Here is a 72,089-nt window from a genome sequence, read left to right on the forward strand (position 1 = left end):
GTCATGACGACACAATGAATTTTGGTAGTTATTCAAAGAGCCTTACTTGAAGCACAGTCAATAGCAATGGGTCCTTTTGGTCCTGTAAGTAAACAAATCTTGACACGATCTGCAAACAAATGTGGTTAACCTAACACAACATTTTTCAACAGATCTAAACAAGTTGGTGCGATTTGATTTCCGGAACCTTACACTACGGCGTCTCTCATAATCATATGGTGGTTTCGGTACGTTATACCCCCCATATATATCAATCAATCAAATTTGGTTACTTTTCGCCTATACTGAACATTAGAAGACTATAATCACTGAAAGACACAGGCTTCAAACCATAACCCCACACTTTCGTACAAGGTCCAATAAGACCTATCCTCTGTTTAACCTAGCATGACTTTGGACTTGAAAGTGCGTGAAGGCAGGTACATCATCGCTCGATAGGAGGCAACCAGCATCTGCAAGATTCTTCTTGAACAAGAGTAGTTAAAACAGAGTGTTTTTTATCTCGTACCCTGCGTTTTTGCACTCGATCTGCTGCAAACCACACACAGTTAGGTCGCCAAGCATTACTATTTTTTTCAACACTTCAAATACTTGCGTACACTTTAGAAAAAGGCTGATCGTTCATTCTCGGTATTGGGCACGTAAAAAGATAACACAGCCACTGTACGCCCGATAAAGAAAATCAACAAGGATCATCATGCAGCCTTCCACTTGGGCTCGAACTTCGTGCGTCCCCCGAATGCCTTATGTTACCCACCCAGCGGCCGGCGACCCCTCGCCAACAAGGAAGCAGGGCCACCAGAATGCGGGACGATGACTGTCTGCTGGCCACAAAGGACGCGACAACTCCCTTGCTGCTGTCGGGCTCAATTATGGCGCCTTACAGGAGACCAAGCCAGGCTGCAGGTGGCCGGTACACGTGGCCGGTACACCTGGAAGGTACACGTACGCGTCCGCCGGACAATCAGCGGAGGCGACGGCATTGGCGCAGGGGCCAATTGTATTGATGGCCTGTCAACCCGGCATCGCGGGAATTTACTCGGAGGCGCTTTTCCACGACCTGGAAACACCCGTCATCGACCATTCCGGGAACCGGTGTGAAAGAAACCCGAGCGACAGCGGAGAACCGATGAGTGGGCAAGAGGCGGTGGGTCTTCGAGGTTGTGGCGAGGAGAGACACATCTGTGCGTTTTGATTGGACTATAAGAGTGGTGCGTTTTGATTGGACTGTAAGAGTGGTTGAATGGGGTGACAGGGGATAAAACCAGGGGTGCAGGGACAGTGAAGGGGAGAGGAGAAACGAATAAACGTCTCTATATCCAGATGATGTCGGAGCGGTCATTTCCTCAAGGTGCCAGCAGATGAAAAGTTCTCGTCTTCGGCTTCCTTAGCGGCAGCAGCAAATGTCGCTCAACAAGCGAGAGGCGAGTGGAAAGAACCAACGGAACGTAACTGGCGCAGTCGAGCAGGATCTGCATGGCTGAACTGAGGAGGACAGCGGGGAGCGACATCGGCCGAGATTGACGACAACCACCTTCAACTGACTACCACGCTGCGGGATCAACGAAGCAAGGCTAGTCCACCGGATTCCGAGGAGGAAGAGCGCACCGCAAGGCTACTTCAGGCGGGTACCTCTTGATTTTCTGTTGTGCGCAGGCGATGACAAAGCATTACAACTTGCGAGACAGAGAAAGGGACAACTCGGAAATGAACGGGGACGGGGCAGGAAACTTGCAGGCGTTGGGAGTTACCGACAGCGGCACGGGGGGTCATGGTAGTGTCACGTCAGATACGGCGTCGGAACAGCAGCTAGCGCTGCTCCAGCTTCAATTAAAAATTGCTGAGGCGGAAACAGGGAAGCAGCGTTTGATGCTGGAAAGCCAGCGGCTACGAGCCCGTAATGAGGCAGAGTCCAACGAGAGCGATGACAGCGTAGCGCTTGGCGGAAGGTCAGAGGAAGACAGGCGACTGAAATTTGCAAGCTTGTTAAAAGGTGTACTGGCACCAATGCCGAACCAAGAGGCGCTTGCGCCAATGTGGTTCGAGGATGTTGAGGCAACGCTCGAGTCGTATGAAGTTCCGAGCGAATGGTGGGCCGGGCTAGTTTTGCCTCAGTTGAGTGAAAGGGCACGCGGGCTGCTATGCAGGCTTACAGCAGAGGAGCGCAAAGCTTATGTTAAGCTTAAGTTAAGCATTTTGGAGGGTCTCAGGCTTTCGGCGGCGGAGTACAAGAGGCTGTTTGCGGGATCGGAAAAGGGAGAAAGGGAGTCCTGGGATCAGTTTGCCGTACGCCTTGAGAATTATTTCGACTATTATGTCCAGAGTTCCATGGTAGGCACGTTCGAGGAACTCAAGCAGCTAGTCGTCGCGGATCGCTTGAAAGAATGTTTGAGCCCGGAAGCGAGAGCGCACGTCATTTGTAATCAACAGGAGTCCTTTTTGCTGCCCAGTGGCGTGGCCAGGCTCGCGGAGAGATTCGAGGAGAGCGAAAAGTGCAAGACAGCACAAAAGAAGGCAAACGTAGAGGAGTGGCAAAAGAAAGCTAAAACAGCGGTAGATACACCCACGAACGGAAATGGGAAAAGGCGATGTTCTGAGTGTAAGGGTGCCGACCACATTGCCAGGAATTGCCCCAATAAGGGATCAGGTGCAAGGCAAGGCACTAGGCCAGCGGGAGAAGAAAACGGTCCAGTGGTCGCGAAGGTGATGGCTTCTGCATTCGGGGCAGAAATAGCAATGACAGACAGGTTGCGGCAGCGTAAAGAGCAGAAACAACCCTCACTGGAAACTGTAACGCTTAAGAGCTCAGGTCGATCATTAAACGCCGTGGTAGACTCAGGAGCGGAGGTGAGCGTCATCAGAAAGGCAGTGGTACCTCAGTACGATAGTACGGGTTCGCAGATAAAGTTGACGGGAGCATTCGGGCAACAGGTAACCGCTGAGTTGGCTTACGTGCCGCTCATAGCTACTGAAGGGAGTCCTTACGGGACGTCCGAGGCGGTGCAGTCGGCCGTGCTTTGTGCAATCACAGATAAGCTGCTAGACGGCACCGACGCGCTGATCACGCCCAACGATTACGCACAGCTTCTCGAGGAAAGGGTTAAACGTGACATAGTGTCAGACGAGTGTTCAGCAGTAGAGGAGACCGAAGCTATGGTAGAGCTGTCAGATGAGGCATGCGAGGAGCAACGGGCGATGGCAGGCGTCATAACCGCGGAGAGCAACAGCCAAGGTTCCGAGCCGGTCAAAAGCAAACGACAGGAGTTTCGTGAGGCTCAGAAAGCAGACCCGGCTTTGCGAGATGCTTGGGCGCAGGCAAAGGCCAGAACGCATGGCATGCTCGTTGAAGACGAGCTATTGTATCATCAGGAACACCTCGCGGGTCGCATCTGCAAACAGTTAGTGCTACCATCACACAGGCACAAAGAAGTGCTGAAAATGGCTCACGATTCACCCTGGGCAGGTCATTTAGGAGAGCGGAAAACACTACAACGAGTGAAAAGCTCATTTTACTGGCCGCAGATGTCGCGAGATGTAAAGGAGTACTGCAGGTCATGCCATGGATGCCAGGTGAAATCGCCGACGAGGCAGATAGATAGGGTTCCGATAAAGCCCCTGGCCAGGCCCAGCGCGCCGTTTCAAACAGTAAACATGGACTGCATCGGTCCTATGGTACCCCCTTCGGCTAGAGGTCACCGCTATGCTCTTTGTGTCGTAGACTTACATACCAGATGGCCAGAGGTGGTATGCCTCCGTTCAATAACGGCAAAGGCTACTTGTGACGCGTTACTGCAGATATTTTCTCAACACGGGGTGCCAAAGACAATTTGCTCAGATCAGGGCACCAACTTTACGTTGAGGTTGACACAGGAGATGTTGCAAAGACTTGGGGCAACTCCAAGATTTTCCACGCCCGATCACCCGCAAAGCAACGGCTTAGTCGAGCGCTGGAACGGTACGTTCAAAAGAATGCTTTCTCACATAGTCAGCGAACATGAACGCGAGTGGGATAGGATGATTCCGTTTTTGTTATGGGCATATCGTGAGGTCCCACATGCGACCACAGGGCGGTCACCGTTCGAGCTCATGTACGGGCGGGTGCCGAACGGGCCCCTATCCATTCTCAAAAGGACTTGGTCAGGAGACTGGGAAGTGCCGGATTCATTGGGTATGCCAGCAGCGGAATATCTTGCGAAGCTCCGAAGTAGTTTGGAAGAAGCTAGCGATGGAGCCGCCCGACAGAGTGAAGTCACTCAGAAGGAGTACGTAGGACGCTATAACTTGAGGGCTACAGACAAACAGTTTGTCGCAGGGGACCAAGTACTATGGCTCGAGAAGGAAGGAGAGGGGAAGCTAGTGGCGAAGTGGAAGGGACCGATCACAGTGGTCGAAAAACTGCGACCGTACAGTTATTTAGTTGAGCTCGAGGACGGTTCACGCAGAACCATTCACGCTAACAAGCTTCGCACATATCACTCCCGAGTAACTGCAGTAGGAGTGATATTCGAAGGCGATCAGGAATTTGGAGAGGTTCCGGTCCCACCATGCGGGCTAGAGGCGCAAGCGACGCTGCAGCTTGATGAGGTAGCACACCTGGAGCCCACACAGAGAGAACAGCTGCGAGACTTAATCGCGAGGCACCCGAAGGTATTCGCAAACAAATCCGGCACCTGCAAAGTGGGAATCCATAAAATACGAATCAAAGCAGGAGAGCAACCGAGGCGCGCATACCCTTACAGAGTGCCGGTGGCGCTGGTGAACGAAGTAGAGAGGCAGGTAAATGAGCTCCAGCAGTGGGGATTGATATACCCGGTTGAACGTTCGCACGCGTATCCACTGGTCTGCGTATCAAAGAAGGACGGTGGCATCCGCATCTGTTGCGATTACAGGAGACTTAACGAAATAACAGAGACAGACGCATTTCCCATGAGCGTGGCGACTGATCTGTTATACCAAGTAGCGAAGGCTAAGTACATAACTCTGCTAGACATGTTCAGGGGTTACTGGCAAATACCTCTCGATGAGGACGCGCAGGTTTGTACTGCTTTTGCCACTCCTTCAGGCCAGTACGCATGGAGAGTGATGTCCTTCGGGTTAAAGAATGCCGCCAGTACCTATCAGAGGGTCATCAATAGTGTACTGGCTCCGCATAGACATTATGCTTGCGCTTACATTGACGATGTAGCGATATACTCCGAGAACTGGAACGAGCACCTGGAACATTTAGACAAGGTACTTGTGTCCCTAGCGAAGGCAGGGTTGACGCTCAACGTAAGCAAGTGTCTGTTTGTTTGTTTGTTTATTAATACTGTCAACCCCAAGCTGGGGTTTTTACAGGAGTGGAAAACACATACAATGAAATAGTATACACATAAATGCTGCAATTAGAGCAAAAAAAAAAAAAAATGGTCATGAAATACGTTACAAAATAGAGACATACAGCGAACACAGGCATTTACACTAAAAGACAAAATTAAACACAGGCATGTGCACTTGCATTCTGCGCATTGAAAACAACAATTAACAAAGCGAGAGGCAATATACATTGACATCGTGAATTAAAAAAAAAAAAAAAAAAAAACTACTATGACGCATCTATTTCGGAGAAAATAAGCGATTCTAAAGCTGCAGAAAACGCCGTGATAGAGGAAGACATCGCGACTTTGTTTGGTAGTTCATTCCATTCTTTAATTGCCCTCGGAAAGAAGCTGTATTTAAATGCGTCGTTTCGGGTGGCTGGTGGCTGTATATATAAGGTGTGTTTGTGTCTAGAGCGCGGATCTGGAGAAATTTCAAAGAAATCTAATGAGTTGATTTTAACCTGACTACGAATAATGAGGAATAGAAATTTCAAACGGTCATACTTGGTTCTAAGTTCTAAGGCTTGTAGGTTTGCACGGTTGCAAAGTTCGGAAGCAGAGTGCATGCGTTGATATTTATTGAATATAAACCTGGCAGCCATTCTTTGAACTTTCTCCAGTTTATATAGGTTAGTGGTGGTATGAGGGTCCCATACTATTTTACAATATTCAATTATTGGTCGTACTAGCATTTTGTACGCAAGACTTTTTACTTCGGGTGTTGCGTCATGTAACCTTCGCCTCAGACCCCATAGAGTTTTGTATGCCTTTCTACAGGTGACGTCTACGTGAGTATTCCACCTCAAATCTGGAGTGAATATTAGCCCTAAATATTTATATTCTGTTACCCTTTTTAGATCGTGGGAACCAATATTGTAATTATATTTGAGAGGTACCTTTTTTCTTGTTATGCTCATGCAAACTGATTTTACGGGGTTTAGAACCATCTGCCATTCATTACACCATAATAAAATTTTGTTTAAGTTGTTGTTCAGGTCTACCTGGTCTCTCAGGGATGTGATCTTGTTATATATAACGCAGTCATCTGCAAACAATCTCACGGGAACAGACAAATCTGAGGGCAGGTCATTTATAAAAATAAGAAATAAAAGAGGCCCCAGAACACTGCCTTGAGGCACACCGGATATAACGGGTCTGGACTTTGATCTAATTTTATTTATTTCTACGTACTGTGTACGAGAATGGAGGTAAGAAATGAACCACTGAGTAATATTTGAGTTTCTGAATATTTCATTTACTTTTAGTAAGAGTTTGGGATGCGAGACCTTATCGAAGGCTTTGGCGAAATCTAAGAATATTAGATCAATCTGTTCCCGTCGATTAATTGCCTGCGCAAAATCGTGAACTGTAACAACAAGCTGCGTTACTGTAGATAATCCCCTTCGAAAGCCGTGTTGCACTGGTGATAATAAATTGTGAGTGTCTAAATAATTAGAGAGATGCTTACACAGTATATGCTCAAGCAGTTTGGAGCAGGTACTCGTAAGAGAGATAGGCCTGTAGTTACCCACTTCTGAAGTGTTCCCACTTTTGTGAACTGGTATTATTTTAGCTTCTTTCCAGGCTACAGGAAATGAGGCTTGATTTATTGAAGTTTGAAAGATTATAGTAAGATACTTTGCAACCCATTGAGCATATCTATATAGAAACTCGTTCGGAATGCCGTCTGGACCAGCGGATTTCTTAATGTCAATGTGTATGTCAATGTGTAGATTTCTTAATGTCAATGTGTTGTGTCGGTTTGCACAACAAGAAGTAAAATTCTTGGGGCATATTGTGGGATCAGGCAAGCACGGGGCCGATCCAGAGAAGGTCAGGGCGATAAAGGAGATCCCGGCTCCCGAAACAAAAGGACAGCTTCGTAGTTTCTTAGGGCTAGCCAACTATTATAGGGACTATGTGGCCGAGTACTCCAAAGTCGTTATGCCTCTGACTAACCTAACTGGCCGACGTATTCCGCAGAAATTACCTTGGAATACAGAGGCGCAGGAAGCTTTTGACAAGGTGAAAAACTATCTAGTGCAGGCGTCGGCGTTGCAGGCACCAGACCCGGGGAAAGAATTTATCCTCGCCACAGATGCATCCGATTACGCCGTGGGTGCGTGCCTGGCACAGCAGGATCTGGTGGGCAAGGAGCGCCCTATCGCTTTTCTGAGCAAGAAGCTTAGCCCGGCTCAGACCCGATGGGCCACAATAGAAAAGGAAGCTTATGCAATCATTTGGGCACTGGGGAAGTTGGATGCTTGGCTGTTTGGCGCTAAAATCAAGGTGATTACCGATCATAACCCACTCAAATTTCTGACTCTAACCACTCCGCAGAGCGCTAGGCTGATACGCTGGGCGTTGGCACTACAGAAGTATAACCTGCAAATTGAACACAAAAAGGGGTGTCTAAACGCTAATGCCGACGCAATGTCGCGGTTGGTGACTCCTAACGATGACGCATAAAAGGGACGGTGAGTTAAGGGGTGTGTATGCTTTGTTAGCGCGTGCGCGCGACGGAGTCAATGAGGTACGAGTGACAGTTGGTGCCTCACGTGTCGAGCCAGTGAACATGTGTGCATATGTGGTTGTGTTTGTGTCGCATGTCATAGATACAGTGCAACACAGTTGGAGGGGAGGTGTTGGGCTCGAACTTCGTGCGTCCCCCGAATGCCTTATGTTACCCACCCAGCGGCCGGCGACCCCTCGCCAACAAGGAAGCAGGGCCACCGGAATGCGGGACGATGACTGTCTGCTGGCCACAAAGGACGCGACAACTCCCGTGCTGCTGTCGGGCTCAATTATGGCGCCTTACAGGAGACCAAGCCAGGCTGCAGGTGGCCGGTACACGTGGCCGGTACACCTGGAAGGTACACGTACGCGTCCGCCGGACAATCAGCGGAGGCGACGGCATTGGCGCAGGGGCCAATTGTATTGATGGCCTGTCAACCCGGCATCGCGGGAATTTACTCGGAGGCGCTTTTCCACGACCTGGAAACACCCGTCATCGACCATTCCGGGAACCGGTGTGAAAGAAACCCGAGCGACAGCGGAGAACCGATGAGTGGGCAAGAGGCGGTGGGTCTTCGAGGTTGTGGTGAGGAGAGACACATCTGTGCGTTTTGATTGGACTATAAGAGTGGTGCGTTTTGATTGGACTGTAAGAGTGGTTGAATGGGGTGACAGGGGATAAAACCAGGGGTGCAGGGACAGTGAAGGGGAGAGGAGAAACGAATAAACGTCTCTATATCCAGATGATGTCGGAGCGGTCATTTCCTCAAGGTGCCAGCAGATGAAAAGTTCTCGTCTTCGGCTTCCTTAGCGGCAGCAGCAAATGTCGCTCAACAAGCGAGAGGCGAGTGGAAAGAACCAACGGAACGTAACTGGCATGAAACAACCTTGTCTTCGATTATGCCCAAATCATTTGTTATAAATATTGCACAGTCAGGTAACGTTCCGACAGCATGCGCTACACACACAGTGTTGCTATTGCGGTACTGTTGCACCATGCGGTCCATCTGTTCTTCAAGTCCTCTTTATGTTTCCTGCGCGGCCACTATATCAATATGGGTTTCCAAGGAAAGCCGGCTAAGCTGATATTGCCGCTTCCTAGAACACAATCCTCGAACATTTAGTGTCCGGAAACGAAGAGCAGCGGTCATTCGGCATGGTAGTGTTTTTACGAGAATGAACAGGCCGCACGGTACCTACCTCTTACGTGTGCTTTCAGCGCTACTATGATGCCTCGCAGGGTCCTTGCGCAGCCGTCTCAGCCACATTCAGAAGGTACATTCTATGTACCTGTTGTCGATCTCCATTAGTACTTCAAGGGCTGTTGGAGCTAAAAAGTCCCGCCCAAGTCAGCCATGTTCAACACCTCTGCCGCGTCCAGCGTAGTGCCATGAGCCAGCTTGGAGACCATGGTTCCACTGGCTCCCCAGCTCAAGTACGTGGCCTCCTCTTCTAGACCGGGGTGCGACAGCGTCCTGACATGGTCTCGCCCTTCGAGGTTGCCTGTGTCGTCGCTTGCGGACTTAGTTTCGTTTAGGCATCTCTCTTCCTTTTGACTTTTTCTGTTCTTCAAAAGCAGAGTTAGCTTTGCCGCTTCACGCCCCTCATCGTTCGGCAGCACTCCGCCCGTGGCTTCTTCGGCGTCAAATTGTCCATGACGAGTTCTGCAGTGTCTTCTTCTCCAGTCGGCCCAGTGATGCTTGCGTAGGTCCTCACACACTCACTTTCCTCGTGACCGAAGCGTCAGCAATAGAGGGTTTTAGTTTAGCGTACGCAAGGCTGTACGTGCGCAACGTGCGACGTACGCTACGTTTAAGGCTGCGTCCTACAGCATTAGTTTACCATGCGCCAGATATGAAACGTGTACTGCGACTGAGCGTCAAGGGCCTGCCTTTGAGTGTTGTTTCACGCCATCTCGCGAAGACGCAAGAAGTTGTATTACCGATATTCGTCAACACAACACACAAGTCAAGGCATGTGCCAAGCCATATTTCTCGAGGACGAGTGCTGGTTTGGGGTGTTGAGGCTATAGGTAAACTAGCAACATAAAGGACAGACACGGCGAAGACGATCACTTAAGCCAGTTTAACATTTATGTTTTTGATACAGACGTTCTCTAAGATCACGAGACAAAAAAAATCTGGGGTTGCTCAACGTTCAATTGAAAAAAATGCCCCCATTGGCGGCGGCGCCTTCACGTGTCATTCTTCACGTCGCAATAGCTGCTTTCACCATGGTGAGAACACCATGTGCGAGAAAAATCACATGAGCTCCGTAGAACATGTACATGCATCCACATGCACGCTAAATGCGTGACCAGAACTAACCTTTACTTTTTAACACTTAAAATGCTTCTGCAGGCGATCATTCAGACATTTTTACGGTTATACACACGCCGCAACCACCACAGTTTAAACGGATCACACACACGACGCTTCGCACACAACTCACAAATCCATCGCGGTGCTTCCCGTCACCATCCCATTCCTGCTTCTTCGTAAATGACGTTGTAGAATGGTCCAACGTTGCGCTACAGCTTAGCACTGATTCCAATCCACTGCACCTGTTCACTTGTTGGCTCCAGGTTACTTATTTAAGTTCCAAATGCATCCAAATTCACACGGTCTTTGTTCGCTGCCACTACCACCGTAGTTTTGTCGGTCGCAGCCATCTTGTCTGTTTTGGTTCCGGCTGTTCGAGATCTCGCGAGAGCTACTGCTAAGGTACCCAATGGCTGTAGCGTGCGCAACGCAAGTGACGAGATCTAGTATACGCATCCCTCGTGTGCGCAAACCCACGCATCTCTCTAACGGACAGCACATGCGCAGCCGGGCTCCCTCTCGGGCGATGCGTGCGCTAGGCCGTTGCACGCGCTAAACTAAAACTCTCTAATGGGCAGCGTGGAACGCGACACTCTTGCCATGTGTGACCCTTGCTGCGGCAGCGCAGACACAGTGTTGGTCTACCCGGTGCAACCAGAAGAGTTGTATCTCCGGCGATGCGCTGCTGGTGCGGAAGGTCTTCGACCTTGGTGCCACACTGGAGTCTCCGGTGCACCAGGCGCGTCGCCGACCCCCTGTAAAGTATTCCTTGAACCCGCTACTTCTCCCTCGAGAAGTCTGTCACCTTCCCGTACGAGGATAGTGCTACGCGCACGTCTTCATCCGGCACATTGTACAAAAGCCAGTGGAGCTTCGGATGTACAGCGGTAAGCACTGTTAGGGTGAACACGTGAGCGCGTGGCCGACGGCACTGTCAGCGCCCCGTTACGGTCATCACTAGAAACATAGCGGCTGCGCATCACGCCTTCCATGAAATAATTGTTCCATCGCGCGCATGACGTCATGGATGCACTTGTTCGTTGTCTGCTAGCCGCGTTTCTGTTTTCTAATCCCATGCATCCTGCATTTAAGATTTCTTTAAACACCTCTGCTTGAACAGAACAAGCCAAAAATCTTGTATATCTATGGGGGCGTGTCTATTCGTTCCCTTCAGTGTTGTTGTGCATGCAACGCCGTATATAAAACAACCGAACATCGTTTGCAGCCGTTCATTCTGTTGCCAGATCGTATTATGGCTAGGGTTCCTGATGATGAACGGTGCTCGATTGTCGATCGTTCTCTGAAAGGTTAGTCCCAGCGGTATATCGGCGCTTTAATTAATAGGCCCCTGAAGACTGTGAACAGGATAATTCAAGCCTACAAGTATGAAGGTCACATTCAGGATGCACCCCACGCGCTCCGCCCTAAAGCTACCACAGACGATGAAGACGCCATCATAGTTGCAGCTGCTGTCCGTAACCCTTTCTTGCCAGCCCCAGCAACACGCGAGGACTTGGATTTGGAGGTTTCGTACACCCCTGTTCGACGTCGCCTGCGTACTGCGGGCCTTCGCAGTCGCGTCGCAGTGCAGAAGCCACTACTAACGGCGGCACACAAGGACGAACGACGGCAGTTCGCTGAGTTGCACGAAGCATGGACATCATAAGAGTGGGGTCGCGTCATCTTTTCGAATGAGTTGACGTTTTCGACGCGACAAGACCAAAGATTGCGTGTTTGAAGACTACCAGGCACAAGGTGAGGCAAACTTCCTGCTTTGAAGAGCAATTGTTTTAGTTAACGTTAGAATGCCACGCAGGAACGACACAGGCAACGTACAAGGTGTTTCTGCCAGTGGGAGATCGAGCGTGAGCGTGTAGGGTCCTGTTTCAAGATATGGTTTAGGGCCCTGCAACGTATACGTGAACACTTATCGTCGGAACAATACTGCAACATTTTGAACAATGTGCTGTTTCGATATGCGAGCAGTTTATTCCCAGACGGTGATTACCTGTTCCAACAGGACCTGTCACCGTTACACACGGCGCGGGCAGTCAGGGACTTCCAGGCGGAGCAGCACATGCAGCTACTGGAATGACCTCCGAAAGGAGCGGACCTGAACGTGATAGAAAACGTGTGGGGCCGTCTGAAAGCTTCTTTGGCAAGGAAGCCCCTTCATTCCGCGACTTCGGAGCAGTTGTGGGCGCAAGTCAGCAACGAGTGGGAAAGGCTGAAAGCCAATCGGGAATATGTTCGATCACTTTACGTCTCGTTACCGTCCAGAATAGCTGCAGTCGTTGCTGTAAGTGGTCACATGACTCGCTATTAGACTTGCTCATGTTTTTATATTTGTTCTCATGGTCTTATTTAACTTGAATTGCAAAAGTGCAATTTTCTTGAATAAAAAGTTTAATAATTATCCCTCTTACACTCACTTTTTTTCTTCACGCGCCAACCTTCAATCCAGATGGACCTTGAAATACAGAAGGTATCAGCTCAGTGAACGAAAAGTGCGGCTAGCAGACAACGAACAAGCATATCGATGACGTCATGCGCGCAGTGGAAAGGGTGTTTCGCAAAGCACATGCTGCGCATGTGCAATGTTTCTAACGATGGCTGTTACGTGGCGCTGATAGTGCCGTTGGCCACGCGCTCGCGTGTTCATCCTAACACTGCTCACCACTGTACGTCTTGATTCCCCGGGTGGATGACCAAACGTCGCCAGCCTTTCACTATCATTTCACCGCAGGCCAGAGCTTTCTTGGTCCATTCTGTACTCTTGAATGTCACTGCCCAGACATGGCTCATCTGGTACGCCCCCAACGCTATAACTTCGGGGAGAAGCGCCAGACGCGCTACTGTATCACGTAAATGTTCCACTCCGTATGGTCTGACTTTCACCTCCGCATGCAGAAATAAGTATTCAAAACACTACGACCTGTTGGCAGCGTAGGTGAAATAGCTTCGTAGCCATCGCTATCTTGCTCGACGTTCCTGTAACCGCGACTGTTCAGTCACTGATACCACCCCCTGGGAGCGCGTGATAAGATAAACACGTCCGCGGTCTTCGGCCACCGGAAGTGGAATCCATCTGAGCTACACACCCGACGGAGATGCCAAGCATATGTTGACGACCTCATCCATGCTCGCATGCCACCATTGGCATTAAAGGAAGGACACTGACGGTGTTGCGGACCGGTTTCCTCGTACCCGCGCATCTTTATTTCTCTTGTTCCTGTCTATCAACCAAATGAAATGAGACATGTGACAGCACAAAAATTTTAAAAAGGCGTGGAGGTGCTGGGTATCGATCCCAGTACCTCTCGCATGCTAAACGAGTGCTCTACCACCTGAGCTACACCCCCGACGGAGATGCCAAGCATATGTTGACGACCTCATCCGTGCTCACATGCCACCGTTGGCAATAACTGAAGGACACTGACGGTGTTGCGGACCGGTTTCCTCGTACCCGCGCATCTTTATTTCTCATGTTCCTGTCTATCAACCAAATAAAATGAGACATGTGACAGCACAAAAATTTAAAAAAGGCGTGGAGGTGCTGGGTATCGATCCCAGTACCTCTCGCATGCTAAGCGAGCGCTCTACCATCTGAGCTTTTTTTTTTTCTTTATTACGCTCTACCATCTGAGCTACACCCCCGACGGAGATGCCAAGCATATGTTGACGACCTCATCCGTGCTCACATGCCACCGTTGGCAATGAAGGAAGGACACTGACGGTGTTGCGGACCGGTTTCCTCGTACCCGCGCATCTTTATTTCTCTTGTTCCTGTCTATCAACCAAATGAAATGAGACATGTGACAGCACAAAAATTTAAAAAAGGCGTAGAGGTGCTGGGTATCGATCCCAGTACCTCTCGCATGCTAAACGAGTGCTTTACCACCTGAGCTACACCCCCGACGGAGATGCCAAGCATATGTTGACGACCTCATCCGTGCTCACATGCCACCGTTGGCAATAACTGAAGGACACTGACGGTGTTGCGGACCGGTTTTCTCGTACCCGCGCATCTTTATTTCTCTTGTTCCTGTCTATCAACCAAATAAAATGAGACATGTGACAGCACAAAAATTTTAAAAAGGCGTGGAGGTGCTGGGTATCGATCCCAGTACCTCTCGCATGCTAAGCGAGCGCTCTACCATCTGAGCTTTTTTTTTTATCACGCTCTACCATCTGAGCTACAACCCCGACGAAGATGCCAAGCATATGTTGACGATCTTATCCGTGCTCACATGCCACCGTTGGCAATGAAGGAAGGACACTGACGGTGTTGCGGACCGGTTTCCCCGTACCCGCGCATCTTTATTTCTCTTGTTCCTGTCTATCAACCAAATAAAATGAGACATGTGACAGCACAAAAATAAAAAAAGGCGTGGAGGTGCTTGGAATCGACCCGAGTACCTCTCGCATGCTAAGCGAGCGCTCTACCATCTGAGCATTTTTTCTTTATTACGCTCTACCATCTGAGCTACACCCCCGACGGAGATGCCAAGCATATGTTGACTACCTCATCCGTGCTCACATGCCACCGTTGGCAATAACTGAAGGACACTGACGGTGTTGCGGACCGGTTTCCTCGTACCCGCGCATCTTTATTTCTCTTGTTCCTGTCTATCAACCAAATAAAATGAGACATGTGAGAGCACAAAAATAAAAAAAAGGCGTGGAGGTGCTGGGTCTCGATCCCACTACCTCTCGCATGCTAAGCGAGCGCTTTACCATCTGAGCTTTTTTTTTTCTTTATTACGCTCTACCATCTGAGCTACACCCCCGACGGAGATGCCAAGCATAAGTTGACGACCTCATCCGTGCTCACATGCCACCGTTGGCAATAAAGGAAGGACACTGACGGTATTGCGGACCGGTTTCCTCATGCCCGCGCATCTTCATTACTCTTGTTCATGTCTATCAACCAAATAGAATGAGACATGTGACAGCACAATAATAAAAAAGGCGTGGAGGTGCTAGGTACCGATCCCAGTACTTCACACATGCTAAGCGAGCGCTCTACCATCTGAGCTACACCCCTTTTTTTATTTTCGGTTAAACTTCACAAACGGGTTGCTAAGATAAAAATATTACAATTCACAATGAACAATGCAAAAAACTAAGCCCGTCAAGCATTACCATAACATATCACGTCCTAGAATTCCTTCATGATCAGTAGGGCTTCTACCCTTTATAACCATAAGGGTACACATTCGTCTGTTCTTACTACCTCGACTAATTTTGAGATACTTTCTTTAAAATACTTTCTTGCTGGTCTCCTGTCACGGTCACAGTGAAATCCAGCCATTTTAGAGCGCCATATACTGTGCAAGGCAGTCATCATAACAAAATCGAAAGGTAATCCATCCTCATTCTCTATTGCCAAATTCCTGATGCCGTGAGGGTCCAACAGGTACTTTTTTTTAATTGTCCTTTGCAATACGTCCCAAAAGCAAACTCCTTCCCTACAGTGCAGGAAAACATGGTCAATAGTTTGCGGTTTCTTACAGATTAGACAGTGTGATCCACAAGGCATATAAAACCCACGCTCTTTTAGGAAGGTTCTTACAGGAAGTGTTCCGGTGTGATATTTAAAAAAGATTGTTTTTGCAGTTGGAGCTTCCGGCATTTTTTAAAACTCGTTCAAGTACATTCGAACCCGTGCTTGCTGTATATAGCGCTCTGTACAGTGGGATGGGGAAAATAGTGTCACATAAATCTTTGTACACTTTTTTTTTCTTTCCAACAGACGACAGGTAGTCAGTTGAAAAACGAACACACAAAAACCACACGCTGGCCACAACTTTCTTCATGTATCCTTGCACAGTCCCTGTGGTAGCATGAGTGCTCATAACAAACTCAGGCAACAGTCTACTTACTCTTGTTTGACACACTGTTAGTAGGAAAGGATCTTTTGTCTCGCGGAAAAAGAGTAACCTATTTACCAACTGTTTCATAAACAGGTGACCTAGCCCAAGGCCTCCACACTTCACGCGTCTAAACAAATTCGTGCGACTGCACCTTTGAGTTAGACTCAAAGGTGCAGTCGCACGACTATTTCAAACACCCAATGTTATTTTTGCACATTTACCCGGGAACAGCACATCACTTGCATCACATACCACAGCTTAGGGCACAAAAAACCAGTTGCAAGGAGTAGCCCTAGCAAACATGGACAGATAAGTTGCACTCCACCTATTCGCTTTATCTTTAATTTCTTTCGTTTGCTGTGTCCAGTATTCATCAGTATACTTTTCTATGACTTGAGCAGTACTCCGAGATACTTAACTGGCATTCTTGTCTATTTAATGGCTGCGAAAAATTCTGGGGTTAAAGGCCAATATCCATGCCAAAAGCCGAGGCATATACCCCAGTTATGTGGCTTCCTGTGACTTAGGCGAGAGATTAAGAAACTCTGATTGATTCTTCAATACCTTCATAGGAACTGCTACAAATCACATCATCAGAGTATGCGAGCAGTTTGACTTCTGAGGATTGCACACTAAACCCATTTATGATGTCATTCTGCAATATCTACCGACATAATCTTTCAACACAGATGCAAAACAGCAGTGGACTAACAGGACAACCTTGACGCACTGGGCGCTCAATTTTAATTGGGGGAGAGGGAAAAATGTCTTGTTGATAATTAGTCTCGTATTAACATTTCGATATGCCATGGCTACACCATCCATGATTATCTTACCAGCATAAATGAGCTCCAATACTTCAAACAAAAGAGCGTGGGCAACGCAATCAAACGCTTTCTCCAGATCCAGCTGGAGTATGGCGACACGAGCTTAACTGATGTCAACACATTCGAGCATGCGCCGACGATATCTTTTATTACTGACTGAAATCTAGCCGCCAAAGTTTTCATTATTATTTTGTAGTCTACGTTTGTCAGTGCGATTGGTCTGTACGCTGTGACGTGCCTGAGCTTTTCAACCTCGTCTATCGTCGGAATCAGAATGGTACGTGATTCACCAAAGGATGGTGGTATTTTCTTCTCCTCATATGCCTAGTTAAAAACGCCTGCAAATATAGGAGACAATGAACTTTTAAAACATTTGTACCATTTTACACAAAGACCATCTCGTCCTGGAGATTTCCCGGGATTTCACTTATTAATCGCCCGTTCAAGTTCAGATGCAGATTTGATAATTCCAAAGCGCTTTTCACTTCCTCACTGACTTGTGTCATATGTCTTAAATATTTGTCTTTGGGTCTTGCTTGGTTTACCTGTTTACCTGCAAAACGGTTTTCAAAATGCCTTGAAAATGCGGATAAAATGCTGTCGGTATTGGTAACTTCGTGACCATCCTTCTCTATTTTTTCGATATGATTCCGTTGAGCGCTCGTTTTTTGCATTTCTAACGCTCTTTTGGTTGGCGTCTCTCCAGCAGCTTAAGCTTCAGCCCTATAGCACAGACGAGTGCACTGCGGTAGCGTTCCTCCTCATGCAGTGCAACTTTCTGCTTAATATATGCACCCAACATTGAACCAGAGGGCGCGACGAAGTTCTTTGGGCCACCTCAGCACTGTTGGTACCAACCACCAGGAATACTAAGAGAATGGAACGCTCACTGAATACAGTGACACGCTGAAGTGTCAGTGCCCTTTTTAGCAAGTTTTCAAAGAACGCTTCCTGGGCGCTTACATAATCAGCCGTGACCCTCTTGCTCACCACTAAAAAAATGACGGCAGATCCACGAGGTGAATGATGATGAGATTGGGCGAAGCTCCTGGAAGTATTACCGTGAAATTTTTTTCCGCTGATTCGCCCGATAAAACCATTGCTTTAGAAAACACCTGGCGTCTTTCGTTAAGCAGCTGGCATCTTCTTCTTGTTTCGCTTTAGAAACATTTGGCGTCTTTTCGTTTTGCTTTTAGAAAACATCTGGCGTCTTTCATTAGTTTATTTCATCAATCAACGACGTTTTGAACTGTAGTGAAGAGGAATGCCCACTACCCAAGCGACATCGACACGTTCGCGCGAGGCACGAGCTAAGACTGCCTGGTTTCTGCTGCGACGCTGCCCGTATATTCGGCCAGCTCTTGCTGCTTCTGTCCTGACGCTGCTACCTCTTATCGTCTTGCATTTACATTATATTTTGGTGGAGGTGCTGCGGTTTACCCCAACCCTGGAATTGCGTAGCCGAAAGCTGCCGTCCGTCATGCCTGACGACGCTGTCTTGACTCCTCCCCGGGCTTCGCCACCCAGGGGCTGTCCCGGTGCCCAGCTCCTGCGTGAACCCGACATCTTCAGTGGCACAGACGAGAAAGACGTTGAAGATTGGCTGGAATCCTACGAACGAGCCAGCGCTACCAACAAATGGGATGATGCCATGAAACTGGGTACCGTGATGTTTTATTTAACGGATGTCGCCAAGCTGTGGTACAGAAACCACGAGACGGACATTCCTACTTGGACGACCTTCAAGACCTGCATCACAGCTGTTTTCGAACGTCCAGGGGTGCGCAAACTTCGCGCAGAACAACGCCTACGAAGCCGGTCCCAACAAACTGGTGAGACATTCACCAGCTACATCGAGGACATCCTCGACCTCTGCCGGCGTGTTGACCCGACGATGCTGGAAACTGACAACGTACGACACATTATGAAAAGCATTTCCGACGACGCCTTTCAAATGCTCCTCTCGAAAAACCCGGCCAGTGTCTCGGAGCTCATCGAACTGTGTCAGAGTTTTGACGAACTCCGACGACAGCGTCTTCTCACGCGACACCCTAACGTCCCGGATGACACCCTCTCAAGCTTGACAACCACCTCTGACCATCACTCGCTGCTATCGCAGATCAAGGAGTTTGTTCGTGCTGAGGTCGCTCGTCAGCTGTCGCTGCTATCAACAGCCGGCCAACCACCATCACATCTGCCAGCGAACATTCGTGAAGACATCCAGGAGCAAGTTTGCGCTGCTCTGCCACCTGCTCGTGACACTTCGCCATTGTCGACCCCTGTGGCTTGTGCTGAGGTGAATGCACCTCTAAGCTATGCTGAGGTTGCCGCAAGGCCACCTCTTCAGACATTTAGGTCACTACCATCAGCTGTGCTCACTCCTCGGTTCCCTCAGCCAAGGTCCCTCCAGAGTAGTGGACAATGGCGTACACCCGACAATGTTAACCGTCGCTCGCCATCACCTCGACGCCGCTCGCCATCGCCGATGCGTCGTCGTCCTTCATCGCTGGAGCGGTAAAGCTGATTTGCCGCAGTTCCAGAGGCAGGAACTGCGACACCCGCAAAAAGACCAAGTCCTCTCTCTTCACCGACGAATGTACTGGACGTATATGTGGACGGCGTCGCTGCACTCGCTCTCGTCGACACTGGTGCCGCAGTTTCAGTGATCAGTGCCAGACTCTGCCACTTGCTCAAAAAAGTTATGACGCCACAAGCAAGTATATCGCTTCGTACAGCAAGCGCAGAGCACGTCACGCCGGCCGCTGCCTGTACTGCTCGCATTGCGATTGACGGCTTTATCTATGTCGTCGAATTACTAGTGTTAGATTCCTGCTCCCATGACCTCATTTTGGGCTGGGACTAATAAGGCCATCATCCGCTAATAAGGCCATCATCGACTGTTCGTGCGCTGAGGTGGCATTTGAAGTGTTTAGCGACGCTACTTTACACGACGCTGTTGAAACCGGGGACAAACTATTTGTTGCTGAAGACGTTACGATACCGCCGCACTCTTTCACCCTTGACATGGTGTCTTGCAACGTGCTCGCCGAGTCAAGTGCCCTTTTCACGCCATCTGCCGTTTTCGTTCGTCGCAAATGTTCGCCGCTACCTCATGCCCATTTGGAACTTCATGACGGTGTCAGCAGAATGCTCATCTCGAATCTGCTGTCATCTCCTGCAACACTACTTCGGAGCGAGTGTGTCGGGCGTGTTTACAGTCTCGACCCTTCTGCAATTATTGACATGCATCGATCCCAGTACCTCTCGCATGCTAAGCGAGCGCTCTACCATCTGAGCTACACCCCCGACGGAGAGTTAGTGGTTATGCTCACAAGCTGGTCGGTAATTACGTGACGAATTTCGTGGAGAAAGAGGGAAGCCGCGTCAGCTGAGAACTGGTTTTGTCGCGTCGACGGCTGCTTGTATCGCGCGCTTTTTTGTTTTTTAAATCAAGCAAAACGTGACCTGTCACAGCAATGAATAAAAAAAAGAGGTCTGGAGGTGCTGGGTATCGATCCCAGTACCTCTCGCATGCTAAGCGAGCGCTCTACCATCTGAGTTACACCCCCGAAAGAGAGTCAGTGGTTATGCTCACAAGCTGGTTGGTAATTACGTGACGAATTTCGTGGAGAATGAGGGAAGCCGCGTCAGCTGGGAACTGGTTTTGTCGCATCGACGGCTGCTTGTATCGCGCGCTTTTTTGTTTTTTAAATCAAGCAAAACGTGACCTGTCACAGCAATGAATAAAAAAAAGAGGTCTGGAGGTGCTGGGTATCGATCCCAGTACCTCTCGCATGCTAAGCGAGCGCTCTACCATCTGAGCTACACCCCCGACGGAGAGTCAGTGGTTATGCTCACAAGCTGGTTGGTAATTACGTGACGAATTTCGTGGAGAAAGAGGGATGCCGCGTCAGCTGAGAACTGGTTCTGTCGCGTCGACGGCTGCTTGTATCGCGCGCTTTTTTGTTTTTTACATCAAGCAAAACATGACCTGTCACAGCAATGAATAAAAAAGAGAGGTCTGGGGGTACTGGGTATCGATCCCAGTACCTCTCGCATGCTAAGCGAGCGCTCTACCATCTGAGCTACACCCCCGACGGAGAGTCAGTGGTTATGCTCACAAGCTGGTTGGTAATTACGTGACGAATTTCGTGGAGAAAGAGGGATGCCGCGTCACCTGAGAACTGGTTTTGTCGCGTCGACGGCTGCTTGTATCGCGCGCTTTTTTGTTTTTTACATCAAGCAAAACATGACCTGTCACAGCAATGAATAAAAAAAAGAGGTCTGGAGGTGCTGGGTATCGATCCCAGTACCTCTCGCATGCTAAGCGAGTGCTCTACCATCTGAGCTACACCCCCGACGGAGAGGCAGTGGTTATGCTCACAAGTTGGTCGGTAATTACGTGACGAATTTCGTGGAGAAAGAGGGAAGCCGCGTCACCTGAGAACTGGTTTTGTCGCGTCGACGGCTGCTTGTATCGCGCGCTTTTTTGTTTTTTACATCAAGCAAAACATGACCTGTCACAGCAATGAATAAAAAAAAGAGGTCTGGAGGTGCTGGGTATCGATCCCTGTACCTCTCGCATGCTAAGCGAGCGCTCTACCATCTGAGCTACACCCCCGACGGAGAGGCAGTGGTTATGCTCACAAGTTGGTCGGTAATTACGTGACGAATTTCGTGGAGAAAGAGGGAAGCCGCGTCAGCTGAGAACTGGTTTTCTCGCGTCGACGGCTGCTTGTATCGCGCGCTTTTTTTTTATAAATCAAGCAAAACATTACCTTCCACAGCAATGAATAAAAAAGAGGTCTGGAGGTGCTGGGTATCGATCCCAGTACCTATCGCATGCTAAGCGAGCGCTCTACCATCTGAGCTACACCCCCGACGGAGAGTCAATCATTATGCCCACAAACTGATCGGTAATTACGTGACGAATTTTGTGGAGAAAAAGGGAAGCCACGCCAGCTGAGAACTGGTTTTCTCGCGTCGACGGCTGCTTGTATCGCGCGCTTTTTTGTTTTATAAATCAAGCAAAACATTACCTTCCAGAGCAATGAATAAAAAAGAGGTCTGGAGGTGCTGGGTATCGATCCCAGTACCTCTCGCATGCTAAGCGAGCGCTCTACCATCTGAGCTACACCCCCGACCGAGAGTCAATTGTTATGCTCACAAACTGATCGGTAATTACGTGACGAATTTTGTGGAGAAAAAGGGAAGCCACGCCAGCTGAGAACTGGTTTTCTCGCGTCGACGGCCGCTTGTATTGCGCACTGTTTTGTTTTATAAATCAAGCAAAACATTACCTGCCATCGTAATGAATAAAAGAAAAGGTCTTGAGGTGCTTGGTATCGATCCCAGTACCTCTCGCATGCTAAGCGAGCGCTCTACCATCTGAGCTACACCCCCGATGGAGAGTCAATTGTTATGCTCACAAACTGATCGGTAATTACGTGAGAAATTTTGTGGAGAAAGAGGGAAGCCGCGTCAGCTGAGAACTGGTTTTCTCGCGTCGAAGGCTCTTGTATCGCACACTGTTTGGTTTTATAAATCAAGCAAAACATGACCTGCCACAGCAATGAATAAAAAAAAAGGTCTGGAGGTGCTGGGTATTGATCCCAGTACCTCTCGCATGCTAAGCGAGCGCTCTACCATCTGAGCTACACCCCGGACGGATAGTCAATTGTTATGCTCTCAAGCTGATTGGTAATTACGTGATGAATTTTGTGAAGAAAGAGGGAAGTCGCGTCAGCTGAGAACTGGTTTTTTCGCGTCGCCTGCTGTGTATTGCGGCAATGGTTTCGTTTGAATAATTACGCAAAGTGTGTGTCACTGCAGCAATAAAAAAAAGTTTGCCGGTGTTGTGTATTGACACCAGTACTTCGAATGATAATTCAGTTTCTAGACCTGCTTATATACGCCCTGTTGTTTTTCTATAATTCTTGATTTTTCAAGTTCAACAGAGGACAGCAGAAAGTAATCATACCTTTGCACAGTCAATGCTTTCAGGTTGAATCTCGATCTAACAAAGCCAAGTTTCACAAAGTTCCTGACCAACTGAAGATTTACTTTCGTTGGAAAACACTGCAGGACTTTGTGCTTTGATGAACTAACTTGACCAGCAAACCTTATGTAACGAACTTTTTCCACCGATGGTTGATTGAAAAAGCAAGATTTTTTTTTCGAATTCTTACAGAAACGATGTCTTCTTACGCTTTAGTGTTATCGCGTCAAAACATGGAGGTGCGTGACCCAGGGCCTTATTTTTATTGTGACGATGGTTCGCACGTTATTATATGCACGACACAACAAGGAAGTTAGTAGCTCGCTTATGTACCGGGCAGCATGGCATAGGTGGTTGTTATTCTATGGTTTGTGTCACACACAGCACAGAAACGCTCCTCAGAGCTATGATTGTCTGATTGCACACACAACACCTTTATTTGTTTTATGAGTCTTCCCATATCGGTAGCAAGTCATAGATTTGCATGACCACTATATGTACACTATTTTACGGAAGGGTTACAGTGCCTCCTTGTTGTGCTGTTAACACATGTGTTTTACATCTCTCACAACTAAATGAACTGTGGGCTTATGCCACAGGAGCGAAAGAGAGACACGCCTGAACGATAACCGATGCCAGCCCGGAACGTGAGCCGTGGCTTCAGGTGCCACGGCCTAGCGCCTTCTTTATTTTCTTCTGTCGCCATCGCGCGCTCTCCGGTTTGCGCGCCGCCCGAACGAGGGCGCTACAGGGCCCCCCGTGTAGACTGGAAGTCGGAATGTGACATGCCGTTTGTGGTATTCCAACGGAAGATCAGTCGTAGATGAGAGGCTTTCTAGGGTGGTCTCCAGGTACGCCGGCTTGAGTCGGTCCAAGATGACTGTCTCTTCACGGCCGTTCTGAAGTAGAGTGGCAGTTAGGGGGGGGCGGTGAAGGACGCGGAATGGTCCGTCGTAGGCTGGTGTCAAAGGTGGTCTGACCGCGTCGTGGCGCACGAAAACATGTGTTGCAGTGGCCAGATCAAGGTGGGCGAATATGGTCTTGTGTTCGGAAGGTCTGGGTGGAGTGGGCCGGAGGTCTTGAACGCAGTCGAGGAGGCGTTGTAGGAATTGCTGTGGCTGGTCTGGTAGCTTCGTTGACGTGAAGAAGTCTCCCGGAAGCCGTAGAGAAGTGCCATACATCAGCTCTGCTGTTGAGCACTGCAGGTCTGCCCGGATGACAGCTCGTAAACCTAAGAGCACCAGTGGCAAGGCATCAACACAGGTGGCTCTATTGAGGCGGGTAGTCAAGGCGGTCTTCAGTTGTCGGTGAAGGCGTTCCACCATGCCGTTGGCGCAGGGATGATAAGCCGTGGTACGGCCATGTCTGGCTCCGAAGATGCGATTAAGGCAAGTAAACAGCGAGGACTCAAATTGACGTCCACGGTCTGTTGTCACGGTGCCAGGACAGCCAAAACGGGATACCCACGTAGAAATGAAAACGCGGGCAACTGTCTCAGCTGTGATATCTTGAATTGGAACAGCCTCTGGCCAGCGTGTGAAGCGATCGACCATGGTCAATATATAACGGTACCCCTGAGACACTGGTAGAGGGCCCACAATGTCTAGATGAACATGGTCGAAACGACGGCCGGGTGGAAGGAAAGGTTGGGGCGGCGTCTTAGTATGACGGGAGACCTTTGTCATCTGGCAGGGCAGGCACATGCGCGTCCAAGCGCGCACATCACCGTTGATTCCGGGCCAGATATAGCGCTGGGTGAGAAGACGCTGAGTAGCCCGAATGCCAGGGTGACAGATGTCGTGTAAGGAGTGGAAAACGGTGCGTCGTAATGAAGCGGGAATGAAAGGGCGGGGAAGGTCAGCTGAGTCATCGCACCACAAGCGCTCAGATGATAATGGATGAGGCACCAGGCGTAGTCGGAGAGAACGGGGGTTCTCTCGAAAAGCGGCAAGCTCTCTATCATCCTGCTGTGCCGAGGAGAATGAGGCCCAGTCGATGGTTGGTGGTGGAGAGTCAACCGCGGCTATACGAGAAAGGGCATCTGCGGCGGTGTTGTCAGCTCCTTTCACGTGGCGGATGTCAGTCGTGAACTCCGATATATAAGCCAGATGGCGGAGTTCACGGGGCACGTACTTGGATGAGTTAGTGCGAAAAACATACGCCAGTGGCTTATGGTCAGTCAGCACGTAAAACGAGCATCCTTCCAGGAAATGCCGAAAGTGCTGTATTGCAGCGTATATGGCTAGTAATTCCCGGCTAAAGACGCTGTAGCGGGTCTCAGCAGGAAGTAGCTTCCGAGAGTAAAACGACAAGGGTCTCCACTCGGAGTTAATGCACTGCTGTAAGACGGCTCCGACGGCCACGCAGGATGCGTCCACCATCAACCGAGTAGGGGCGTTGCTGCGTGGATGGATGAGAAGCACAGCGTTAGCGACCGCTTGCTTAGCAGCAGCAAAGGCGGCCTGGGCCTCTGACGACCAAGGAATGGCGGAGGACGGGCCGGTGGTCGACCGAAGGAGGTCGGTGAGCGGTCGTAGCAGTTCGGCACAGTGTGGTATGAAGCGCCTGGAAAAATTCACAAGCCCCAGGAATTGGCGTAATTGGCGCAGTGTTGTAGGCTGAGGATAATCCTGAATTGCTTTAACGTGGGACCGGAGAGGGCGTACTCCTTTGGATGATATGTGATGGCCCAAGAACTCGAGCTCAGATGCGCCGAAAGTACACTTAGAGGCGTTCACAACGAAGCCGTACTGCTGAAGACGTTGGAACAGAGCGCGTAGATGGTGCTCATGATCTTCAGGTGTGCGGCTGGCGATGAGGACATCGTCAAGGTACGCAAACACAGTAGGAAGACCCCGTATGACCTAAGAAATGAACCGCTGGAAAGTTTGAGCCAAATTGCGGAGTCCAAAAGGCATCCGCACGTATTCAAACAACCCAAAGGGCGTCGTGATGGCGGTCTTAGGTATGTCGGCGGGCTTAACAGGAATCTGGTGGTACGCCTTAACAAGGTCCACTTTGCTGAAAATTGTGCAGCCGTCAAGGCGCGATGTAAAATCCTGGATGTGAGGTAGAGGATAGCTGTCTTTGACAGTCTTGGCGTTCAACGCTCTATAGTCCCCACAAGGACGCCAGTCACCAGGATCACGCTTTGGCGCCAAATGCAGCGGGGAAGCCCAAGCGCTTGACGACGGGCAGATAATGCCGAGCTGCAGCATGTGGTCAAACTCCCGTTTAGCAATAGCTAGGCGGTCTCCGAACAGGCGGCGTGGTCGAGCGGCCGCCGGGGGACCCCGGGTGACGATGTGGTGTGTCACCGTATGTTTAGGCGTCTGGGTGAGGTTGCACGGTTTAGTTAACTCCGGGAAACTCGCCAAGATTTTTTCGAACGGTGAGGAAGGTATCAGTATGCGGATGGCCATTGGAGCGATGTCGGACAGGACTCCCGAGATGGAGAGACGAGTCTTACCATCTATGAGGCGGCGCCGCCGCACGCTGACGTCCAAATCGAAGTATGAGAGGAAGTCCGAGCCGATGATCGGTCGAACTACGTCTGCGATGACGAAAACCCACCGGAAAATGCAGCGAAGGCCGAAGTCGAGGGTGAGAGATCAGAGCCCATACGTTGCTATAGACGAGGCGTTGGCAGCACGAAGCACTTGCCCCTGTGACTTTGAACGATCAGCCTTAGTCGGGGGCACAACGCTAATTTCCGCGCCCGAATCTATAAGGAACCTGGCGCCCGATAGCTGGTCCGTGACCATGAAAAGGTGGCTGGGACGAGAAGGGAGATCACACGCCGCCGTCAGTGATCCCGGCAGGCGTTTCCCTGCCACGAACAAGGGGGTTTACACTTCGTGGCTTGGTGTCGGAAACGCCGGTGGTACCAGCAGAGGGGTAGAGGGCTGGGACTCCGAGCATCTCGTGTGCGTAGAAGAGCTCGACGACCGAAACGAGGTGAACGAGTCTCTTGCAGGGGGCTCCGGAGTGCGGCAATGGAGGCGGCGAGTTCGTCGATGCGGGCCTCAAGGCGCGAAATCGCTGTGTCTGCTGGTGGTAAGACAGCGTTGACAGATGGGGAGGTCGCTTCATGAACCTGATCGGCGAGCTCCACCAGGCGGTCGAGATTGACGTCGCCGGCCGCCGCGAGGACGAGGCGGATTGGCTGAGAAAGGCGTTGGAGGAAGAGCTCGCGAAGCAACGCTGAGTGGGCAGAGACGTCGTGTTTCCCAAGAAGCTGTCGCAATCGGCGCAGTAGTTGGGAGGGGCGCCTGTCGCCAAGGTCCCCCTCTGCAAGGAGCTGCTGTAGGCGGACGCGTTCCGAAGGCATGAATCGTTCCAGCACCTTGGTTTTAAGGTGCTGATATGGCGTAGTGTCCGAGGGGTTGGAGAGGACGTCGGAGAGCTCACTGGCAACGTCAGGAGGAAGGACGGAGGCTACGTGGTAGTAGCGTGTCGTTTCCGAGGCGGTGCGGTACAGGGAGAATGGCGCCTCGACCTGATGAAACCAAACTTGCGGGTCCTGTGGCCAGAAAGATGGGAGACGCAGTTGCACGGCCGAGACGTCCTGCGGACGTGAGGCTTGTTCGGTTGAGGGTGCATTCGAGTCAGTCCTTGTCTTCGTCCGAGGTCACCACTTGTGGGCTTATGCCACAGGAGCGAAAGACAGACACGCCTGAACGGTAACCGATGCGAGCCCGGAACGTGAGCCGTGGCTTCACGTGCCACGGCCTAGCGCCTTCTTTATTTTCTTCTGTCGCCATCGCGCGCTCTCCGGTTTGCGCGCCGCCCGACGAGGGCGCTACAGAACAATGTTATGGTGGATGCATGCACATGAAAATTATGTAGTTGATGAATACGATGTTTTATTGCTCTAATTTATTCGCATCACAATATACAGAAACAAGAAAACACACAATTAATACCCGAAGATGACGGCACCCATATGTCTTAGGTAAAATAGTTCATAGCTGGCGATTATCAACTAAACGTAATCCTAGCACACGGAAGGACCCATGTCGGGGATGATCTCGAGCCACATTTGCGATCTTTTCACACGCACTGGTGCGTGGGTCGGCGGCAAAGATAATGCTGTATTAGCGTTACCTTAAAGTTTGAAACATCAAAAAATTCCTTTCTTGGGCTTACGAACACGCCATTTTCATTTAGTGCATGGTCCTGACTAGGTTAAATCGAGTTTCAACAATATTATAATAGTACAACCTACTCTCGGATGTCCCGGTTATGCCTGTTCAGCTGACGTACATGTAAAACACGTTTAGCAGGGCTGATGTCGTCATGCCTTACTGCCATTATACTTTCCTATACACCTAAGCCTAAGCAATGAAATTAGGTTGTGAGGCTCTTCGAAATAATTTTGGATTTGTAAATGCCAAATCCCATGCTGCCTCACCAGATCAGCGTTTTTTTTTGTTCTGTGAAAGTTGATCGAATGGAATGTGGAGTCTCAGCCTTCATTGGCCACGTAATCAATTGTTTTTGGCCTTTTGCCGAATATGCAGGTGACTATGATACAAAAAACTGCAGAGGATCTCTAAACATTATCTTCAGAGATAAGAACACGAAAGCGTTCGTTTAGGAGGTGTGCTGTAAAGTGGTGTTTCCGAGTTGCGTCACTAAGAATGGGACAATGAGAGAGGCCGAATTATGTTACGGAATCTTTAGCTCATCGAGTCTAAAGTGTTTTCTGTTACTGTGCGTGAGGCACCCGGATCATAGTCGGAACTCGATTGATGCTCTATCTTTACGGCACCACCTTTCAACACGTACACCAGCTTTCCATTCCCTACGTTGACGAGTCCACTGAGCATGTTCATACTTTGCACAACCATATGAAGATGATCACTGCTGGGCATTAGTTAACCAAACATGTTTTTATGTATCGTTTAGCTTCGTCATCTATTCACGTCACGTAATGCCAAATTTAAAATATGTGGAGCTAGCGAAACGGCCGCAAGCACGTTATGGGCGTAGTTTGTTGTCATGTTCTTACATGACACGCGTGTAAAGATTATCATGTTTGCACCAGTCATATACTTTCGTCATTCATCGACGTCATGTAAACCCAAACTTGGTATATGTGAAGCTAGCAAAACGGCCGTGAGCACATCAAGAACGGCCCAATATACTCCAATGTAGAGTTGACGCAATCGGACGCTGGGCACATCGATGCTACGTTAGCAAAACTTGAGTCTGACGCCAGGCGCGACCAGCGTCCGTCGGCGCGGCCTGACAGCAACCGTCGCGAAATGCAACATGCTGCATTTCGCGCCGGTACTTTACCCAGACAACACTTCGCCGGCCTCTTTTCGTGACGGAGGGACGCCGGACGCGTGGAAACGCGCATGTGTCAAAGCAATGCAGCCCGGCGCGCACCGGCGAGTAAATGGCAGGACCGGCGCCTGGCGTGGCAATGCTGGCGAGAGGCAACGAAATGGACGCCGACGAGCATGCGAACCGCGTCATGTCGAAATGTATTTGCGCCTTGACTGTTGCATGTAGTCATTTTCTCACATTACACGCATCTAATGATAATCATGTTTGCACCAGTCACATACCTTCGTCGTCCATGGAGTCAGGTGATACAAAATTTGGCATATGTAAGGCTAGCGAAGCGGCCGCGAGCGCATCATGAGAGTGGAGTGTAGTCATGTTGCTACATGACACGCATGTCGTGGTTATCATGTTTGAATGTGTCATTTAGCTATGTCGTCCGTTCGCGTTACGTAGTACCGAGTTCGGTACATGTGAATCTAGCAAAGCGGCCGCGAGCGCATCATGAGCATAGCATGTAGTTATGCTGTTACATGACATGCATCTCATGTTGATAAAGTTTGCACCAGTATCATACCTTCGTTATTCATTCATGTCCCGTAATAGCAAATTTGGTATAAGCGAAGCTAGCAAAACGGCCACCAGCGCATCATGAGCGTGGCATGTGGTTATGTTGTTACATGACACGCACATCATGATTATCATGTTTGCACCAGTCACATACCTTCTTCATCGTTTCACGTACCGAAATACCAAATTTGTTATAGGTGACGCTAGCGAAACAGTCGCAAGCACATCATGAGCTTAGCATGTAGTCATGTTCTTACATGACATGCATGTCAGGATTTTCATGTTAGGGTATGTCGCTTGTGTTCTCCATGCAATCATGCCATACCATACCAGTTTTGCAACTCGCCATGTGAAGGAAACCACCGCAAGAGCTGCAGGACCAAGAAATGTAAATGTTGTCATTCATGACATCCATATCATGATTTTCATGCTATAACTAGTCAAATATGTTCTTCATACAGTCATGTTATGCCATACCAAGTTTGGTATCGATACCATTATCCAAAAGGCCAGGAGAGCTAAAAGTCATAGGCGGCTAGACAGATAGATAGATAGAAAGATAGATAGATAGATAGATAGAAAGACAGAAAGACAGACAGAAAGAAAGAAAGAAAGAAAGATAGATAGAAAGAAAGAAAGATAGATAGAAAGAAAGAAAGAAAGATAGATAGATAGATAGATAGATAGGCAGACAGACAGACAGACAGACAGACAGACAGACAGACAGACAGATAGATAGATAGATAGATAGATAGATAGATAGATAGATAGATAGACAGATAGATAGATAGACAGACAGACAGATAGATAGATAGATAGATAGATAGATAGATAGATAGATAGATAGATAGATAGATAGATAGATAGATAGATAGATAGATAGATAGATAGATAGATAGATAGATAGATAGATACGCTCAAAGTCACTGAAGTTCGCTAAGAAATGCTTCGCATCTAAAATAACCACCCAAACGCTCCATACAGATGGTTAACCATTGAAAGCTTAGCGCTCAGCCTCGGTGTGTAGCAGTGGGTTCAATCTGATGCTGCACTGAAATTTTTCACATTTATTGGTTACATCTTCGTGCTTGTTAATGACGTCAGAAACACTTTTGGCTTTGTTTTAACACAGTGTGTTTTTAGGGGCGAAATAGGGAAGTTTATTGCAAACTGGTAACAACATTTCGGGTGAGTACAACTGTCTGGTGTAACAAAATCACTTCAGCGGCGTGTACAAAAAACAGAACACAGACAGAAAATAACACACAGCACTTCCAATATTCTCACAGATCACGAATCACACAAGAAAATAAAGAGAAAATAAACGCAAAAAAGCAGTAAATTGGAACAGATTCACATATTACGTTCGACGAGAAGCAATTTTCTCCCTCGAGTTAAAACGGCAGTAAAAGAAGTTCAATATTTGCGTTCCGAATTCCAAAAAAAAAAAACGTGTGTGCCACCTTCTGATAAATGCTTCTTCACCCTGAGTTTCCATCTGTTTGGAAAGGTACCGAACCATAATCATTCAAATCTTCTGTAACGCTGGGTATGCAGCTCGTTGGGGTCGTCGCCGTGCTTCGGCCATACAGCGTCGACGCAACCAGACGAACATTGTGACGTACAGGACGAGTTGTTCAAATAAGCCCCTTCTGCGCTGTTGGCTCGAAGGAATTGGCACTCCGTATTGACGACGCACGACGTGCCACACGCCTTTGGCCGCTACGCATTCAAACATCGTGTGGCGGATCGTTTCCCTTTTCCCGCAGTTGGGGCAGTGGTAATTGGCAACGACGCCCCACTTTAACAATCTCTGACGATTTGGCAACGCGTTCCATCGCCGCAGCCAATCAAATTCTCTATTTTCGGTACGTGGTTGTTCCGCCATTTCTTCTACTTGCAGGGCCTCCATCTCCGTTTTTCCTCGTCAGTAGTCGAGCGACTGATTAACATTTCGCTAATGCGCGCGGGTACGAGCTTTGGAAAGTATTCTTCGGTGGCGTCGCCGTCAACCGAACGCTTGAGGCCCTCTGCTGCCTTATAAAAGGCATGTGGGTGTTCTGCTTGAGGTCTCCGGTACCTTTCTGACGTGAATGCGGCTTCAAGAGTTCCGGTACAATATAGCAATAAGCTACAGCCAGGATAGTCATTGCCCTGAAATATTTTGTGAACTGTTTTAGCTGCAAGTGCCTTTGTGAATGTCGCAGCATCTGGCAGACTGAGTCCTCCACAACGTTTTGGGAGCTTCAGGAACTTTTGTTGAACTTGTGGTGTCTTCCCATCCCACAGGAAGGCTCCAACCAATGACGCAAGGCGGCTCGCAAAAAGTTTCGGTATGAGTGCAATGTGCCCGATATAAAAAGCATATGCGTATGCTTTGGTTTTCACGACATTCACTTTGGCGTCAAGTGACAAATTGAAGTCAGTAGCATACGCGAAGACCTGTGTGGCTCAATGTACGGCGTTCTCCCAATTTCTTTTGGCCACTTCCCCGTCTTGAAAGTATACCCCGATGACTTTTACGGCATCCAAGTATTGAATACCACCTGGCAAAGAGCCATGGAAGCTACCGAAACGAAGGGGTTCGCTTTTCTCCACATTCAGGAAAGCACCCGATAAACTGGCATACTCTTCGAACAGCTCCAAGAAAGCGCAGTAACTGGCTTGGTTTTGCACGAACACAGAGATGTCATCCGCATAAGCGGTGATGCTAACTGACTCCAGACCTGTCATTGGAAAGCCATGAATATTAGGGCACTTAGCCACTTTCCTAAGGAGAGGATCTAAGAACAAAGAGCACCGGTGCGATTGGGCATCCCTGGCGAACACCTCTTGTTACTGAAAAGCTTGCTGTCTCCACGCCATCGATGAGAAGTCGGCTGGTCATGTTGGTGTATAGAAGCTTTATGCAGCGAACGTACTGCTCAAGCAAACCAAACATTCTAAGTACGCAGTATAGGTAGTCATGTTCGACCCTGTCAAAGGCCTTAGCTTGATCCAATGACACGAAAGCACCGGTAACGTTTTTGGCGTTGGCATAGTAGAACAAATCTCTTATCGGAGTGTTTGAAAAATTGACTTACCCGGCACTGCGCACGTTTGCGTGGGTGACCCTATATCGGGCAGAAAAGGTTTTAGCCTCAAGCCAAGGATTGTAGCTACAAGATTGTAGTCCGTGTTAAAAAGGGTAATCGGCCTCCATGACCGTGGATCGTCAGGACCGTGGATCGTCCTTTGGCAGCAAGGCTACATGGCCCTCACTGAAATACCTCGGCTTTTGCCCATCAACAATGAACCCATTAACCATGTCAGTAAGTGCGTCGCCTAAGACGTCAAAGAAAGTTATATAAAACCCCGTCAGTATTCCATCTCGACCTGGAGCCGTGGTAGTGTTCATTTTCCTCAAGGCTTGCCAAACTTCATCTTTAGTCGCCTCAGCGCAGAGCACATCAGATGCCTCAGACACAGCGTGGGCAAGCCTTCGCAAAATTCTGCGATTCTTTGATGATGGTTGCTGTCTTTGGAGCGAGGATCTGCAGAGCAGAGACTTTCAAAATGCGCCCTAAAGACCTCCTCGATTGATTTGATATCTGTGACGATGCTCCCACACTCTGCCCATGCTACACCGATAATATTGGGCTGGTGTTTCTTTCCCCCTACTCGCTCTGCTTATGCCAAGTTACCTAGTTCATCCGTAGGCAGGTGCAGTTCCTCTGCACGTTTAAAAGCCCCGGATCTTGCCCTCAACAAGAGGTCATATTTAGCATTTTTGGCTCCAATGCACTTTTGAATTGCGCCAGTCAGATTACCTGCGCGCTCAACGATTTGAATACGCCTCAATTTTTTATTTATTTGTGATGTTAGACGTGCATGGCGCATTTTCTCGGCCTCCTGCGCAATCACACGCCATCTGGTTTTCAAGAGATCCCATGCTGTCAGCGTAATTTGCGGCGTGAATTCCAAAGACGCATAGATATTCATGCGCTTTTCAGATACCAAAACTTCATCATTTAAAATTAATGAATTGATTCGCCACAACTTAGAGCAATGCCTTCCCAGCTGGGCCTTCAAGGTGAACAGCACGGGCATGTGGTCGCTGAGCTTGCGTTACCCAGGCGCTAAAGAAATGACATCGATTGTCTCTAAACTTGCAACGAGCTCGTTAGGGATATAGACTCTGTCAATCCTGCTCTGAGACGTACCCTGAACGCGCGTGGCTCCAAAAGTGTTCCCGTGAAGCATTGTCCATGCATCGACCAGCTTCAACTCTCTAAATATTTTCTGCAACTCTTTCAAATGGTATGTGCTTTGTCCTTGACTAGGGCCTCGGACATCTCGAATTGAATCAAAAACACAGTTCAAATCGCCTAACAACACGCACAGTGCTGAATTTAGCAAGAATGACCTGGCACCTCTAAAAAAGTCATTGGCAAAAGACCTATCCACAGGTGCGTAAAAGTTGGTGAATCGGATTCTCTGGTCGTTTGTGCACATGTCCACTGCGATAACACGGCCTTCTGCATCGAAGAGGCAATGCGCTCCTTGCCTGAACCTTGGATTGAGAAACACGACACCGGTGCCAGGCGTTTGCGTCCGCGTTAAGGAGAAGAAGGCTTCAACCGAAAATCTAGTACGGAAGGTCATGATGTCGTGCCGCGTACGAAAGTTGGTCTCTTGCAGAAAAAGCACGTCGACCCCAAGCGAGCGCACAAGGTTCATTATCTCCTGTTTTTTTACAAGATCTTTGCAACCACGAACATTGAAAGTCATGAAAGATTGCCTATCCATTTAAAATTAATTTAGAGGGAAACGAAACAATCATTTTTTCATCTTTTTTTTAAACAGCGATGCGTAAGGGGACGGCACGGCCTCTCCTGTGTCAAGCCGCAGTGGATGAAGCCAACGTGATGATACTCGAAGAAATGCCACTGAGAATTACTCACGCGCCCAGATAGAACTGACCCAGTAAGCAACACCAATAATAACAGAAATAGTACACGCAGCATGCAACGTAACTCACATGATGCAATTACTATAACAGGGCATAGCCACAACAGCATACAGCTCACAAAATGGCACATGAAGGTTCTATTGTGAATGACAGTAACATATGGAATACTAAACAGTTTGCATGCATTAGAGACAACAAATGCATAGTGGTTGTACGGCTGGGAATCAAGCATTGCAATGGTAAAGACAACAGGAAGCGGAAAGAATGGATGCGGGCAGCACAAATTTAAAAAAAAAACATTGAGTCCTCACCCGCATCAGGTGATGGATCACGGTTTGGCGAATCCACTCGGGGCTTTTTGGATGTTCCGGAGGTGGTGACATCACGTCCACTGCTTCAATTACCAGGCTTGGTGCGACGCAGAGAGTTTGTGGCTCTAGACAACTTGTCGGGAGAACACGTATTTTCAGGAGACAAAGATACCAATAGTGAGGCTTGCGAAAATCTGTCACTCCTTAATTTTCGTGATGGTGACCAGCTCCTAGATGTCTGGATGTCTTGCCGGATGCTTCTTCTTGGGCCTGTACAGTGTGTGTGCGAGGCGTGTAAGGTTTCCTTGAAGACGTGGTCTTTACTTCATTCATGGGCGTCGTCTTCACGCTACCTTCCAGGTCCACAGGTGGCCGTTCATGGAGCTCGTCACTTGCGCTTGTTGCCTCAGATGGTCGGAGCGATTTTCCCGGTGTGCCAGCGCTTCGAGATGCTTGGGACGCTTCCTCTAGCGGTGATGCATTCGAGGATTGTTCGTTTTCTGTGGCCTTGAGTTCCTGTCATGAAGACGTAGCAAATGGACTCGGTGTCTTCACAGCGTTGCTGGGATCCTGTGACGATTTGTGGGAGATGACAACGCTGTGGTGTCCCCAGTCAGTGCAGAGACGTCGTTGTCACTCGTTGTGCATGGCGACGCAGCATCAACGCCGCTGGCGTCTTCTGTCTTGGTGTCATGAAATTCTGTGTCGGTTGCGCTGTCTTCATCCCGATAATCTGATATCTTCTGTGGCCGTGGCTTGGTTTCGCGTTGCAAAACTTCCATGTGCCTGGAGGTTCCAATTTGCGTTGTTCTCTTCGAAGAACTCTCTCCAAGTTCTGGGAATTTTTTCAGTGACTCTGAGGTGCTCTGCGCTGCGTCTGCGTATGACTAGGGACGGAAGCAATCTCTAGTCGCGTGGTCCCCAATACAGAGCTTACACTTGGACACACAATCCTTAGATGTATGGCTGAAGGTGCCACATCGTTGACAGAAGGGTGTTGTGCAAGTACCCGCAACATGACCCTCCCTGCTGTAGCGTGCGCATACTCTGCGCATACCACGATACTCGAGCATCACGCGGTGACCTTGAATTGATAGGAAGTTAGAGGCGGGCTTGGCCATCTCGATTCGGACGATGCGGGTACCAGTGGACGTTGATTGATGCCTTTGCAAGGTAACAAATGTGATACCCTTCACTTTTCCGTATGGCTGATAAGCTGAAATAACTGCGTCATCTGACATGTACGGCGGGAGGCGGAACACACTGACTTGTACGCTTGGCGCCCCGACTGCCTCAACTTGTACCTTGTGACCTTGTAACTTGAATCGTTGGTTTACCATCAACTTGGTTGCTTGTGCAGCCGACCGAGCCGCAATAGGAACTAGGAAAGTAGTCACGAAGCGCAAGCCGTAAGAAAGTGTGCGTATTCTTCCTCTCGTTCAGTCTTTCGAATGTCCGCTGAATGGCGGTGCTTCTATATGAGGGATATATGATGAAAAAATACGAGATGTTGGTACTTGGAGTGTTGAATAGGTGAACGAACGGACACACAGACAGATGCATGGATGGACGCACGGATGCCTGCAGGAACGGATGGACGCATGGACGGACGCGAGAGCGGATGCATGGACGAAAGCAAGGACGGACGCACAAAAGAACGTGCAGACGCATGAACAAACGCACGCACAGATGGGTGGATGGACGCACGGGTGGCCACACAGACGCATGCATTGATGGACGGAAGCAAGAACGAATGGACGGACGGATGCTTCGCCCCACTATCCATCATTCACTCCGTGGGTATGCTGCCATTTTTTTCCATGCTGCACATTGTGCCTCGCATGACCACGGTCATGAAAGAGTTTAATAAGCGGTTGAATGCGTTTCGCAATGCGTTAGTCACTGTGGCTGTTCTAAAACCACAGGCGGTCACAGGCGTCTCAGCCGAAGCTGAAGTGCCACTTGAGAAACTGCCGACGAAAGCGTGCATTCGGCCCGTTGAACGCGTTTCCATAATCACCACATAGACGCTGCAATGCCGCGTAGTTGCAAGCGTTTGACATCGCGACCTAACTCACAACGTAGTCAATGACGCGCGTGCTTGGGTATACGACGCTGCGAACGGCGAAATTGATAGCACAGCCGATTAAGACCACTCATGACACCGCAGCCGGATGGTTTTTCGTTTATCCTATAGCCATATACAGCCTTCGCTGTAAAACAAGCTTTATCAATGGTATGTATACAGTGGAAGGAGGCTTTTGATGTATGTAATATTGCGTAGGACTCTCGTGTCAAAACACGCAAGTTCTGAAACGAGTGCACGTTTTAAAAGTCCACTCATTAAAAATTGCTGACTGATAATGAACAATAATCCTGATGAAGAAAAGCATCAAGAAAATAATCATCTGCTTATATTCTACGTGTTGCATTGTACATGCGAAGTGGACCTTTTGCAGATTCCCAAAAGGTGGAAGTATGGCGTAGTGGTTATTCATTTATTTACTTTTCATTAATTCGTTTAGTTGCAATCTTTTCGAATGCTCGCTCACGGAAAACACTGATTTTTTTTTTTGTTCTCACAATCAGACACGCTCACGCTCATGCCGGTACAGAAACTTCTCAGAAACCAGCTCCTTCCCGCTTTAGCGCTGAAATGACGTTGTATACCCGTAAAAATTGGCCTAGTGTAACATTACTTCAATAGAACAACGAGTGGTTGTTGCGAAGGCACACCCATTATGAAACAGTATAGAAATAACCATCGTCAAGAGCAGCACCAACAAACTTTGCATATGAGTAAGAGCACGTAATGTCTTACGAACACGTATTGCGTGGTTGGCCAATTCGCAAAGCAACGAATAATGGGAAGTTCGCTACTGTACTTGCAGGAGACAATCTAGGATAGTTTAAACCGGCGAGAAGTTTCTTTATGCTTGTGATTATTCTGTCCACCAAGAAGGCAAGGCTGACAAGACGGAGAGATTTATAAGTCTGAGCTACTTGGTGTCGATTCCTAATTAAGAGAACGCAGCGCTCACAAAACGAAAACAAAAAAGACACGGTGAATGACTGCAAGTTCAAACGATGTGCACTGCCACGTGTCATGTGCACAAGACAGCGCATGTCGTGCGCCCTTCTTTCGTACGTCGTCGTTTCTTTTTTGTGAGAGCTGCATAGTCCAAAGTATGATTTAGTGGAAAAGAAAGTGGTTTGAACACGTCCTCTAAGCTTTCCATGAACCAGCCTTGCAAGGTACTTCGATAAATGGGGGAACCTTAAAGTAATTGCAACCAGAAAGAATCAGGAATTGCACGATTAACATCTGAAGTACTCAAGATGAAAAAACAGACGATTTGCTGTGTCATTCTGTCGAAAACGTGTCGCCAACGATGAAGCTACAGAACATAGCCGTACTTGCTCGCTTGGTCCTTACACTGGCGCCTACTCACTAATGGGGGATCGTTTAAGAAGCCGGAGGTTTATGTAAATAAAAGCTTCAAAATTAGAAGGCACGGTAAATGAAAAATTTCTTTTCTTTTAAATAGAGAACTTTCACGACACGATATTCTGATTCTCTTGTGATGCGTGTCAAAGAGATGATGATGATGATGATGATGATGATGGTGTGGTGGTGGTGATGATGAATAGCTACAAGATTCTAGATTCAGCCAGAGAGAAAAAGTATTTCGCCACCAGTTTCATTAAAAATGACAAAAAAACTTGTATTCTACACACAATGCTATAAATAAGAACTACCAGACAGAACTGAAAAGGAAAGTATAGGGAATGTTGGTAGTAAATGTAAGGTAAATGTGGAAATTTAAAGGGGGCGACGAAAATATAACTTGCCATGGACACAGGCTGACCTGCGACTTACGAATAATGCATCCTATGCTCTACAAACTGAGCTACCAACATGGCTATCCTCCCGTCAACGTTATGATGTGCATATGTATTTAGCGTGGGTGCATCAGTCAGCGCCACCAGTAGCCATGATGGTGAGTGTGAAACACTCTCCTAAATGCAGTCTATCTATCTATCTATCTATCTATCTATCTATCTATCTATCTATCTATCTATCTATCTATCTATCTATCTATCTATCTATCTATCTATCTATCTATCTATCTATCTATCTATCTATCTATCTATCTATCTATCTATTGATCTATCTATCTATCTATCTATCCATCTATGTATCTATCTATCTATCTATCTATCTATCTAATATCTTCGAACATGAATTGGTGCTCTAGTGACCGTATATTTAATGAGATATTACCGGAATTTTTATGGCATAATATGATATGACGAACATAAAGGACTGGTCGTTTAACGAGAATAATTAATTACTTTTCATGAACCACATGGTTTACATACCATAACTACGGTGGTCTAGCGGCCGGAAACGATATACCAAAAATGATATAACGAGACATTCATGCATGACTAACATAAAGGACAGACGATAATTGGAAAATCATGACTTGCATGTCATGCGTAGCATTACATGCTTACCATGCTCATGGTGCATCAGTGGTTGTTCCGCTAGGTTGACATGTACGAAATTTGGTATTGTGCGAAATGCTTGTATGATGAAATTAAAGACCAGTGGTGGGAAATTCGTGAAAATAACAACCTGTAACTTGCATGCCTCACTCATGGCTCGCTCACAGACATTTCGCTAGCTTGATATACACCAAATTCGGTATTTCATGACGTGACTGTATGATGACCATAAATGACAGATGATAAAATGAAAATCATGAAAATCGTGTGATGGTCAACAGGATTTGCATGCCACGCTCATTGTGCGCTTACGGTTCGCTAGCTTGATATACGCCAAATTTGTCATTACATCACGTGAATGTATGGTGACCATAAATGACAGATGATAAAGTAAAAATTATGACATTCATGTCGTATGATATGGAGAACTTTATAGAAGTCCTGAGGATCAGTCCAGGACTGATGCTGGCTGCTCCCACATCGGCATAGAGAGGCCAAGCCCCTCTGCCACCACACGGGCCCTATGGACAGCCCTGAGTTGGCCCGCCAGCGCATCACTGTGCAGCATTCACTGCCACCGCTGTTCACCGTGAGAAGCCGCACCGACCATTGCGAGCAGCACCAGAGCATGTGTTCAAAATTGAGCAAGCCCCCACACTTACTACAATAATTCGAAACACCGCAGTCCGGTTTAATTCTATTCATGGCGACCGGGTTGGGGTACGTGCGCGTGTGCAGAAGTCTTATTGTACCGCCTGTAGCCTTTTAAGTGGTCAACAGGATTTACATCCCACACACTTGGTGCGCTTGCGGCCAGTTCACTAGCTTTATATACACTTTTTGAAAGAAATATATGCTTTCTCAGTGCACAGGGAACGTTTCAGAAAGAAGACAGATAGGATAGGATGCTCTATCCTATCTGTCTTCTTTCTGAAACGGTCCCTGCGCACTAAGAAGGTATATTTATTTCAAAACTGACATACCAACCAGCCCAAGTAGCCACAGTTTTTTGATATACACCCACCGGCTGCCTGCGGACGAGGCAGCGTGGTAATACCGTCATTGTACAATGTGTGTGCTTGACAAGTGGCGCACGGGACGGCTCTGTGCTTTCCCATAGTAGAGTACTTTGTGCTCTAAATCGTTACCCGCTTTTTCTAACCCCCCCCCCCCCCGGTCAATATAAATCAGTCGTTTAGTCGCTTTAAGGAGCTTCGCACGCCTTTGGACGTCCCTGTGCGTTCTACGTCAGGGGCGTACGTCAGTAGGAGTCATGGTGCCCGTCGCGTCTTGGACGCCTTCGAAGGCGCTTGTCTTCGACGTTGTTGTCCCTACGGGGACTAGTGCCGAGACCGTCTTTAATGCGACGACCTCAATAGTCGGCCTCTCAGAGGTATACTGCGTGCAGCATCAGGTAGCTCAAAAATTCCAAGTCACCGTGAGGAGCACGGCCTCCATGTCTCTAATCGTCAATGCTGGCTGCCTGGTGATTGGCGGCGAGCGTGTTCAAGTCGTTCGCATTGGCTCACAAGTGACCAACGTCACCTGCCTGTTCCTGTCATCGTTTGTCTCAAACAAAGCTCTCGCCCAAGCGTTATCCCCATATGGCAAGGTGCTCACTGCCACCAGTGGTTTGATGAGTGGGCAACGCGGCGCACTCACCGGAATGCGGTTTGTTGGAATGGAGATGAACGCCGCTAATCCTGTGCCGAACTACCTGCGCATCTCCGGTCACCGGGATACGTTCGACTTCCGTGGTCTTCAGTGTGTATGTCGAAGATGGGGCTCAGGGAACCATCTACGAGCCCAGTGCACAACATTGTATTGTGGTCGCTGCGGTGTGCACGGTCACGTTAGTGAAGGATGTGACCGCCTGTGTCGACGCTGCGGGGACGGCCACCCAACTGTGGTTTGCCCTGTCCGCCACTCTTACTCAGCCACTGCCGCTGGTGCCTTTCCACCACTGACACCGGCAACGGAACCAATTACCGACTGGGGAGACGCGGAGGAGGTCACCGACGCTGTGCTGGCCTCACCCCTACAAGTTCCTTCGAACGAAGCGCACAACGAAAGCGCGATTGTCGATGCGACACTTGGCGCGTCGGCGTCCCCGCTGGTGCAGGAACCATGCGCTTCGAAAGACGCAACGCACTGCTCTGCAAACGGCGTCAGCGTCTCATCTCTGACGCCACTCGATGTTCAGTGCACAAATGACCCCGATTCTCAGGCTGCTGTTGTTGGAGTTTACCCTACGATCCCTGTTATTTCGGAAAACAGTGCCGAAAATGCCACAGCCTCTTTTGTTGCTGCCACTCCGACCACTTCGACATCGCGTCGTACACATAAGAAATCACCCACACAAAGGGTGCCTACACTGGCCTGGCGAGACGTGGACAGTGCTGCCAGCATTAATGACGTGAATCCAAGCTTGCCGGTGGTTCAGTCCTTACTTCCACAGGACACGTCTTCGGAAGATGGCATCAGCCTAGGACTGAATAGTAGCATCGGACTGTCTAGCCTTGCCGAATTCGACGTCGACATGGGAGCTCCACATGAAACCAAGCGAGAGCACACTTCCAGCTCTTGCTCCGATGAACGCAGTGATTGCCGTGGTAAATCCCAACGGTCAAAAAAACCTCGACACTCTTCTGGAGGGTCGAACAGTGCGTTGTGATTTGGTTAAGCAAGTGTCCCCTGGACACTTTCCGGGACACCGTCTAGAACTATGCGTCCAGGCTAGTATTTACTTTTCATTATGGCTACTACACTGCATATTATTTCATTGAACGTTCAGGGTTTTCACAGTCCGGCAAAGCAGGCTGAAGCGATTAGTGTCGCCCGTGCTGCAAATTGTGATGTTTTGGGCCCGTAGGAAACAAATTTCTAGAGTAGCAGGCTAGAGCAAGCTATCGCTCAGGCCGACCTTTCTGCCTTTCTGTAAATAAACTTACCTCCTACCTTCTCGCTATCTGACGTGCTTGCTTTTAAACGAAAGTTCAACGTAGATTGTTATTTATCTTTTGCTACATCTCGTTTTACGGGAGTAAGTATTATTTTTAATCTGGCTTTATTACGTGATCATCATGCTTTTTACGATAGTGTGGGCAGGGTTTTGACTTTAGACTGCAGCTACTTTTCTTTCAGATTAAGGATAGTGTGTGTGTATTGGCCATCACATGCTGGGCAGTCTAATGACTTTTTTGGAGACCTAGATGTGTTTTTTTTGACGGTCGTAATGCCATTTTGATTGGCGACTTCAACTGCGTTCAAAATACGCGAACCGATGTACAAGGTCCTGGCTGGAGCCGGTCTTGTCCACCACTTTTCATTGTCCACGCCTTGTCCACCACTTTTCATTACTGGACGCGCACAATGTAGTGCACGAAAATACCTTTCTTTGGAAATGGCGACGTGGGCGATCCTCAAGCAGGCTCGACTGGGCTTATATCCCACGTGCGTTAGAGGCTATTGTCTCCGATTTAAGCATTCCGCCCATCCCGCCTTCGTCTGTGTACATCTCTGACCATCGTCCGATTTTCTTAGAACTCGAAATTTCATTTTCTTTCGTCGGAGGAACAATGGCGTCTTGATGTTCGCATCCTCCAGGACGCGTGCTCACGGTCAAATTTGTCCCTTGCAATACGGGTGTCAATCGCTGCGTCTGGTGCATATGATTGGGATGCGCCTAAAACGCTGTGGTGCCTGCACTGCTGAGTTAAAAGGCGTTCACTTCGTCGTCGAGTTTCTAAGGAGCTGGCCGATACTGCAGCGAAGTTCCGCATCGCCTTGGGCAAAAACACCGTCTCCCCTGATGCACAGCATGAACTACGTGAACGCTTCCGGCGTTTGATTGCCGCCTCGTCTCCGGCGGCAGCTGCATAACGTTGTAAGCACAACCCTTCTGCACCTGCACAGCCGCTTCCTACGCGTGATAGATCTCGTTCTTTTTGGGACATATCGAGATGTCATGTTCGGCCATGCGAACAAACTGCGAAATAATACCGCCTATCCTTAGAGGTTTGCCTCGCGTTCAAGAACAAGCTGCTGAGCCTCTGTACGTCCCTCCAACAACCGAAGAGGTAAAGGCCGCACTGTAATTTTGAAATCAGCTTGGTACTGCCTTAACCACGGTAATTCGTCGATGTTTCGAGTATGATGTCTTTCCATGAAGTTTTCGAGATGGCCGAATCGTACTAATCCCAAAAGCTGACGCTTCCTCTGTTAGTCCTGAAGATGTGAGGCCTATCACGCTTGTTAACGCTGACTATAAAATATTCGCGACGGTGATTGTTCAACGCTTGAGGGCTTTGTTGAACACCCTGGTGGGTCATCAGCAGGCTTCATCTATGTCTGGATGAGAAACACACAGTTTGTTCTTTACCACCCGGGATATCATAGTGTATTCTCTGTCGCGATCTGCGCGTGGTCTCCTTGTGTCTTTGGACAACCAGAAATCATTTGAGTGACTAGAGCACACGTTTATCTTTAAAGTGCTTCCGAGATTTGGTTTTCTTTGTTTTTTTTGTGGAAATAATTAGAATACCTACTCTGGTATAAAAAGCACACTAGTTCTAGATGGTTGGGAAAGTGCTGCGTTTTCTATAACACGTGGGGTGCGTTAGGGATGCCCATTGTCTTCTGTTCTATTTGTCCTCAGCCTTGAACCATTTCTGTATGCTCTAGAAGCGGATTCGCGTGTCCGGGGTCTTGCTCTTCTAGGCAGCAGTGCCGTGAAAGTAACTGCTTTTGCTGATGACATAACACTGTACCCTTCAGATGAAGGTGGTCTTTCACATAGCCTGCGTTTATTTCTTCAGTATGGTGACATTTCAGGTGTCGCGCTAAACTTCTCTAAATCCCGGTATTTGTTCATCGGCTGTCCAAACTCTAGACTTTGCTTCGTATCTCTTCGTCAGCCGGCTGCGTATCTTCGTATTTTAGGAATTATATACAACTCCTACGGCGTTTGTACCTTCGTTCGGTCAAACGCCCTCGATGAAGTAAAACAAAAAAAATTGAAAAAGCACGGCATTTCGACTTCCCGCTTCTTGAGCGGAAGTACCTTGCGCAGACTGTGTTCTGAGTCACATTTGGTGCCTTTCTAATGTGGAGCAGCCGCCTTTACGCATCGTAAGGTCATTGCAGTCTGCTTTGTGTTCCTTCTTTTGGTCCGGTGGCGTTGAGTTCGTTTCTCGTGTGGCGTTAAGATAGCTGTGTTCCCAGGGAGGCTTTGCTTCCCCTTCGGTGTCAATACGCTGCCGGCTACTGGCCCTGCGATTCCTGTTGCGCCTTGTACCAGGAGAGGAATGCCCCGCGCCAACTCTGGCATATATTTTTAGCCACTCTCCTTCGATATTCATTGCCTAATGTGCATGTTAATCAGGGGCTTAAATCAGTAACACTTCCTTCGTTTTATGTTACAGCTGTCGCATTTTTTCGCCATATCCAGTCGACTTGTCCTGGGGTAGATGTGTTGGACAATCCAGTTGTTGACACAACAGCCGGTTTGTTGCTCCCGCTAGTTTCTGCTGCACGCCACACCCGCTCTAGTCGTGGGTCTTGGAGCACGCTGACGGCATCATTTTTGCCTAGCCACATCCGGGACTTCAGGTGGTGGCTGGGGTGGGGTGTTCTTCCTACCATTGACCGCCTCCAAAGACGGAGAATGGTCCAGTCAGCAACATGCCTGAACTGCTCCCTCTGGGACACAAATCACGTTTTAAGACATTGCGTCGTTGCTCGTGTTTTATGGAGGGCCGTGGATGCTGGATTTCGTGGCCTCGGAGTAAGCCGCTTTGTTTCCTCTGAACGTTGTTCTCGAGGCCGCTTCGCCTGCCTTCTCATTGTTGATGGTGCCTATACTGTATTTGGTGGAGTCGCCATGAGGCGGTTGCAGCAGGTCGTCGCCGTCGCACTCTCTTTCCAATTTTGAAGGGACTATACAAAGAAATACTATCTGTTTTGGCGGAGGAACTCTTCTTTTTGGGTGAGAAGGTATTCCTTCGACACTGGTTCTGCCCTTCTGTGTTCGCCTGCGAGAGACGTGTCAAGTTTGTTTTCAGGCCTGCCTGGTTATGGTAAGTTAATGTTTGTTTAGTGCTCACACAAATACCTTGAAAATACTATGTAAATACCTAACATACAGATCTTTACATTTCATTTGTGTATTTATCGTTTGACATGTATTGTGGATATGTAAACATATCTTTTTCTAACAATTCTTGTGTATCTGTGTATGTTGTGTTCCGTGTACATATGCAAACATATCTTTTTGTAACAATTCTTGTGTATCTGTGTACGTTGTGTTTCGTGTACATATGTAAACATATCTTTTTGTAACAATTTTCAATGTGTCTGCGGATGTTGTGTTTCGTCGCGATGTTCTGTTGCATTGCAATTGATGCTCACTGTTCCTGAGAATAGATTTCTGTAAACACAGAATTTTCATTACTCCCCTCTTTGCTGTCATTTGAGGTCCACGGGACGGCTTATGCTCTCCCATAGTAAAGTACCAAGTACTCAAACTCGTTAATCATTTACACACATTTGCGCGTTTGTGATTTTGTAGTTATTTATCCGAATCTCTGGTGGTTTCTTACTCCTCTTCACTTTCTATATCATGTTTCATATTCTCCCTTCGGACGCAACACGGCATGTCTTCCTTCCTCTGGTTCTTTTTTTTTTGCTCATTATACGCTCTTTTGTCCCCAAGAAGCGTTTGCCTACTCGTCCTCATTGGAGTAAGATTATTCAACAAGAACATCAGAGTTCTTCAAAAAGCTTCGATTGTGATTATAGAGACCGAAAAATAAATATGTGCGTCCAATTTTCTACGCCCTCTTTTTGTTAAATACCGAGCATGAAGTTTCAGTTCAACGCGATTTAACCAAAGCTACACTTCGCTACCACACGCAGTTCAGCTTTCATCCATTCGAATAGCCGAATTATGTACTAAATAACACGACGCTTTCACGCTGCACTTCAAAAATTACGTTTCCAATTAACTTCAACGCAATAAAATATGCGCTACATAAGTCTGGTGGAAATTCTAACACTAAGCTACCCCGTTCAGTAATGAAAGCTTTTACAATGTAGACATTCGATGGGCTGTAGCGTGGTACCACTCATCCACAACAATATCTCATAACTATAGCCCAGGGAAATTGTGGTGCGTTCTGAAGCACTACACTGTGAGTGCTCGAAAGGCGCGTCGCAAAATACAACTTACTTTCAAAAACTAGCCATATCGCCGACGTAGCATTCGAGTCGTCTCGTATTATGCACTATATCATCGACGTGCGTTTGCATCTTTCTCGCGCGCACGCACACAAATTGGGTCTGTAAAAATTATCCCTCGGTGTGCCCCAACGAGGTTTCAGGACAGTCTGAGAATTAGTTTGACACACGAAATTCGCAAACTGAAACAAAGAAAAGTTCATTGCCAGGAAATCAATAAAAATGAAACCATGTCAACTTGAACACGATGAAGAAAGTCTTGTGGCAGTTGAGATCAGAATGTGATCTCATCATAACACATTGCACTTGATATTTATCCATAGGTAGTAAATACAGATGCACCTAATGGCAGGTGATAACGCCGCCGATACCAGCAGAGCCACATTTGAAAGTGCTATCTGTAAAGAAAAACAAAGTTAGCAAGGTGTTACGCAATGCTATAAAGTGTAGGTACTTAAGCTTGTTGGTACATAATCATGGTTCAAACAGCGCAATACAATGAAGTCAAGAAGAAAAAACTAGACTCCTGCTGGTCCTGTTTAGTCTTTCTTGTCTCGTTGTACTTCATTTCTGTTTTGGTGTCACTAAAGTCCTACTAAAACCATTAGCTAGTTAAGAAATTCCTAACGAAGTTTCACGCAGCGGTGAGAACTGGTGCAACAAGGTCACTGATCTGCCACGTTTTTATGAGCCGCCGCCACAGGGTGCTTCCTGTTGTGCGAGACACGTGTCTGCGATGTTACCTGCCCTGTTGCCGTTCAGTGTAGAGCATAAACCAGCATCTGTTGTTTGTGTTGCTATCCTGTTAAAAGCGTGGTCACCAAGATAGATGTGTCACGTCAGGTGTGTTTTTTCCCTATGAGAAGCAATGAACGGCACGCGAAAGTCGTCGTCTTCATTAGAACAGTTCCCATGAAGCAATCACCAACTTTTACAGTCCTACCTGTGCCTCGCAAGGTCATTCATCACGTCGTTAAGACCTTGAGCTGTAGGAACACAAGAAGCGTCCAGAAAGTGCCTCCGGCTAACGTCTTGGTACGGCCAGCCCTGGCAAAGTAAGAGCCGCGTGACAGGATGCGAGAGTGCGAGGAATGGAATGGCTCAGCCAGCACATACGCCACAGCAGCAGCATCTGCTGCTACTGCTCTTTTGCCTCTGTATCATCCTCAGTCCAATTCACTCTACGTTATCCACTACTCAGAGGCGTGACATCTGAGCTCACTCAGTAGGGAGAACCAGAAAAGAGTGAACTTCAATAATCATGTGCCATAAATATGCACTATTTTGGTGGTTCGCTAGCGTATTCTCGTTTGTGACATAGTTTACAGTACACTCAATCATATATGGCGCTTAGAATAACTGTTGTACCCTTTTTTATACTTTTTCTGAAAACTCATTTCATTTAATGCTTACGAGTCCGGTTCTCATACAACAACTCAAGGCTGTCCAGAAGGCACACGATGCGGCGGTGAGGCTGGGCCTCCCCGTCCTAACGTGGGAGCGGCCCGCGATCCTACCCCTATAAAACGGGGGTGGAAGCCTTCTGGACCCCAATAAAAGTTCTTCATCCATTCTGCATTCGCATGCCTGAATGCAATACCATGGGTTAACAGTACACATGGTTGAGATCTGTTCATCCAGGTACCGCAATGGTTGCAACAGTGTGATGGCTTTTTATTTTCATTATTGCTCATCAAATTAGTTCGATTTAAACTTTGGCAAGTGTAATAGCTTCCAAGTTCCTTTCAACACAACGTCGTTGGCGCTGATGCTTTCCATTACGGCACGTAGCGTTTATTTTCTTGACTGCCGTAAACGAACACTCCTCGAACGTTTTCAGCATGCAGACTCGAACACGTGGTACGTTCCAGGTTCTACCCGGCAGATTTATGCATTAACAATACGGGATAGAGAAACTCGGGCTACGATCCGTATTGGTAGCTCTGTATCTTAATGTCAACTCTATCATCCATCTCATCTCCTCTAAGTTAGACCACGCATATAAGGCCAAACCATTTTTTTCTCAGACTGAAAAATAAGTCAATTCACCACTTGCGCTATCAACAGATTATAGGGGTTTACTGCCATCTAGCATCGCCACTAACAACGATCATCAGTCTTTTCAGTTAGCGCTCCACCCGTTTTCTGAGTGGTATAACACTTTTCAGCAAATATTCATTGTATTTTATACTACATATCATGTGTGAATTGGTTCATTTCAGAAAATGAACAAACCTGAAAATTTATGTTATGTTATCGTTTTTTGTAAAATGTTGTTTATGACTTTAATTGTGGTTTTCTTTTTTCATCTGCTGTATGTCTGAATTGTGATTGTATTTCGCTCTCTATTAATCTCCCCTTTGTTATGCCCTCCAGGCCCTTAGGTTATTCTAATATTGAAAACCTTATGGGCATGACAAAAAAATGCTATGCCAATAAGGTTAACACTAAAATTAGCGAACCTAAAAAAATGCTTGCGCTTTAAACTAAATATACAAGTATAATGACGCCACAGTGCGAATCCAGTGGAGCTGAATCATGGTGTAGACATCCCTAATAATCACTGTAAAAAATATGTGGCTCACAAATGAATGAAATGGCTTCTTTTGAAAACAACATTTGTCAATCCGCTTCCAATACACACTCTAGTTTGAGCAGTATGCCCATCTGTAGAATACACAAGGTTTTATTGATATAGATCTTGTAAACCTGCCGTGGCGTTCAAGTGCTTATGTTGCTCGTCTGCTACCTTAATACTACGGAATCGCATTCCAGCTGTAGTGGCCGCGTTTCAATACATGCTTCTATAGTTCCAGTAATCCATGTGCTTACATTGACGCTAAAGAACCCGACGTGGCCGAAATTTCAGCACCTTTCTCACACGACGTTGCCTATAGTCCTGGTTCTTTCATGTAAAACCACGAGAATCAATATATAATCTTAAAGCTTTTAAATCAAAGAATCATGAAAAAGCAAGCTCACCTTGATTTGCGCCTAAATCGTTTTCACGGTGGTCGTTCGCTCAAGCTGCGCCTCTGCTATGGGAAGAAAAAACACACACAAAAAAGAGGTCTTGTAAAATATTATGCGCATTCCTATGGGCAATATTCAGCAAACCTAAACATTTCGAAAGCCTGTTTACTAAGATTGATGAATAAAGTGGTTCTGGCATTCAACTTGTGCTATTCGCGTTGCTGTCCGGAAACAATGCGCATTCGCCGAACGCACAAAAGTGTCAATCTCTGTATTATGGAAATTTTATCTGAGGCATACAGAAACCATTATCATTCATGAAAATTGAACTACAAAGCTAATGACAATAATGTTTTTATATTGTTTCGAAAGTAAACTTCTTTAGGTTGCTTTAAGATACGTGGGCGTTTTTTTGTTTTGATGATACTGCAGTTTTTCGTGAAATCACTTTTGGAGAGAAAAGAGGCTTTCAAATGATAACTGCATACTGAAATATATTTTACTGCATAGCAGTGTTGCACAAAAAAACGCGGATGGGAGGGTGGGGGGGAGGGGAAGTGTTGAACTGATGTACCATAACAAGGCGCAAGACTCATCATTGATAAATCAAAGACAAATAAGCCACGACAGGTACGCTTTGTAAGGCGGCGCTGAAATGTTAGAAGTGAATAAATTTTCGAATCTGAATTTAACAGCATGCTGTAACAGTAGACGGTTGAACTGCACCGTAAACGTTCGTAGCGCATTTTAAAACCGGCCGGAAATATAAATTCAAGGCTGGCTGTCGAAGTCGTGGTAACAATATTTTCTCTGTGTGTGTGTGTGTGTCGAGGCCACTAAACATCTAACGCTAATAGCGCATGCAGAATTTCTAATAAAAAGTCAGATATTTCTATAAAGCAAGCTTTTACAGCCCAGTTTCGGGTCATTTTCACAAGAAAACTAAACGCTAAAGTGGAAAAACATTTCCGCAGCTGAAACAACAATGAAAAGAAAAATAACTAAGTTATTTAACCATCCTTACATGTTTGACAAAAAGGGGAAACTTAAAAGCTTATAACGGGAAACTGCAGGGCGTCACAATGTGTGCATACTCATTTGTGAAAAATTAAAACACCTTTACTAGAGACATTCGCAACTCAATTTTGACGACGGTATAGAAACCCACCGCTTCGAGCGTAGTGGATACCGAGCCACTCTGTTGCGTTTACTGCGTTCGTTCACTGTACGTGTTCATGCAGACAAAACGTATATGAATCAAGCGCTTCTGTTGGTGGCGGAGCGAAACATTACATGATTACGTGGTCTTAAGTGAAATCTGTTTTCGTTGTTTTCTCGTTTTTCAAATTTTGTCAGATACTGCTTAGGTATACATAGCGCGGTTTGAGCGAATAAATCCTGTTTTCAGTCATTGCCGCTGTCTCCTTCTTTTTTCTTGTCTTCCATTTTTGTCGCTGTTTTTTTATGTGAATCATGAATACTAACACTATTAGTTTCCGCAAACGTGGCGGACTGGCTTTTCAATGAAGCTCTCTCGCAGGACTCGAGACGCGATGAGAGGCATGGGGAAAGAAGCGTATGATCGGCGTGCCTAGAGTTGCCGTTTCTGGCTACTTTACGCCAAATATGCTACATTTCGAGCCGTTTGGTGACAAAATTTCCAGTTCGCGCAATGGCTACTTACTGGCTACTTTTAAAATTCTGGTTTTACTCATTTAAAATAGTTTTATTTATTCATCAGAGACTCTGTTCAAAATAACACTCCCGTCCTACATGGCTTCCTATTCAGCGTTGTCAATTCAATGTAGTGGATATTTCGGCTACATTTGGCTTGAGTTCTGGTGCCTTTTAAGTTTCACCCAACGGCAACCCTGGACGTGCCAGAGAAGCTGGCATGACGTTGGCTGTACTTCATAATTAAACAAACACAAAACCAGGTGATTTCTGGGCATGTACATAAAGTAGAGCTATAGCTCTGAAATAACAAACAGAGATAATACGTTGGATAGTCACACGTTATTGGGAGAGGTATTCCTGCTTTCGAGGATATATGTGCTTCTGTACCTACACGCAAGCCACTAGAGGATCTTGTCCCTCTTCCAGCGTGCCGGAGGGACTGTGGCTGTAAGGGCTGACAGGTTTAGCAGCCACATTGTGGTGGCCATGCGCTACTGCCGATGAGCGCCGATGTCCTTTTAGATTCGAAGCAGCTTAGGGTCGAACTTAATACAGTGTGTGGCGTAACCACCTTTAATGCGCATGTGGGTCCGCTCCCTCTCTCCTCTCCAACGCTCCCCCTTTTTCGCTTCGCAACGCCGACGCAAGATACGTCTGCTAGCGAGTTCTTTGATTGAAAACCACTGCTTGCGCTGCACAACCGTTCACCAGCCACCCCGTATATACCGGTTGTTCAAACTTAAGCTTTAATGTTCGCTTGAAATTCAGCACTGGCAAGGTATAAAAACCACCTTTGCAGATAAGATATCTACTAGGGGGACAGAATGTGACACAGCAATTTCGGCTATCCATGGTCCAATTAACCAAAGTTTAATAATTAAATTTTCAGTGACTGCTGCAAGCGGGCATATATGTAATGAAAAGATAGAGGCAGTCGCGTTTCTACACTATTACACGTGGAAGAATTCCTCTAGCATGTCTGCGCTCCGTGCTATCCCGAGACAATATTTGATTGGGCAGTCCATGATTGCGCATGCAGGGTGCTGAGTCCAAGCTCAATGGGCCGAACAACCAAAGCTTGCTATCGTCAGACGCTAGTAAAAGGGTAACCATTATTATCTTTGCCTATGCATTCGACTCGTTATGAGATTAAATGAGGCACGCAACTGCTACGACCCATCGGGGAGGAGCTTCGCACCAGTGCTATCCTGCATGCGTAATCATGCAAAGCACAATTAGGGTAAACTTTGCCACGGGATATCTCGAAGCACAACCTTGCTGGATAAGTTCTTACACTTGCAACGGTGTATAAACGCGACTGCCTGCAACTTTGCTGCAGTTGCTGAAAAGTTCCTTAATAAACCTAAAATAATAGGACCAATTACAGCCAAATTATTCTCTCACTTTGTGTCCGCCTGGATACACAAGTTACCTGCACAGGTGGCTTCCATGACCTGTGTGTGTAGTAAAAGTCGTTAGCGATATAGTGTACGATGTACTCTACTATGGGCGAGCAGAAAGCCGTCCCGTCCAATACAAACATCTAACCTCATCAAAAAAATGGCAATATATCCACGGAGTCAATGATGGATAGTGGGGTGAAGCATTCGTCCGTCCACGCGTCCGTCTGTGTGACCGTCCATGCGTCTGTTCGTGCGCCCGTCCCTGCATTCGTTCATGCATCCGCCCCTGCGTCCGTTCATGCGTCCATCCATGCATCTGTCTGTGTGTCTGTTCATCCATCTATTCGACACTCCAAGTCCCACCATCTCGCATCTCTTTATCATATATTCCCCATATAGAAGCACCGCCATTCAGTGGACATTCTAAGGACTAAACGAGAGGTGGCACACGCACACTTTCTTACGGCTTGCGCTTCGGCTCTACTTCCCACCTTCAACCACCTCGAGTTCATGGTATATACTAGTTCACTGTATTCATGCGGGCCAATGCTCGCTGCGGCCAATGCTCGCTAAACCTTTTTAAAACCAAGGAGGTTACGCCCAGCGAGTATAACGTAGCAACCTTTTCCTGTCAGATAGTGCTCAATGTACATGCCAGTTGCTACTAATGTGAAGTGAGAGACAGGAGGATTCAGCTTTTAATTTCTTACGGCTTGCGCTTCGTATCTGCTTCCCCCCTTTAACCACCTCAAATTCATTCATGGTATATACTAGTTCAATGTATTCATGGCCCTGCGGCTCAATGCTCGCTAATCTTTTATAAAACTAAGGAGGTTACACCCAGCGAGTATAAATTAGCAACCCTTTCTTGTCCGATAGTGCTTAATGTACATGCCAATGGCTGCTAAAGGAGATCGCAGCGTGCGCGTTGACTGAAAGCCGAATGCTCCTGTCTCCCATTCCCCATTAGCAGCCATTGGCATGTACATTGAGCACTATTTTTTATTGTTTAACAACGCAAAGAAGAAATCTCTCACCGGCACCACCTTGAAGGTCAAATTTTATACCTATTTCGGGTATGTGCCACTGGTGGTTACGTTCTACGAGGGACGCACAAGTCACGCCATAAGGAGTGTATGTGCCCTGTTACTGGAATGGTATGAAGCCCTTGTGTTCTGTACATGCTGTAAATAAACTTTTTCTAAACAAGGAGCGTCTTAGCGTATCACGTCGTCGTTAGCGTCTCACGGCGTCCCTGGGCTGGCGGACGCCCGTCATGGCAAGCCGGCCACCGAAGAAGGCGCTAGCCTTCGACGTAGTCGTCCCCGAGGGGACTAGACCCGAAGACGTCGTTGACGCGACGTCTTCAATAGTAGGAATCGAAGAAGTATACTGCGTTCAGCACTTTGGGGGCCGGAACTACGAAGTTACCATCAACAGTGAGGCCGCACTGGCCCAAATCATAGACGTGTCGCACCTTATCATCCGAGGAGAGCACGTCGCCATCGTACCCCTGGGACCCCAAGTGACCCAAGTGACCGTCCTGTTCCTGCCGTGCCGCGTACCCAGCGAAGTCCTCACACAAGCACTCTCTCCCTACGGGAAGGTGCTGCACATCACCAGAGAACTCACGGGATCGCGCCCAACCATGACCACTGGGACGCGATACGTCCGCCTGGAAATGAAGGCTTCGTCACCGGTGCCCAACTACCTCAAGGTCGCGGGCCATCGAGTAACCTGTTACTAAAAAGGCATCCAGCGAGTGTGTGTCGATGTGGAGACAGTGGGCACTTCCGCATGAACTCACAGCTCCGTTTTGTGGAAGGTCCGGCGTTTATGGCCACGACGGGAAAGGCTGCTCGCTGCCGTGTCGCCGTTGTGGGGACCCGCATGCCACCGTGGCCTGCACCATCAGGCCATCGTATTCCGAGGCGGCATCCAAGGATTTCCCTCCACTTCAACCAGGAACGCCATCTAAGAACAAGTGCGACGATTCGTCAGCACGAGCCGTGGTAACCGACCACGACCAAGGTGTGCCAATCGCGACGCTGCACCAGATGCCCACTGCATTCCCAACGATACCGGGCTTGGTAATCCCTCCAGGTACTGAAAACTTAAGTTCCCCGCGTCCCGTGGCCATTTCTGAGGAATCGAAGGCCAAGTCCTCGTCAGACGAAGCGCCTCGTGAGGACGGCGTCTCGGATGGGAATATTGCATCTGAGGCTCCTCGCGTTGCTGCTCTGTCGACAAAAAGTTCAGGTGTCATCGAGGAGTCTACATCTCAAGACGACGACGCCTGCATCTACGAGGACTCCAACAGCACCGCGAGTGAGGCGCCCCTACAAATTGACGAAGACACCAGCCCCAGTGACATAAGCCAGGACAGTGGAGACGTCTTTGTACCATCCTCGCTCAAGAACCAGGACACCAAACGCCACCGGATAACTACTCGTGACTTAGAAGCCCCCACCAGAGAGAGAAGTATCCTGCGAACTTCGACGCGATCCCGGAAGCCCCGAGCCTCCGGTGGATCGCCTGGCCGGAAAAAATGACTCAGTCACTTGCGGGGCAATGGCTCCCGCACCTGATAAAGGTACCCCTGCATTTGCGTGATCCTATACTATGTTTTCACTTCCCCCTTAGCTATTACTCTAAAAGTTATTACTTTTAACGTTCAAGGTTTCCGACATCCACAAAAACAGGCTGAGGTATTGGCTTTTGCACGTTCAGTGCTCTGTGATTTGCTGTTCGTGCAAGAAACAAATTTTTTCAAGCTTTCTGATGTACTCGCTTTCAAGCGCGCGTTCAATTTTGATTGTTTCATTTCGTACGCCAGCACGCATTCGACTGGCGTCGGAGTCGTTATTTTTAACCGAGGTCTTTTACGTGACCATCATGTTTCCTTCGATGCCTTCGGACGCGTGCTGGCGTTCGACTGCACCTTTTTTTCGTTAAGAATAAGATTTGTTGCCGTGTATGCCCCAGCGGCACGCGAGAACTCAAACGCGTTCTTCCGATCTCTTGATGCGTTCCTTTTAAATTCCCGACATGTGGTACTTTTAGGGGATTTCAATTGTGTCTTAGACTCACACGCAGACGTTCGAGGTCTGGGTCGTGGCCGGTCAAACTGGAATGCCAGAGAACTCGAATGTCTAGTTCAGCAATTGGCATTGAGTGACATTGATCAAAGTGTGCATGGCAGTAATTATGCCTATACTTGGCGTCGAGCAGCGTCGAGCAGCCGAATTGATCGCGTGTATGCATCCCCCAGTCTCATTACCTACGTTCACGACACCGGGGTAATGTCATTGCCACCGACACCAGTGTACATTAGCGACCATCGGCCGGTTATGTTATCTCTCCGCCTGCCAGCGGGGACGCCAACGGTTCACAGACCATGGCGTCTCGATTGCCGCGTCCTCCAGGACTCTCAGGCTACGGAGAAATTATCCCGAGCGTTACGCGCATCGCTCATTGGGGCCGATGTACCTGATTGGAATCGCCTCAAAGAACAGTGGCGGCATCATTGCAGTGCGTCAGGCAGAGGACTTTGCACCCGTATGTCGAAAGATGCGTCATTGTTAATCCAGAAGATACGCATTGCCAATCGAGATCCCAGTCCTTCCACTGTAATGCGGGCATGGCAAGAGGAGCTCGTTGAACGGTACCAGCGTATTATGCGCGCTTCTTCCCTCTCGGCTGCAGCTTGGCGCTGTAGACGTGCACCCTTTGCGCACCCTGAGGTGCTAAGGTATGCACGCAGAGCTCTGCTTTGTCCACCAGGCTCGCCTGCCCACTCGCTGAACTCTATCACCCCAGCTGCTGCGGGTACGCGCGACTTTCAGGAATTCACTCAACACTTTGAGTCAATAGCTAAATCTGGTGCTAATGTCTGTTACCCAGGATCCGTTTCTTCGCATCCTCTGCTAACAGATTTACCTCATGATTCCAATATGTCAAATGACGTCCTCCTATCACCGCCATCCAATGACGAAATCAAAGGCGCATTAGACGCAATGAAAAAGGGATCGGCCCCAGAGCCTGACGGACTCCCTGCAGAGTTTTATGTACAGTTCTGGCCTATCATTGGTCCAACTATGTCACGCGTCAATCGCAAGTGTTTCAAAGATATTACACTTTCAACTTCTTTCCACAAAGGCCGTATAACACTAGCTCCCAAGAAAGACCCAATGTCCACGCGACCAGAAGATTGGCGCCCTATTATCCTGCTCAATGTAGATTACAAGCTCTTGGCTAACATTTTGGTGCGCCGAATCAGTCCATTTCTCGCAACATTATTCGCTCCCCCCCCAGGTCTGTTCTGTTCCGGGCCGAGAAATACACACCCATACGTGGTTAACGCGTGACATCATTCAGTACACCATTAGCCGATGTGCGCAAGGACTGTTGGTTTCATTAGATCAAGAGAAAGCTTTTGATTTCATAGAACATGGCTACATACTAAATGTTTTACATGCATATGGATTCCCGGATACGTTCATTGACCTTATCAACGCGATGTACACTAATTTAGAAAGTACCCTTTTCTTAGATTCCCGTGAGAGTCACGCATTTAGAGTCACGCGTGGGGTCCGTCAAGGGTGTCCCCTCTCCCCAGTGTTATTTATCCTTGCATTAGAGCCCTTCTTAAGGGCCGTTGAACATCACCCGCAGATTCGTGGCTTACCTCTACCCGGTAACACTCAAGTAAAGGTCACTGCATATGCAGATGATATTACTCTATATGTACATAATGAGCAGTCGCTGCAGCGTGCTCTTGATACATTCCATGATTTCGGTATTATCCCCGGTGCAAGGTTAAAGTTTTCTAAAAGCCAGTATTTTTTAATTGGCAACCCCAGCGGTCGTATCAACATCACGTCGCCTTTACAGTGGTCTCCTGAGATTTGAATACTCGGAGTTACTTTCACTGTATTTGGTATACAGGATAGCATCTGGTCATCCGTTGTACAAACTCTTCTAAATGATATCAAAGCAGCCAGGTACTTTGAATTCCCCCTCTTGGAACGCCGATACTTAACTCAAACGGTGTACCTAGGAAAATTTTGGTACCTTTGCCATTCTGTTAAACCACCGCTCCACGTCTGCAGGAAAGTGCAAAGCTGCATCAGTTAATTTTTTTGGGCTGGTGGCACAGAATTGTTATCGCGTCCAGCGTTAGCTCAACCGCGAGATCAAGGCGGTTTTGCATTCCCCGACGTTTCCGTCGCGGCTTCTACATTGTGCCTCCGCACTCTATTGCGAATACTAAGCAATGATGACATGCCCGCTCAGACACTGGCTCGCTACCATCTGGGGCCATCACTACGTGTCTTCTTGCCGGATAGCCAAATAAACAAAGGTCCCCAATCAACTGAATTACCATCTTTGTATTGAGCCCTTCTGGCATTTCACCGACGTTTGGAAGCTACGTGCCCAGAGATAGAGGTGGCCGATTCTAAAGTGGTGGACACAATGGCCGCCCTTCTACGGCCCTTGGTGCCCCAGCATCGTCAATCTGTATTGAACCGAGCTTGGAAACCAATAACTGCCGCAGTATTGCCAGGGCATCTCAGAGACTTTGTCTGGAGGTTGGGCTGGGGCTTGCTCCCCACGCGAGATCGGTTGCAGCGATGGCAGGTAGTTCGCACTTCCACTTGCCCCAACTGCGTCATGGTAGAGACCAATTGACATGCGACGTTTGAATGTGTGGTTTCCCGCCTATTTTGGCGTGCGGTTAATGCTGGTTTTCGGTGACAGGGTGTGCAAAATTTCGTGTCCAACGGCCGATTTCCGCGCAGCCGCTTCTCCGCTCTCTTAATAGTTGCGGGGCTGTTCAGCCTTTGGAGAAACCGATGTGAGGCCGTAGCTGCCAATTGCCGCCGGCGTGCCTTGTGGCCGATACTGGGGGGAATGAGACGAGAGATCCTCGCGTTCCTCTCCGAAGAGCTTTTCTTCCTCGGGGAGCAAGAGTTTCTGTGGCATTGGTCGTGCCCTTTTGTCAAGGTGGAATACGATAGGATACAACTCATTTTTCGACCGACTTGGTGCTAAGCAGTGCCAGTTGAGTTGTTATATATGATTTCATTTGTTACAAATTGTGTTTCATTTGGATCTATTGTATCGTTATACCCTTGTATCGTGATATCACATTAAATTTTTGTGTACATGTATGCCAACATAATCATGTATATTAGAGCAAATGTCTTCACTGTAACGTAGTGATGTTAGTCGTGAAATATAGATGTGCCGAAGTGTATGTGCCCTGTTACTGGAATGGTATGAAGCCTTTGTGTTCTGTACATGCTGTAAATAAACTTTTTTCTAAACAAGGAGCTTCGCCCCTAAAAGGTAATGACCTATCGCTCTTCTGATTTGTATGAAAATTGCAAAGCGGAACTTTAAACACCTGTTATATAGGCACTCGATCTTTACCTCCAAAGTAGTGCCGGTGGGAGATTTCTTCTGTGCGCTGTGCAACAATATTTATTCACAGGGTACGCATTAAGGAAAAGCGGACTGTGGGTCTCTGTGTCTAGTCGGGGTCTTCTGTCTCTCATTGCCCATTAGCAGCGATTGACATGTTCCCGTGTGAAACGCTGCTTCATCACTGCGTGCTTTACGCCTCTCTAGGTTTTCCTCCTGCTCAACGATGCGATAAACGCCAGAATCAACGTCACCGCCAGTGGACGCGTTAGCGCCCGCTGCTTCGCATTTACACATGGTTCCCTATAAGCTGTATTCACACGATGGACCAAATCGTGATTTGAGCTTGCGGATTGCGTACTACGTCACAATACGTCAGCGGTATACGCTTCCGTCCGAGCGGACCGATACGTGAAACTGCGGATCCCCAAGTTGATGTTGAGATCCTCGGAGAGCGATGCCGAAATCCTCGCTTGCAGAGTGAATTCTCCCCTGTCGTATGAATTTTTGCTTCAGAGGGACCAGGAATGCGTCTCATGTTACGTGACTGGTCTGTCCGCGATCACGTCCGTCGTGTGAGTACAGTTTTAACGGAAGATGGTGTAATTTTTTTTAGGGCGAAGCTACTTATCGTGTGGGTTGTTCCCTCAAAGTATGCTGTAGTAGCCACTTGCAATTTGATTTAGGAATCTTTCGCTAGATGGCACTGCGTGTATATGTTCTTGGAAATATTATCACTTGATGGCGTTAGTGGTTTTTGTATAGTCGGCGATTTAAAGAGGATCGATTGTGCTGTTATAACAAGAAGTTTGCAGCATATCCACAGAGTGAATGATGACGAGTGGGGCGGCGCGTCCGTCCGTCCGTTCTATGCGTGCTCTAGTGCGAAAGGAGCAGATGAACGAACGGATGGACGGAAGGATGGACAGACAGACAGACAGACAGACAGACAGACAGACAGACAGACAGACAGACAGACAGACAGACAGACAGACAGACAGACAGACAGATGGACGGATGATGGATGGACGGATGGTGAATGGACGGATGGTGGATGGACAGATGGACGTACGGATGCTTCGCCCTACTCTTCATCACTGAATCCGTCGTGGATATGCTGTGATTTATTATCTTTTGTTTCACGTGACAACATCACAAACAGCTGGTACTTTTGCGAGCTTTTCGTGGCACCCGTAGAAGAATCTCCACAGTAAAGCTTTGTAGTGGCAGCTGCACGGGCGTCGCAGGAAGAAGACGAGGAAACGCTCACTCTTGCACGAGGCAAGAGACGCTGCCACGGGTGTGCGCACGCTGGCGTTTGAGACACTCATTAAAACACTTCTAATCACAGCGGTCGTCTGTCAGGCTCGCTCTATCTCTTTCTCTGGGAAGACCGAGATTTCGCCGGTCTCCGAAGTTGCAAATTTGCCGCAGTTTGGTGACCCGGGCGTGATGCGTAAACTGGAATCTTGATACCGTTGACGGTTTGGAAAAACGGCACAAGTGTCTTTTTTTCGGTCGGAGCGTTGCCAAGGAATAACGCTTATTACGTCCGCTCCAGTGTCGACTAGGAAACGCTGTCCTGTGGCTCTGTCCTTGAGGCAGAGAAGGCGACTTGTGTGCTGGGCTGGACCACTTGTTGCCGTAAATGGTTGGGCAGCCTGTTTCCCTGCAACGTAAGATGCCCGTGAAAACGCTCGACCAGCCCATTTGTTTGTGGGTGTTAAGCAGTCGTGCGCATACGTGTCGTTCCGAGAAGCTTGGGGAGTTCGTTGAAGAGTGCTGAATCAAACTGCCGAATGTGATCGGTGACTATAGTAGATGGGCCACCGATCCTTGCGATCCATGTCGACACGAAAGCTGCTGAAACTGTGGCGCTGGTATGTCAGCGATGGGTGTAGCTTCTGGTCACCGTGTGTAGCGGTCGCTGCATGTCAGTATGTAGCTGTATCCCTTGGAAGGTGGGAGAAGGTCGACCAGGGCCACGTGTACGGTGTCAAAACACACGTTCGGTGAAATGAAGGACTTTGTAGGAGGGACGGGATGGCGCTGGATCTTCGAGCATTGACACGGCAAACAACAGCGCACCCAGTTTCGAAATTGCACATTTAGCTGACCCAAATGTAGCGACCAGAAATGAGTTTCTGTGTCGCGCGAATTACAGGAGGAGAAAGACTGTGTACAGCATCGAACAGGCGTCTGCGAAGCGGGGCCGGAATGAAAGGTGAAGGTGTGCCAGTTGACATATCCCACACTACCGATGTACAATCTGAATTCAAGACGACGTCCTCCAGTTTCAGGGATGTCGACGAATTTCAGAGGGTACGCAGCTCGGTGTCGTCACAGTTGCATGTTGTCTCGGCTGTCCGATATTAAGCTTTTTTGTTAGCTAAGGTGCGGTTAAATTAGGCTTCTAATATTTTATTTGTTTTATTTGCATACCCCCGGAGTGCCTGATGTTTAAACATACTCTCGCCTGCGGTGCCCTACTCGACGGCGGTTGTGCATGCGACAAACGCTCATACCCCCACTACTGCTAAAAGCATTACAGGCATCTGTAAAACAGAGCCGTTGCCGCTCTGAAAGCAATACGAGGAGTGCAATTTTTAATAGTGCAACAATGGCACTCCCTGCTTTCTTGAGATATGCTGCTTACCTTCCTTTAAAATTGCGTACAATGAATCTGCAAATATGCGGAAAAAACGTGCATGGAAGTTTATTAGGCAATTATTTCAGAGACAATTCCGTGCTAGAAAAACTCAATATAGGCATTTTAAGTGATCACCATGTGTAAATATGCGAGCATTGATTGCACCTGATTTTACAACACGAGCACGCTTCCAACCAGGACAACAGCAATCACCCGTAGACCACAGTTAACTGACAGTAAAAAAAATCCGATAAGCCGAGACACGCCAGGAATAACTCGAAATAGCTGCGAAACAGAAATTGGGTGGTGGCATTTTATGCTTCCTTTCGCCAAATGTAGCGTAGGTTTCGACTTGCCAGTGACCGCTGCCACCGCGAATGAAATGCGAGCTCTTCGGCATCGACCACCGATGCCGCCGACGCCGAAGCGCGACATCGTGCGACGAAGCTTCGCAATGAAACACTTGTTCTACCACGGGAATTCACTTTGCGTTCGATGTCTTGCACGAGTTAGAGCTACGTAATGAAAAAAAAAAGTGGTGTGTAGTGACAGCACCTTATGTAATAAAAAAAAACGAGTGGCTCTGGTGATTCTTTTTTCTGGCAAAGATAACAACTAAACTTGCGGAGAGCATGTCCACTTACAACTCAAACTTGAAGGTGCACATTTCTTGATAGAAAACCTGCGTTTAGAGATGCTGCCTCCCTCATATCAGTATAAGTGAGAATTACCCGGTATACAGTCTTTCGGAGTTCCCTCATCTATCTTCTCAGCGTTAATCTCCGTAACCTTAGCTTTGCCAGGCGAACGTATAGAAAGAAGCTATAGTTATTGATATTGCAGAACTACAAACGGTGATTGTGCGTTTTTACAGAATGTGATGGTCTAGACTTTATATCCTGCAATGGTGGCTAAGGATTTTCTCCCCGTGCTGCAACTTACGTGTGTCGCTCGGTTCTGTGGGGCTATCGCGAGCGATGCCTTATGCATCGGGCTATGTTTTTCTTAGCATCCACCTCTGGCGGCTGGTTGATCGCGTTGATAACGCGGACGGACCGTCTCTCTGACCACTGACCAAGAGCGAAAAGCATTGGCAAAAGACATCGTCCCGTGATTCCAGCCCCGATGAAACCACATCGTATCTTTCGCGCTCAGGTGCTGGCCTTCACTGTGATTCGTTAGTCAGTGTGTATTTGGTTGTAGCCTCCCCCAACAAATGAGAACTGCAACGCATTGCAGTAACGGTCGACACGCTTCAAACCATGAGCATTTTCTACCATGTGGTGTGAGGGCCATTTATCTTCCTACTGGCAGTTTTGCTCTCATTCGAAAGATGGCACCCGTTTTTTGTGGCAGTGTCATGGGGTCGTGGTTTTTGGTCTGATGTTCGGCAATGCGGTCTTGTGCATGAGATCAGAAGTTCAAGCAAGATTAGAAACTAAGCAGCAAGGACTAGGTAGGCTTGCCTTAGGAGCTCACGGGAATACACCAGGTAGTACAAGGTGATATGGGATGGACATTATTTGAGGGCAGGGAAGCTAGCAGCAAGATAAAATTTGAGAAGCGATTGAGAGAAATGGGGAAGGAGCGCTGGGATAGGAAAGTTTTCAGCTACTTGTACATTGAGAATGTTGATACAAAATGGAGGAAGCGAACCAGAAAATTGTCTGGTAAGTACTTAGAAAACAGCAGGGGCCCAAACCAAAAAGAATGATCGGTTAAGAAGAAGGTAAAGGAAGCTGAGACCAATATGTGGAGAATCGGCATGATTAGGAAGTTCGCACTAGAGATCTATCAAACTTTTAAGCAGCAAATTGCTGAGGAAAGGATCTATGATAATAATCGGGGTAGTTCTGTACTGTTTGAGGCGAGGACGGGAGTATTGCGAACCAAGACATATCGGGCCAAATACGAAGAGCTATACACGGTATGCAGTGCGTGTTGAGAGGAGGAGGAAACTGCCGAACACTAGATAATGTTCTGTAAAAGGCTTCACCCTATAGTTCAGGATGATGGCGCTGTTTTTCAAAGCACTGGGGTTTAGAGATAGGGGGGGGGGCAAAAGAGACTTTAAACGGGTATAATTAACTAGAAGGAGGTTATCTGATTGGTAGCTAAAGTTAAGGCACGAGTGAAAATTAAACCCTTCACAGGAAAATACCAGTCCTCAACCTCACTATTTAAAGCGGAAAAAAATAAGTCTAGCTTTTGGTTTCCTAAGTATTACGGCTTGATGGCGTTAGCCCCCGCCCGATCTAAAGGGTACAGCCATATCAATCCATCCATCCATCCAGTGACATTCGAATCTGCTCGCGGTTGGTACCACGGTCAGGTGCTCTATGTTTTGTTGCCTCGATATGCAGAACTACATGGAGACGTTCGAGTTCTGCCCGAGCTTTGCCCGAGTGAGATTTCGCCGAAGCTTTGCTGCTGGAGTGGGATGAAACGTAACGAAAATATGGATGGTACCATTGGGCTCTCGTGAAGAAAAAAAAAACAGGTTTTATATGGCTGTCATGTTCCCTCTGAGAAAGCAGAGTCCCTACGCAGGCGCAGTGCCCTCTAGACAATGATTGTCGACATACAGAAATCTATAGGAGAGCTGAGCTACAACCACACCTAGCGGTAAAAGACCTCTTCTCTGAAGTGCCCTTGAATTTATTTGTTGAATTCTTTACAGATACCGTTTTCTTACTTACCCTAAAAGCATATATGGAGGGCCTGACCCAAAAATATCAAAGAAAAAGAAATAAGAACAAAGTATTGCGCCAATAGTTCCGGGAAAAATATATATTCAAGCACCTGTATATGTCAAATATTCATTGATATTACATAAGGAGCTGCGACAGCCTTCTACAACTGCAAAGCATCCATACCTGGCAAGCCACCAAACTATTATCAATGATACTCGTTCAGCTTAAAATATAGTAACTGGAAAAACAAAAATCATAAACTCACCTGGAAAGAATATGAAGCGAAACACGAACATGGCTATCAGGAAAACGGCAATAATACAAATAACGATCAAGGCGTATATATACTTGTGCAAAAATTTCTTCTGGGATCTGAAAAAAAAAGAAGTAATGGGTTACGAATGCCCAAATATTTTGCGGTTCAAGGCGACGCGAACGAGTAAGAGTTTCGCAGCTAAGAAGGTAGTCACGAGTTCTTGGTTCACTAATTATTACGACTTGGTGGCTTTAGCTGCCGCCCGATCTAAAGGGTACAGCCATATCAATTCATCCAATCCATCCATTTGGTGGGCTTTCCACCCAATTTTAACCGTGTGCGATAGCGAATATATTAAAGAATATTACAGATACTCATTCGTCACTCAGATGCACTTTAGGTCGAAAATCGCTGCTAGGGGGTTGATAGCAAATCGTTGACCCACAAATCTTGACATGACTAAATTTGATGTCAGTGCTCCTTAAAGCATTCCTGCCACCATCGAAAATGATGTCGCCGCTACCCGGTTGATGTGAAGTACTGGAAATAAAACTCGGAGAACAACAATAATCACTCTTTTGCACTGGCATGCACGGCAATCAGGGACGAAGTAAAACAACGCACACGGACAAGCGACAGCATGCGTGATCTTTTTTTTCGTCTTTGATTGTTGCGCGCAAAAGCGATCAATCATTAATCAGTTTCAACTAAACCGGCTACCAATCATCCTTTAGCGACTGTAACTAGCTGACTTGTATTGCATGTTATTGTTCTGTCTGCTTATCTATTGGGCCATCTGTCGAATGATTCAGCCGACCGGCGAAACTTTGCGCCCTTGGTGAACGCCCATCCATCCTGATATAAGGGTGATATAGTAATTGTGTTTATACTTGTGAACACCGTCAATCGAAATACAAATATAACGCATATTTGAGGCGCAGTATCAATATTGCCACGTTTTATTTCCCAAGTTTTTGTTATCGTCCCAAAACACCACACAATTCTCAGCGCAAACCGCGCCTGCAGTTTTCGAGAAGGTTCCGGACTGTAGTAGATCATTTCGATAAGATCACGCCCACTGTGCGAACGGTACAGATTGCTCTGGAACCTACGCCACCGCCAGCGATAACGCTAGAACATTCGACGGCAAGAGTATAAATGCCGACGCGCTTCGCCGCTTGTCAGTTGTTGATCGAAGGTCGACACTGCGTTCGCCGCTATCAGTCCGAGACTGCTATCTGTGCAAGACTGCTGCTGTAATTGGACTTTCCGTTTATCGGGCAGAGGTTCGCCCAAATAAACAGCTAAATCCAAACACGAAGTCTCCTGTCTTCGGCCACGTCACGACTCCGTGACATCTAGTGGAGGTGCTGCTTCGTTCATGTACCGGACGCCCCCGTCAAGCCGTGAACCCAACCCACGTCGCGGAGAAGACACCGACACCAACCAAGAGCAGCGAACAAGCCGCCGACAGCAAGGTCTCCCACCGGAGTACGGCCTTCTACAAGACAAGGCACGGAAGACCAAGACCATGACCTCGACTGCAGCGACAATGACAACCGGAGCGTCCCAGCCCGCGATCGTCATTCATCAACCCAGGGAACCACCAACGTTCCATGGGTCATCGTTTGAAGACCCGGAAACCTGGCTAGAAACATACGACCGTGTGGCCGCCCTCAACCACTGGGACCACGAAAAAAAGCTCCGTCGTGTGTACTTCTACCTGGAAGAAACCGCAAGGACCTGGCTAGAGATTCGGGAGTCCACGCTCCGAACGTGGGATGTCTTCTGCGGCGCATTTCTGCAAACGTTCGCGAGCGTCGCTCGCAAAGAGAGGGCCGCTGCTCTACTAGAGACCCGGGTTCAGCTACCAAATGCACAGGTTGGAATTTTCACAGAGGAGATGACCCGCCTATTCCGTCACGCTGACCCAGACATGCCTGAGAGAAGAAAGTTCGTTTCCTATTGCGAGGGGTCAAACAGGAGCTCTTCGCGGGACTAATGAGGAATCCACTGAACACCACCCAAGAATTGGTATCCGAGGCGATCACCATCGATAAAACCCTGGACATGCGCACCAGACAGTATAATCGTCGCCTGACCTCAGAATGCGCTGCTGCTCAAGCCAGTGACTCCGAAGACCTGCGCGAAATGATCCGAGCGATCGTGCGGGAAGAGCTGCGCAAACTGTTGCCTTCGGCGCAGCCTCAAGTGGATTCGATCGCTGACATTGTGCGAGAAGAAGTCCGGCAATCGCTTCGAATTCCCCAAATACCGCTGCCCGAGCCAGAAACTATGAGCTACGCCCCTGCAGTGCGCCACAACGCTCCTCCCCGTCCACGCCAAAACGCCGCCCCGTCGCACTTTCGTCGCCAGACGCCACCGCCGCCACCACCCCCACCGACGTCCTACCGTTCCCCAGCGGGCCAGCGCAGTGCGCCGAGGAAAACGGACGTTTGGCGTGCACCTGACAACCGCCGCTCTGCTACCACTGCGGCGAGGCCGGGCACACATACCGCCGTTGCCAGTACCGACAGATGGGACTGCGTGGCTTCGCCGTCAATGCACCGCGTCCGCAGCCAGGAGATTGGCCACGTGACATCGCCGACTACCTGGCAGGAACTCAATTGACACCACGAAGCCCTTCCCGTTCGGCGTCGCCCAGCCGCCGCATGTCACCGCACCCCCGGCAGTACTCTGGCCCAACGCGGGGCCGGTCTCCTAGCCCGTATCCGGGAAACTAAGGGCAGCAACCGATGGAGGTGCGGTTGCTGTGCGATGAACTACCGATGATCCTCCTCCTCCGACGACGACGACGCGACGTAGCTTTCCGAACACAACGCCAACCAGGCAAAGCCCTGAAGGTGAAAGCTCACTTACCGAAGGTGGCCTGACGACGCAACGTGGAAGCAGCGGAACAAGCCGACGCAGCCGTGACCCGACGCCACGCCCTAACTGTAATGCGAGACGGCGAACTAGCGACCTGGACATTCTTATCGACGGCCACAGTGTGACCGCTCTCGTCGATACTGGAACCGACTATTATGTCATCAGTGGGTCGTTCGCCGTGAAGTTAAAGAAAGTTAGGACAGCTTGGAAAGGCCCTGAAATCCGCACAGCCGGAAATCATCTCGTAACGCCTGCAGGAATCTGCACAGCGAGAGTCACCATTAACGGCCGTATTTATCTTACAGACTTCGTAGTCCTACAGCGTTGCTCGAGAGATGTCATCCTTGGCATGGACTTCTTATGCCTCCATGGTGCTGTCATCAACCTAAAAACAAAGTCGATAACGTTATCCACAGAAGAAGCACTACCGCTGCGCACGCCGTCAGGACACCATGCCTTGAATGTGCTGGAAGAACAAGTCACCATTCCGCCTCGCTCAAGCGTCATTATTTCAGTCGGCGCTCCTAAATCAACTGACTTGGAAGGCGTCGTTGAAGGCAGTCAGCATCTGTTGGTCACCCGAAATATATGCGTCGCAAGAGGAATTGCAGAGCTGCGGGGAGGCAAAGCAACGGTTATGCTCGCGAATTTCAGCAATGAGTACAAACATGTGAACAAAGGAACAACGGTCGCATACACCAAAGAAATTGTCGAAGCCACCAGTGCTTTCGCCCTCGCCGATTCTTCAGGACCTGCTCAGAGGAACCAAGCCCCTCCCATAGCTTTCGACGTCAATCCCAGACTTCCGAACGATAAGCAAGAACATCTCAAGGCCCTGCTCCTGCAATACGAAGATTGCTTTTCGTCGTCATCGAAAATTCGGCAGACACCAATCGCGAAACATCGCATCATAACCGAAGAAAACGCCAGACCACTCCGTCAGAGTCCGTACAGGATTTCGACGCGAGAACGTGAGGCCATGAAGAGACAAGTTGATGAAATGCTGCGGGATGACATTATCCAGCCGTCCCAGAGTCCATGGGCATCCCCCGTGGTGTTAGTGAAGAAAAAGGATGGGACCCTACGTTTCTGCGTCAAATATCGCCGCCTGAACAAAATCACAAGAAAGGACGTGTATCCTCTCCCACGAATAGACGACGCACTTGATCGGCTCCATAACGTGAAGTACTTTTCGTCGATGGACCTCAAGACTGGCTATTGGCAAATGGAAGTCGACGAAAGAAACCGAGAGAAGACGGCGTTTATAACACCGGAAAGCCTCTTCGAGTTTAAGGTGATGCCCTTCGGCCTTTGCTCAGCGCCTGCAACTTTTCAACGCGTTATGGATACAGTACTGGCAGGATTGAAGTGGCAGACTTGCCTTGTGTACGTGTACTGGACGACGTCGTCGCGTTTTCCTCGAACTTCAACGAGCATCTTCGGCGCCTTGAAGCTGTACTTCAAGCCATAAAGACGTCCGGACTCACACTGAAGCCAGAAAAGTGCAGGTTTGCGTATGAGGAGCTCTTGTTTTTGGGGCACGTTATCAGCAACTCTGGAGTTTGTCCCGATCCACGGAAAACAGCCGCCATCGCCAACTTCCCGCCGCCCACTGACAAGAAGGCCGTGCGCCGATTTCTGGGCCTGTGCGCCTATTATAGGCGGTTCATGAAAAACTTCGCCCGCATCGCTGATCCTCTCACTAACCTTACCAAGGCCGACGTGGAGTTCAAGTGGGAAACGCCACAGGAACACGCTTTCCAGGAGCTTAAACATCACCTCCAGACGCCTCCGTTACTTGCCCATTTCGATGAATTTGCCGAGACAGAAATACATACTGACGCAAGCAGCGTAGGTCTTGGCGCCGTTCTTGTGCAGAGGGCTGACGGATTTGAAAGGGTTATTAGTTACGCCAGCCGATCGCCATCCAAAGCAGAAGCAAATTATTCCACAACAGAAAAGGGGTGCCTGGCCATAATCTGGGCTACGTCGAAATTTCGCCCCTACCTCTACGGCAGGCCCTTCAAAGTTGTGAGCGACCACCACGCCTTGTGTTGGCTAGCCACCTTGAAGGACCTTTCAGGTCGCCTCGCACGATGGAGCCTGAGACTTCAAGAATATGACATTACTGTCATTTACAAATCCGACAAAAAACACTCCGACGCCGACTGTCTCTCTCGTGCGCCTGTCGACCAACCGCTACCCGACGACCCGGATGACGACTACTTCTTGGGAACGATAACTATCGACGACTTCGCTGAACGACAGCGGGCCGACCCGGAACTTAAGGCCCTAATAGAATACCTCGAAGGTAGGACCGCCGAAGTCCCGAAGGTATTTAAGCGCGCACTAGCGTCGTTCTTTCTACGAAACGGTCTTCTACAAAAGGAAAACTTTTCACCACTTCGAGCTAAGTACCTCCTTGTGGTGCCTTCAGCTCTGCGACCAGAACTCCTGCAGGCCCTGCACGACGATCAGACGGCAGGGCACCTCGATGTTTCTCGCACGCTCGCGAGGATACAAGAAAGGTACTACTGGCCACGTCTTACCACCGACGTCACTCGTTATGTGAGGACATGCCAGGACTGTCAGCGACGCAAGACACCGCCGACAAGACCAGCGGGACTTCTGCAGCCAATTGATCCACCTTGCCGACCTTTCCAGCAGATTGGTATGGACCTACTGGGGCCGTTACCGACGTCGGCTTTCGGAAACAAGTGGATCGTGGTAGCTACCGACTACCTCACCCGCTACGCCGAGACAAAAGCCCTGCCAAAAGGCAGTGCATCCGAGGTAGCTAAGTTCTTCGTCGAAAATATCGTCCTACGTCACGGCGCCCCGGAGGTCCTTATCACCGACAGAGGAACAGCATTCACTGCCGACTTAACTCAAGCGATCTTGGCATACAGCCAAACAAACCACCACCGGACGACAGCGTACCACCCACAGACCAACGGCCTCACCGAGCGGCTTAACAAGACGATCGCCGACATGCTGTCAATGTATGTAGCTGTCGAACACAAGACGAGGGACGCCATTCTTCCGTATGTGACCTTCGCATACAACACGGCGGCGCAGGAGACGACGCAGGTATCTCCATACAAATTGGTCTACGGAAGGAGCCCGGCAACGACGCTCGATGCCATGTTACCCAACGTCATCGACGAAGAAAACCTCGATGTGAGCGAGTACCTTCAACGCGCCGAACAAGCCCGAAAACTTGCGTGTCTCCGTATCAAGAATCAACAGACGGCCTACAGCCATCGTTACAACTTTCGACGACGCTTCGTGGAATACAAACCCGGTGAACGTGTTTGGGTGTGGACGCCGATACGCCGACGTGGACTAAGTGAAAAGCTTTTGCGACGGTACTTCGGACCGTACAGGGTGGTTCGACGTCTCGGCCCACTTGATTACGAGGTTGTCGCCGACGGCATCACGAACTCTCAACGACGCCGATCGCGACCTGAAGTCGTCCATGTCGCGCGCCTCAAGCCGTTTCATGCGCGTTAACAAACCGAAACAGTGTTTTTTTGTATTATTGTTGTATCGTGATTTATTCATTGTACTTTCTTGCATTATTATTGTACCTTCATCTTTAGTTAAAGCATCGGGACGATGCCTTTGTTCAGAGGGGGGCAATGCCACGTTTTATTTCCCAAGTTTTTGTTATCGTCGCAAAACACCACACAATTCTCAGCGCAAACCGCGCCTGCAGTTTTCGAGGAGGTTCCGGACTGTAGTAGATCATGTCGATAAGATCACGCCCACTGTGCGAACGGTACAGATTGTTCTTGAACCTACGCCACCGCCAGCGATAACGCTAGAACATTCGACGGCAAGAGTATAAATGCCGACGCGCTTCGCCGCTTGTCAGTTGTTGATCGAAGGCCGACGCTGTGTTCGCTGCTATCAGTCCGAGACTGCTATCTGTGCAAGACTGCTGCTGTAATTGGACTTTCCGTTTACCGGGCACAGGTTCGCCCATATAAAAAGTTAAATCCCAACACGAAGTCTCTTGTCTTCGGCCACGTCACGACTCCGTGACAATATGTAAGAATTATTGATTAATTTATGGAGTTTAACGTCCAAAAACCACCTTATAATTATGAGAGACACCATCGTCGAAGGCTCCGGAAATTTTGACAACCTGAGGTTCTTTAACGTGCACCCAAATCTGAGCACACAAGCTTACAACATTTCCACCTCCATCAAAATAGCAGGCGCTGCAGCAAGGATTTTATCCCGCGACCGGTGGGTCAGCAGCCTAGTACCTTAGCCACTAGACCACCGCGGCAGGGCAATATCTAAATATTAGGTAGTGTGTTCCTTTATTTCGGAAAGGCAGAGAT

At 48.3% G+C, this 72,089-nt stretch overlaps 8 non-coding genes across 8 annotated transcripts; all 8 read right to left on the reverse strand.

The window, feature by feature from the left end:
• Window positions 1-13,484: 13,484 nt before the first annotated feature.
• On the reverse strand, window positions 13,485-13,557 carry TRNAA-AGC (transfer RNA alanine (anticodon AGC)). Its single transcript has one exon. It is a non-coding gene; the product is annotated as a tRNA-Ala (tRNA).
• A 6,837-nt stretch (window positions 13,558-20,394) lies between these two features.
• Window positions 20,395-20,467, reverse strand: TRNAA-AGC (transfer RNA alanine (anticodon AGC)). The gene has a single exon. It is a non-coding gene; the product is annotated as a tRNA-Ala (tRNA).
• A 190-nt stretch (window positions 20,468-20,657) lies between these two features.
• On the reverse strand, window positions 20,658-20,730 carry TRNAA-AGC (transfer RNA alanine (anticodon AGC)). Its single transcript has one exon. It is a non-coding gene; the product is annotated as a tRNA-Ala (tRNA).
• A 190-nt stretch (window positions 20,731-20,920) lies between these two features.
• Window positions 20,921-20,993, reverse strand: TRNAA-AGC (transfer RNA alanine (anticodon AGC)). The gene has a single exon. It is a non-coding gene; the product is annotated as a tRNA-Ala (tRNA).
• Window positions 20,994-21,183: 190 nt separating this feature from the next.
• On the reverse strand, window positions 21,184-21,256 carry TRNAA-AGC (transfer RNA alanine (anticodon AGC)). Its single transcript has one exon. It is a non-coding gene; the product is annotated as a tRNA-Ala (tRNA).
• Window positions 21,257-21,446: 190 nt separating this feature from the next.
• Window positions 21,447-21,519, reverse strand: TRNAA-AGC (transfer RNA alanine (anticodon AGC)). Its single transcript has one exon. It is a non-coding gene; the product is annotated as a tRNA-Ala (tRNA).
• Window positions 21,520-21,705: 186 nt separating this feature from the next.
• Window positions 21,706-21,778, reverse strand: TRNAA-AGC (transfer RNA alanine (anticodon AGC)). The gene has a single exon. It is a non-coding gene; the product is annotated as a tRNA-Ala (tRNA).
• Window positions 21,779-21,966: 188 nt separating this feature from the next.
• Window positions 21,967-22,039, reverse strand: TRNAA-AGC (transfer RNA alanine (anticodon AGC)). Its single transcript has one exon. It is a non-coding gene; the product is annotated as a tRNA-Ala (tRNA).
• Between the last annotated feature and the right edge of the window lie 50,050 nt (window positions 22,040-72,089).

The sequence above is a fragment of the Rhipicephalus microplus genome, unplaced genomic scaffold (genome assembly GCF_043290135.1).
Source record: "Rhipicephalus microplus isolate Deutch F79 unplaced genomic scaffold, USDA_Rmic scaffold_45, whole genome shotgun sequence".
Taxonomy (NCBI): domain Eukaryota; kingdom Metazoa; phylum Arthropoda; class Arachnida; order Ixodida; family Ixodidae; genus Rhipicephalus; species Rhipicephalus microplus.